This window comes from Chiloscyllium punctatum, chromosome 27 (genome assembly GCF_047496795.1).
Source record: "Chiloscyllium punctatum isolate Juve2018m chromosome 27, sChiPun1.3, whole genome shotgun sequence".
Taxonomy (NCBI): Eukaryota; Metazoa; Chordata; class Chondrichthyes; order Orectolobiformes; family Hemiscylliidae; genus Chiloscyllium; species Chiloscyllium punctatum.
Window position 1 is genome coordinate 13420309 of NC_092765.1, and position 60948 is coordinate 13481256.

At 39.6% G+C, this 60948-nt stretch overlaps 1 protein-coding gene across 5 annotated transcripts; it reads right to left on the reverse strand.

Moving 5' to 3' along the window:
- Positions 1 to 21875: 21875 nt before the first annotated feature.
- LOC140453435 (heterogeneous nuclear ribonucleoprotein R) lies at positions 21876 to 60259 on the reverse strand. 5 transcript variants are annotated; one of them, XR_011952384.1, is made up of 15 exons: positions 60042 to 60259; positions 54837 to 55008; positions 53144 to 53262; positions 52715 to 52822; positions 51841 to 51954; positions 49451 to 49627; positions 49090 to 49225; positions 46437 to 46642; positions 45690 to 45839; positions 44809 to 44930; positions 44195 to 44724; positions 32900 to 32990; positions 29017 to 29082; positions 28256 to 28305; positions 21876 to 23321 (listed from the first exon to the last, which is right to left on the reverse strand). XR_011952384.1 is itself a non-coding variant. In XM_072548114.1 (11 exons), the coding sequence occupies exons 2-11, from the start codon at positions 54994 to 54996 to the stop codon at positions 44112 to 44114; spliced, it is 1905 nt and encodes a 634-aa protein (XP_072404215.1). In that variant the 5' UTR covers positions 54997 to 55008; positions 60047 to 60259; the 3' UTR covers positions 43421 to 44111. The 5 variants fall into 5 exon arrangements, 3 of the variants coding, with proteins under 3 accessions (XP_072404215.1, XP_072404214.1, XP_072404216.1); XR_011952383.1 differs by having other exon boundaries at positions 29017 to 32990; XM_072548114.1 differs by lacking the exons at positions 21876 to 23321; positions 28256 to 28305; positions 29017 to 29082; positions 32900 to 32990 and having other exon boundaries at positions 43421 to 44724; positions 60047 to 60259.
- Between the last annotated feature and the right edge of the window lie 689 nt (positions 60260 to 60948).

Consider the following 60948-nt stretch of genomic DNA (forward strand, 5'->3'; position numbering starts at 1 on the left):
CTCCTGCCTGTCCCTCCTGATGATGCCTGCCTTGCTGTGTTCTTCCAGCCTCCTGCCTGTCCCTCCTGATGCTGCCTGCCTTGCTGTGTTCTTCTAGCCTCTTGCCGTCTACTTTGGATTCCAGCATCCACAGTTTTTTGTCTCTGACCTGGTGTAGAAGGCAGCCAGAATACAAGCATCACAGCTGGTGGGGTGATTCAATGCAACTCCAATTCTGTCAGTTGACTAGACCCAAAGATATCAGCCTCATCCAACAAGATGAGGCAGTCAAAATTGGGATCCACTGACTTGAAATATGGGCATTGTGGTGCAAGATGACAACACAAGTGATTACCAGCAGCATTCAATGCTTTCACTGTGCCAGATCTGGTCACTCAGAGCGATCCTGCAATATAAGATCACCCCTCGAGGAGATCACCTAGACTAAAGGAGAAACCAAGAAATTGAAAAAAAGGAAGGAGACATGTGCAAATGATCTACTTTCCTGGTCAAGTAAACACCATTGACCCAGCGGCAGAAGATGATGAGCTTGACCAGGATTATTTGTCAGTGATCTTGGAAGAAAACATGTTTGTGCTAATTTCTTTCTGAATTCAGGAACAGCTGTTATAGTGCTGGCTATAATTTAGAATGGCTTCATATTGTACACTTATGACAGTCAAAACTCAAGATCCAGAATCTGGGAGGCTATGTCATTTCAGTTCAAGGAGGTTTGGAAGCAACATGTACAATGGTAAAGTTATTAAGGAGCCAATTGACGTCTTTCAGATTTAGAACAAATTCTTGGTGAGTCGGCACGCTAGTGTCCAACAAGATCTTCTACACTAACTACAAGTCATTCCAAACCAGGTAAAAGAGGTGCTACGTCAGCATATCTACTGCATTCCACGCAGCAAGGAATTACCTCAGCCTCTCCAGAAACATGAGCATAAGTCTAAGGAAAATTCTCCACAGCAATTTTCAGCCTATTGAAGATACAGACCGAGAAGACTGGATGATTCTTTGTGAAGTAGTTTCCCAGCTTTTCCAAGAACTATGACCCTCCACCTCCAGCCACATTGGAAAAGGATACACCATCTCGCTTCAGAGGATCTTAACCAGGAGACACCCTGCAGCATTAAACAGATAACCCATTACCACATGGCCATTCCATCATTTCAGGAAGAAACTCCTTCAGTTACTGAGAGAGTATACCAAGGTCTCCTGATGTTCTTTCAGACCTGCGTATGCAGAACCCTTCACTGTCTCCCCTGGTGATGCCAGTTTGTGTGATCAACAGTGTTAAAACAGAGTCTAGATTATTGTGGGGCTGGAAGAGCACAGCAGGTCAGGCAGCATCCGAGGAGCAGGAAAATTGACGTTTTGGGCAAAAGCCATCCATCAGACTCTGATTTCCAGCATCTGCAGTCTTCACTTTTGCCCAGTGTTAAGTCAGAGGTATTTGAAGTGGCTATCGAAGATATAAGTTACAGTATTTTTCTCTTTAGAAAGTGGTCACAATGACCTTTCAACAGGCTATAAAACAGAGGGAGGCAGATGAGGTTGTACAGGATTGCAGAGAACCTGAAGGTGCAGCAATGTCCTTCACCAGTACTGAAGCGTGTGAATGACAGCCCAGATTATGTACCTTCATCTAATATTACCAATATACCGTCAGAAAATGAAGTATTTAACTTTGAAGTTCTTCTTAAATGGTCTTTTCACCCAGTGTGCTTTGCAGTAACTACAGACATGGTCTCAGTCATCCTTAACAGAGTGAATTTCCCAGTGTAAGAAGCAGGTTCTGGGGAGTAGGGAGGTGAGTTACTCACCGCAGTATTCCTAACCTCTGACCTGCTTTCATAGCCCCTGTGTTTATGTGGCAAGTCCAGTTGAGTTTCTGGTCAAGGGTAACCCCAGAATGTTGACAGTGAGGATTAAGTGATGGTAACATCCTTGAATATCAAGGGGCAGTGGTTAGATTGTCTCTTACTGATGATGGTCGTAACCTGGCATTTGTGTGGCACGAATGTGGATTGCCACTTGTCAGCCCGAACCTGGATATTGTTCAGGTTTTGTTGTATTTGAACATGGACTGCTTCGGTAGCTGAGGAGTCATGAATAGTGCTGAACATTGTTCAATCATCTGGGGGCGATGTAGAGATAGATTTTAATGAATACATAGATGAGCTCTGAGCTCTGCTATGATGCAGCTAGGACCTCAGTCGTCATGAGATAGGACTCTGCTCAAAGGTTGGAGCCTGCACAGCTCAGAGCATGGAGCTCTGCAGCCTGACCATCATGTACACATTGTTAATAACATTGCAAAAAAACAACCTAGATATCTGGTCTGAGCTTGTGTTAAGAAGAACCCCAGTAATACCTGATAACCATTGACCAGAAACTCAACTAGTCTCATAAATCCTAATTACAAAAGCTGATCAGAGGTTAGGAATCATGTATCGAGTAACTCACCTCCTGAATTCCCCAAAGCCTGTCCACCTCTATAAGGCACAAGTCGGGAGTGCGATAGAAAACTCCCCACTTGCCTGAATGCAGTTTCATCAATACTTAAGAAGATCGACACTAGAGGACATTAGAGCTTGCTCGATCGGCACCACATCCCCAAAATTCACTCCTTCCACACCTGACACTCAGTAGCAACACTGTGTGTACTATCATCAAGATGCACTGCAGAAGTTTGCCAAGGCTCCTTTGACAGCACCTTCCAAACTCATAATTCTTGCCATCTAGAAGGACAAGGACAGCAGATACATGTGGAACACCAACACTTGCAACTTTCCCCTCCCAGTCACACACACTACCCTGATTTGGAAATGTATCACAGTTCCTTTTGTGTCGCTAGGTCAAAATCCTGGAAATCCCACCCTCATGGGGTTTACGTGCAACACATGGAAGTGTTCAAATGGACAAAATGGCAGTTCACCACCATCTTCTCAAGGGTAATTAGGAATGGGCAATAAATGCTGGCCCAGCTAATATTGCTCACATTCCTTGAATGAATAAAGACCATAAGGACATAAGAAATAGGAGCAGAAATAAACCATTCAGCCCCTCAAGACTGCCCTACCATTCTATAATGTCAATGACTGACCTGTGCCAAGCCACTGCTCCTCTCTCAGAGCCCTCAAATCCTCTATATTAAGTAAAATATCTAACTACCCATTCTTTAAATACTTTCAGTGATCTAGCCTCCACAAGGGATAGTGGAATCCAGACATTCACTGCCCCCGAGGGAAGAAACGTTCACATCTCAGTTGTAAATGAGTATGTGTTATTCTTTCACAATGATAAATGCAGAGCAGCCATGAAGGTTTTTTGGTATTGTGTAACTTTAGCCATGTTTAGAAGCTATTGCACAAACTCAGTAAACTGTGCAGAATATATCCGTTCCAATGTAGTGCAGTCCCCTCCTTTCTCTCTGTTGGATTATGATAACTGACTGGGCTTGAACAGCATTTGAGTCAGTGCATTTGTTAGGTACGTGGATTCTGACTGCAGTGGATTTTTAAACTCGTATCTGGCAAAGGATAACAAGCCCTTTTAGCAAATAAAAGTAAGATGAGAATTGTTGTTTCCAGCAAATCAATTATTCCAGCAAAACTGTTCATAAAATGGCTCTGTCTACACATCAGCATATATTTGGCATATCTGGTCATTTGCCATTAGTTCCACAATTTTATTTTGAATCACCCAAGAAGTGATTTTGTTTTTTAATTACGTTGCCTCTACTTTAGTGAAATCTTTATTTCTAAAGCGGAGACAGATTGCTGATTTTCTCCCATTATACTCATGACCATGAAAGGCCGTCACACTGGGCTTGTAATTGAAGAAGAAAGTTTCAATACTGCTACCTTTGCAGCATGCTGATTGTCATCCACAGCATATGACGATTGGTAAACTATCGGAGCCTTCTTGCTGACAGGCAGAACTGGACACAGAACATCGTGGCAAAACCCTGCAGGGAAGCTAATTGCTGCTCTGTTCCAGCCATTAGTTTTCTTCACTCGTTCACAGGATGCGGCTGTCTCTGGGTAGGCCAACATTTGTTGCCCATCCCTCATTGCCCAGGGGACATTTAAGGGGCAACCACACTTCTGTGGGCCTGGCTTCACAGGCAGACCAGAACAAATCATATTCAATGAGCGTTAGAAGACCAAACTGTTCCAACATATCAGTCACAAAGTGTGGTGCTAAACCAGTTTGAATCGAACCCAATGAGCACTTAGCATTTCTGAAAACAATAACTTACGATTTCCAATTCACCAACAGTCCGTGAGGTAGACTTTACCACCAACACTTCCAACATCAGATCTTGAATACAAAATTCACAGTTGACATTCCAGTGCAATATTAAGAGTGCTGCACTATCAGAGATCAGTCTTTTGAAGGAGATGTTAAATTGAGGCCCAGTCTGCCCTCTCAGATGGATGTAAACGATCCCATGGCGCTATTTCAAAGGGAGTTAGCCCCAGTTTCCAGGCCCACTTGGGGTTTGATTAAAAAGGAGTTAGAATGGTCCTGCTGAGTTCAGCTTTCCCTCACTCAACCCCTTTCCTATACCAGCACCAACACATTGCTAAAAAGACATGAAGAAATAGTTATCTATTGATCAACTAGTGCTAAAAAAGAATAGATTATTTCACTGTTTTATGTTGGTGTTGAAGGAGATTGCTGTGCACAAATTAGCTGCTACATTTCCAGCATGACAAAGTGACTAAACTTTGAAATAATTCTTCATTGGCTGTCGAGATCTTTTGGATGTCCTGTGGTCATGAGAAGTGCACTATAAGTACAAGTCTTGCTTCCTTTTCTTTGTTGTCACAGAGAACACATAGGAGCTGACACTTGGATCAATTGCTGCAAGTGCCTTTCACTCCAAAATGTCAACACACTGCCATGGCAAGCACTCACATTAGATTTGCTATCCCATATACACGGTGGGGAGTAATAATTTTAGTGAGCAAAGGTTGGAAAATTGGAGCTAGGGTGTTGAAAGCACTGAGTCTTGTCTACATTCACTTTACTGTCAGCTTCTTGGCTGGATCTCCACGTTTGCAGGCTGTTGGAATGAGCCCAACTTTATTGACTTTGCTTCTTCCGCTGTTTCTTTCACAATATTGATATCCTTGTGGGTCACAATCCCAATGCCAGTCACCATGAAGGTCTTGGCTTCTCAACCTTACCTCTTGCCGAAGACATAGTGACCCTCAGGTTAAACTCAGGTTAATCTCTCTCTCGTGGGACTGTGGCAGTTTTAACTTCCGTGCCACATTGCCTACAGCAGTGACTACGCTAAAATACTTCATTGACTGTAAAACATCTTTGGACCTTCTCAGTTGTGAAAGATCCTTCGTAAGTGCAATTTCTTTTTATTAATTCAAGGAATCTGGGTGACTAGCTCGGCCATTTATAGTCCATCCCAAAGTGTCCTGGAGAAGGTCATACTGAGCTGGCTCCTTGAACCCCTGCACTCTATTTGGTTTTGGTACACCCTCAGTGCTGGTAGTGAGAAGTTGCAAGATTTCAACCCAATGACACAAGGAACAGCAATATCTTTTTCAAGTCAGGATACTGACTGGCCTAAGAGAGGATAGTGCAGTGGTGCTGTTCCCATATGTGTTTCATCCTTTGCTTGCAAGATTGGTGGACCTTGCTAAGGAACCTTGGTGAATTTCTGCAGTGCATCTTGGAGATAATACACACTGCTGCTACTGAGCGTCGGTGGTGGGAGTGGAAATCTGTGGATGTGCTCGTAAGTCAAGCGGGCTGTCTGGTCCTGGATGTTGTTGAGGCTTCTTTATCACACCCAATCAAGCGGAATAATCAACATTAATAAACCTCACTCTGGTCATAGCCCCATTTGGCAGAACGTTAGGAAAAAGGAGGAAGTGAGGACTACAGATGCTGCAGAATCAGTCGAAAAGTGTGGTGCTGGAAAAGCGCAGCCGGTCAGGCAGCATCTGAGAAGCAGGAGAATTGACATTTCGAGCATATACTCTTCATCAGGAATGAGGGGGTGGCCCAAAGGGTTTGAGAGATAAATGGGAGGGGGGTGGGGCTGGGAGGAAGGTAGATGGAGGTGGGGGTGAAGGTCACAGGTCAGAGAGAAGGGTGGAGCGTTTGGGGGGAATGAAGATGGACAGCTGGGACAGTTCAAGAGGGTGTTGTCCTACTTGTTCATCTTCCACTCCGCCCATTTGAACTGTCCTACCTGTCCATCTTCCTTCCCACCTATCCGCTCCACCCTCCTCTCCAACCTACCTTCACTGCCTATCTATCACATTGACAGCTACCTTCCTCCCATTTATCTCCCAGAACATTAGGAAAAGCCAACATATGGGGAAGAAATCCAACCTGACCATGGATATTCTTAGAAAAGGAGAAGCTAAAGTGCAGCACTTAGTCATTGTCAACATACACAGCAAGAAAAGTAAAAACAAGCAAAAGTTGACCAAATTGTTCAAAACAATTGATTGCTCAAAATAGCCTGGAACATTGGCTCTTTGCACAATTTGCAAATCTTGGAGAGTCTGACATTTCTCACACAATAATGCAAGCAGATATATAAAAAAAACAAACAGCTTTCATATACCTTATGCATATTACATTCAGCAATCTAAAATTCCCTCAAGTGGTTCACAGACAATAAATTCCTTTTCAAATGTATCCATAGTGATGTCTAGAAGGAATCTGAATAAATAATTGAAAAAAAAATCATAAGGTTTTGGGAGAGAAGGATGAAAAGCTCGGGGACATTAAATTTAAGCTTTTAGGCAAGAGATAAAGGGTGCTCATTTCCAGGAACCCGTTATCCAGGGTTGGAGTGAAAGCAGAGATGGTAAATGGTTTCAAAAGGAGAATGAATGGATACTTTAGGGGATTACAGAGACAGGGTCTCAGTGAGACTGATTGGATTATTCTACAGAAGGTCAGCATGAACCAATTGGGGAGAATGGTCTCCTTCTGTGTCATAATGACATCTGGGGCTGCATTGCTACTAATGAAGCAGGTGTTGCAAGTCTCAAAATTTCCCGACTCAACCAACTCACCTCAGTTTTAATGGCAAGATTAGATTGGACAGGAGGGGGGGGGGCATCAATTTACACTACCCTCCACCCACCCATATGTCCCCTTATACCCAAATGCAATGACTATGCCCTCATAGTCCCTATACACGCCATTCCTTTTCATGTGCCATTCTACGCTCTCTCATACCCCCATTCCATTTCGATAGCCACTCAGTATCCACCATGAGCAGACAGTAGGAGCCATGTTTTTTACATGAATCCCTGCAGTGCAGAAAGAGGCCATTCAGCCCATCAAGTATGTACTCACCCTCCAAACAGCATCCCACCCGGTCCAACCTACCCCTATAACCCCACATTAACCATGGCCAATCCATCTAACCTGCACATCTTTGGACTGTGGGAGGAAACCGGAGCACCCGGAGGAAACTCACACAGACATGGGGAGAATGTGCAAACTCCACACAGACAGTCGCCTGAGGCTAGAATCGAATCCTGGTCCCTGGCGCTGTGAGGCTTAACCACTGAGCCCCTGTGGCACCCATTGGGGAGATAAAACTATCTAATATAGATCTCACTCACAGACACACAACAGTAAAGCAAAACAGTTTAAGAAACCTGTTCAGAGGTTTTAATTCTCCTAATCTAGTAACTGTCTTAACAAAAAACAAATAAGCTTTATTCAGATCCCAAATCACAGACAGCTGATCCTTTAATAGTCCTAATAAATTGTCAATCATTCTATTGTGCTGTCACAATTGTACATTTTAAGAAACAAATACTTCAGAATGAAATAACAGCTCTTCAGCCATTGGAAAGTGTCAAATAAGTCCTCTATTAAAACGGTTATGGACTAGGACAGGCTATTTCCTTATTTTAAAGGCAGATGTGAAGTGGACATTCCAGGTGTGATGCAGCTGGTCAAACCACTCGACTTTAAGAAAAACACAATTTGTTTAAAAACTACAGTTGAAACACGAACAAAAGAAAATGGAATTTAACTGCTGGAAAACTTCACCGACCCAACACAGCAACTTAACTAACAGTTCCAATGCAGCAACACCCTATAAACACACCCCTTGGCAAAAAGGTAAATTCAAATACAGCTTCTTACAGGCAAGAGGGAGCAATTTCCAAAGAGATTTCAGAGAGAAAGGCAGTCTTGTGACTGCCACACCTAAACCAAACCAGAAAAACCTGAACTGGAAGAACTGGCCACTGTTAAACTAGATACTTCAGTGCCTCTGCCATAGCGTCCTCTCTTGTAAAACAAGGACAAAATAGCTTTTTTTAAAGTGACAGCATTGTCACAAAACTCAAAACTAAAATTAAAATAGATTACAATATGTGTGCTTTATATGTATATTGTAATATTTATATTGGATTCTTGAATTTTAAACCAGAGACTTGTGTATTTTCTGTCTGAAGGGGTTTAATGTCTGACTGGTAATTATTTCTGTAAGCATTTTTTCTTTTCATATACAGCAACAGGAAGCAACTCCTGGAAGGGAGTGAGTTGTTGTACACATTGGGAGATTTTATTAGTCAACAAAATGCTGCACTGGCCACACTGAAATTGTTCATACTGTTCAGGCATGTGGAGGTGTATGGACAAAGTCAAAAGTCACACGACACCAGGTTATGGTCCAATAGGTTTATTTAAAATCACAAGCTTTTGAAGCACTGCTCCTTTGTCAGACTGACACTCGGAAAACTTGTGATTTTAAATATACCAGTTGAACTATAACCTAGTGTTATACAAGTTCAGATTTTGTCTACTTCAGTCCAACACTAGCATCTCCACATCTAGGCTATGTGGTTTGGTTATGGTAAAAATAAATAGTGCGGTGCATTAAACTTTCAGGTAGAAGATTCTGGAACACATTTTTGGGCATGGGGAAACAACTTAGAAGAAAACCTTGTCATTTCAGATTCAATGATTTTTTTTTCTTAAGTCCTCGATGAAGCTGTTTGTGCAAAATGTGCTCCTGAGAAAGGAGAAATCAGTTACCCCATTGGAAGGAGTTAGTTGAAAGGTTCCAGACTAGAAGTGCTTTGTTACAATCCCGAAGGTGTTGTATGAAGCTGAGAAAGTATAAGATGAGCTTCAAGGAGGCTCCAAGACAAAGTTGTCAGATTCTCAAGTCAGGGAATTGAAGTCATAATTAAATTAAGCTGCATATATGTGAAAGAGCAGGCAATTCTCTCTGGTATGAGTTTTGTAAAGGAATGCTTTTGGGATTAATGGATTGTATTTTACCATGTGTTTCAATCTCTTTAAATTTGTGTTGAATGTAAATAATTTGGTTTATTTCATTTTGAATTTCATTTCTTAATTTTTTATTGTCTTCTTAAAAGCATATCTGCAGCAGTGTGTACTTCAATGAAAGATAACCTTGTTAAAACTAGAAGAAACAAATGTGATCTATTAAGGCCGATTTCACGCTGGGATTTGACTTGCTGGGATCATGTCAATTATTTTTATAATCTACACCGGATGGCCTGTTCATGAAAACAGCCCAAGAGATAGTTTTTAAGCACTGGCAGCTTAAGCCTTTTTTAATCTCATGTTTAAAGGGCGGAGGGTTTAAAAACTTCAGATCATAAAACTTTGTGAACATTTCTTGCCCTTTAATTGCATTTATAACTCATTCAAAACTCATGACTCTAATGCTGTGGGTTAAGGTTTTTGCAAAAGCCAAAACACAGCTGAAAATGTGTTGCTGGAAAAGCACAGCAGGTCAGGCAGTATCCAAGGAACAGGAGAATCGACGTTTCGGGCACAAGCCCTTCTTCCTGAAGGAAGAAGGGCTTGTGCCCGAAACGTCGATTCTCCTGTTCCTTGGATGCTGCCTGACCTCCTGCGCTTTTCCAGCAACACATTTTCAGCTCTGATCTCCAGCATCGGCAGTCCTCACTTTCTCCTCAAAGCCAAAACAGAACCCGTTTTAACTCAGTATTAAGTTTGAATGACCATGCTGAGTTTGGGTTGTTCAACTGCGTGAATTAAGCCCTACCACTCTATCCCCGCTGACAAAGGTTGGACATGTGAAAGTGTGGGGGGGGGGGGGGGGGGGGGGGGGGGTGGCACGGCACTTCTACATTTGCATCCAATCTGCAACTTTAGGATCTTTTCAATTCTGTAAATATCTAGCTGTATCATTCTAAATGGGAATAGGTTATAGCTCTTTCAGAAAGCTGTCAACAGTGATAATGGGTTGAGAAAAAAATCTCTCTTCCGTACCGTAATGCCTTGGTAATCTATCATTTACAGTTAATAATTATTTTTATCATAAGGGGGGGATGCAGCATTTACAGTAATGTGATCGGTTTCATTTCAATTTGCTTTCAGAGTGTCTGTTGAAGGAATACTTCTAGACTTTAATAAATATTTTGTGGCCTGTTTTCAAGAAACAAACTATTCATGATATTGTTGTAAAATTCCATTTTTTCCCGTAGTGGTCATGTATCATATCAATTGTAGCAGAATTTTTGTAAATGGTTAATCTTCTTGAACTATTACTGGAATATTTTTCATCCTTCATACACTTTCTGATATAAAATAGATAAATCACTCAAGTTGCTTTTCTTTAGTTTCAAGATATTATGCAGCCAAGTGGCTGACTCTATCCCTGTCTCTGGCATCAGTCTGAGATTACATCTCAACTGATGTTGGTGTCAGTTTTGTCTCTGAGCTCATCGTCTGACTCACACCATCGCTAAAACTAAATATTTCCACTTCTATACTACAGCTGAATCTTCAACACCCGAACTGGGGCTGAAACCCTCTTTCATACCTTTGCTGCATCTCACATTGATGATTCCTGTACACTCATACAGTCATTGAGTCATGGAGATGTAAAGCATGTAGACATTTCAGTCCAACTTGTCCATGCCGATCAGATATCCCAAAATAATCTAGTCCCATTTGCCAGCACCCGGCCCATATCCTTCTAAACCCTTCCTGTTCATATACCCATTCAGATACCTTTTAAACGTTGCAATTGTACCAGCCTCCACCACTTCCTCTGGTAGTTCATTCCGCACACGCACCATCCTCTGTATGAGAAAGGTGCCCCTTAGGTCACTTTTAAAGCTTTCCCCTTTCACCTCAAACCCATGTTCTCCAGTTTTGGACTCCCGCGCCCTGGGGAAAAGACCTTGGCTATTTACCCTCTGAAGCTCCAGGGAAAACAGCCCCAACCTGTTCAGCCTCTCCGTATAGCTCAAACCCTCCAACCCTGGCAACATCCTAGTAAATCTTTTCTGAATCCTTTAAAGTTTCGCAACATACTTCCAAAAGCAGGGAGACCATAATTGAAGGCAGTATTCCAAAAACTCATGGTAGGTCTCCCACATTCTTTCGTAAACTTGAGCCCATGTTTTGACTCACACCAAATTTCTAATTGCTCCACCATTACTGACCATGTCTTAGTTGCCAAGGCCTAAGCTCTGGAATTTTCACCTCTCCAATCACCTTGCTCCTTTAAGGTACACCTTAAAGCCAACCTCTCTGACCAAGCTTTTGACCATCCAACCTACTATCTTCTAAAGTGCCCAGTGGTCACAATTTGTTTCATTACACTCCTGTGAAGCATCTGGGATATGTCATTCTATTAAAGTGCCATATAAACATTGGCTGTTGCTTGTGAAAATACTGGCAAGGTAACATTTAATACTGGATTAGTGGTGCTGGAAGAGCACAGCAGTTCAGGCAGCATCCAACGAGCAGCTCGTTGGATGCTGCCTGAACTGCTGTGCTCTTCCAGCACCACTAATCCAGTATTTGATTTTCAGCATCTGCAGTCATTGTTTTTACCAAGGTAACATTTAATACCTAGATTCAGTTTCATGAGGTGGTGGTGGTGGTGAGTCACAGAATCAGAGATGTACAGCACAGAAACAGACTCTTCAGTGCAACCAGATACCCTAACCTAATCTAGTCCCATTTGCCAGCACTTAGTCCACATCCCTCTAAACCCTGCCTATTCATATACCCATTCAGATGTCATTTAAAAGCTGTAATTGTACAAGCCTCCACCACTTCCTCTGGCAGCCATTCCCCTCTCATCCTGAACTTATGCCCTCTAGTTTGAGACTCCCCCCTCCCCCTGGGAAAAACCTTGTCTGTTTATCCTACCCATGCCCCTCATGATTTTATAAACCCTATAAGGACACCCCTCAGCCTCCACCACTCCAGGGAATACAGACCCAGCCTATTCCGCCCTTCCCTTTAGCTCAAAACCTCCAACTCTTGGCAACATCCTCGTAAATCTTTTCTGAACCCTTTCACGCTTCACAACATTCTTCTGATAGGAAAGAGACAAGAATTGCATGCAATATTCCAAAAGTGGCCCAACCAAATCTCTTCTACAACTGCAATATGACTTCCCAACTCCTGTAGTCAATATTGTGACCAATAAAGGAAAGTATATTAAATGCCTTCTTCACTACCCTATTTACCTGCGACTCTACTTTCAAGACACTATGAACCTGCACTCCAAGGTCTCTTTCTTCAGCAACACTCCCAGGACCTTATCATTAATTGTATAAGTCCTACTCTGATTTGCTTTTGTAAAATACAGCACTTTGCATTTATCTAAATTAAACTCCATCTGCCACTCCTCAGCCCATTAGCCCACCTGATCAAGATCCCATTGTAATCTGAGGGAACCTTCTTTGCTGTGCACTGCAACTCCAATTTTGGTATGACTTCCAAACTTACTATAACTCCTGTGTCCACATCCAAATCATTTATATAAATGACAAAAAGCAGTGGACACTGCACCAATCCTTGTAGTACGCCACTATTCACAGGCCTCCAGTTTAAAAAGCAACCCTCCACCACCACCCTCTGTATTCTACCTTTGAGCCAGTTCTGTATCCAAATGGTTAGTTCCATGAGATCTAACCTTGCTAACCAGTCTCGCATGGGGAACCTTATCGAACGCCTTACTGAAGTCCATATAGATCACGTCTACCGCTCTGCCCTCATCAATCCTCTTTGTTATTTCTTAGAAAAACTCAATCAAGTTTGTGAGACAAGATTTCCCACGCACAAAGCTATGCTGACTATCCCGAATCAGTCCTTGCCTTTCCAAATACATGTACATCCTGTCCCTCAGGATTCCCTCCAACAACTTGCCCACCACCAACGTAGGCTCACTGGTCTATAGTTCCCTGGTTTGTCCTTACCACCCTTCTTAAACAGTGGCACCACGTTTGCCAACCTCGTCTTCCAGCACCTCACCTGTGACTATCAATGATACAATATCTCAGCAAGAGGCCCAGCAATCACTTCTCTAGCTTCGCACAGAGTTCTAGGGTACACCTGATGAGGTCCTGGGGATTTATCCACCTTTACCAGTTTCAAGACATCCAGCACTTCCTCCTCAGTAATATGGACATTTTTCAATATGTCACCATCTATTTCCCCACATTCTATATCTTCCATGTCCTTCTCCCCAGTAAACACTGATGCAAAATACTCGTTTAGTCTCTGCCATCTCCTGCGGCTCCACACATAGGCTGCCTTGCTGATCTTTGAGAGGTTCTATTCTCGCCCTACCCTTTTGACCTTAATGGATTTATAAAAAAACCCTTTGGATTCTCTATAACCTTATGTACCAAAGCTTTCTCATATCCCCTTTTTGCCCTCCTGATTTCCCTCTTAAGTATACTCCTATTGCCTTTATACTCTAAGGATTCACTCGCTCTCTCCTGTCTATGCCTAACACATGCTTCCTTTTTCTTAACCAAAACCTCAATTTCTTTCATCATCCAGCATTCCCTTCACCTACCAGCCTTTCCTTTCACCCTAACTGGAATATAGCGTCTCTGGATTCTCATTATCTCATTTCTGAAGGCTTCCAATTTTCTAGCCATCGCTGTACCTGCAAACAACTGCCACCAATCAGCTTTTGAAAGTTCTTGACTAATACCTAAAAAATTTTAAACAGTTGCAATCTCTGTGCTGATCAGGCTCCCACATGAGTTTTGCTGGTTTTTTACATTATTCATTTATTAGATGTGACCAACACTGGCAAGTTCACCATTTATTATTCATCCTTAATTGCCCTCAAGAGATTGACAAAGAGCTTTTTTGAACCATTTTAAGTTGCATAGATATCCTCTTTGCCTTTTGGAGGGGAGTGCCAAGATTTGACCCAATGACACTGAAGAAATAATATATCTGAAAGTCAGTGCAGTTAGTCTTGGAAAGAAATGTGCAGATGGTGATGTCCTTATGTATCTGATGCCCTTCCACTGGATTGAAGAGGTCACAAGTTTGAAAGGTGCTGTTGCAGCAACCTTGCTGTGCATCTTACGACATACTGTTGCTACTGTACACTGATGGGTGAATAGATTAAATGTCGAAGGTGATAGATGCAGTACTGATCAAGTGGCCTGTTTCATCCTTGGTAATGTCATATTTTTAAGAGTAATTCTGGAGCTGTAACCATCCAGGCAAGTTAAAGTATTCCATCACACTCCTGAACTGCCTTGAACAGACTTTTGGGAGTTAGTCACTTCAGGATTCCCAACCTCTGACCTGCTCTTCTAGCTACAGTAATCATATGGCTGGTCCATTTCTGGTTAATTGTAACCACCAACTATTGATAATGGGGGATTCAGTAATGGTAACACCATTGAATATCAAGGAGGAAAGTGTTAGATGCTCTTTCTGTTGGAGATGGCCTTAGCCTGATACTTGTGCAGTGCAAATGTTACTTACCTCATTGATGGATGCAGCACCCCGCAACATGCTCCCACCTTGTTTACCTCTGGCCTGGGATCCAGTGATGGTCCTAGGTTGAAGGCTTTGTACTAGCCTCTGCAGTGTTGCTGCATGCAATAGTACTGATGCACTGTGACTGGCCACTGGATCTTAGAGAGGGAATACCCCATCAAAGTACTTCTGCAGAAGCAACATAGCTGGACTTGCAACAGTGAGACAACAGTAGCCTCATTGGTTCTCTACCTGCCAGCTGATGCCCCCTGCCCCCATCATCATCTGCACAAGCTGTATAACATCAATGCTCTGCAGTTGCTGTGACCAGCTGATTAAGAGAGGGAGGACTGACAAATCCCATAATTAAGTGATATCCAGAATTTTCAATCTATATCCTAGTGAATATAGAGAATTTTGAAAACTTTTGACCAATACATATGAATTTCCTCTCACTCTTCTCAGACTCTTGGGATGGATATTTTATCTCTTTCATATCTCATTAAGTCATCCATTATCCTTTCTAATAAAAATAAGACGCAAAATCTCTTAAAATAAAATCTGTCCCCTATAGGTTGGAGTGTTCATCTGGTTGACATTCAGACAATACAATACTCTGTACACTACTTCTTTGCGTATTCACTAAGAGTGGCATACTTGTCCAGGAAGTGGATCTTTTACATTTTTAACCTAATTAGGTCAAGGGGCTGAATGGCCCACCTTTATTCCTAAGTCCCTATGATTATATTAATGCGTTCATACATAGAAGAGCACGATACCACAGTGGCTAGGAAGTTTTAAAATCTATGCCAAGATCAAATGAAAGAGAAGATTTTTACTGCAATCTCATTAATTGCATGTACCAACATGAGCGTCATGAGTTGCACAACTGTAAAAATAAACTTACAAAAGTAAATCATTGTTACAAATTACAAAAGGACAGGGAAACTCCTAATCTCCGTAGATAATACCATTTACATTCAACCCAGATACTCTGAAAGGATGATTACGGCAGGAGTGTGAAATCAAGAATGATGTCCAAATTAAAACAGGGTCCCAGAGGGAGCGAAATCCATCTTAAAAACCTTGTTAAAAGAAGGTTGTCTCAACATGTTTATTAACATGAACTGAAAAGATGCAGAATCGATGAGGGAAGTTGGGGTAGTGCAGGCAAGAATATTCTATGACCTTGGGAACAGAAGTAAATCATGAGAAATCCCAATGTCTGATAATGGGAATCTGAAGAGGTGGCCCTGTTCCAGGAAAGCCCCTTCTAAGTCACGGTAGAACTAGAAGTACCAGAGGTCTCTTGGGGAGGCAAGAAAAATGGCTAAGGACTAAAAAAAGATTAGTTAGGATACCAATATTAGAAAAGATCTGAACAATTTGCTGTGAAGGGAGGCATCAGAATGCAAATAAAAGACAGCAGTATCAGCTCTGCTGCAGTCTTTATCATGGAATATTTTGAGAAGAGAATATATTCCACTACTTGCAGGAGAAAACCATTCAAACGTAATGCTTGCAGTTTCTGACAGAAGGAAGATCAACTGTGGCAATTTACACAAAGTATGTTTTAACCTTCCTGTTACATAGCTAAAGAGATAATAGAAGAGAATTGAGAATCAAAGAAGCTTTATTTTCAGCCATTTTCTTAAAACACTTGTTTTGCTCGAGAGAGGGGCAGGCAATTTGGATAATACTGGCTCACATTAATTTCTCATCCTTAAATGCCCTAGGACTGGCATTCTTGGCTAGTTCAGAGGGTCGTAAAGAGTCAATTGAATGGCTGTGGGGCTGGAGTTACATGTAAGGCAGACAAGAATGTCAGATTTTCTTCCCTAAAGGACTTTTGAAAGAATTCATTAAGAGCCATTCCTACATCTGCTTGAACACACAGGTTACCTTTTTGGCCACAATAACTGGTCCTATTGTTGCTTATCCTCTTTTCTTTTATGAAGCATTATGAAACAGCTTTGGGTTTTCCTTGAACTTTTCTTGCAATATTTTTCTCTTTGCTTTTCTAATCGCCTTGTTTGATGTCTGCACTTTCTTCACTCTTATCTTTCCAAGGCATTGGGCTCTCTGTCCCTACCATAAGTTTCCCATTTTGTGTTCTGCTATTATATATGCATTTTAACATCTAATAGTCTAGGTCTGGGGATAACTATTTATTTGTAATAAGTATTCAATTTTATTCAACCTTTGGCATTAGGATGTTGGGTGGGTGATGGTGGTTGGGAAGGATGGAATTCCAGTGGTAAAACTGTACAGTGGCAATATCATTGCACTAGTAATGCTATGGGGAAGTGTGTTCTAAATCCCACCAATGCAGATGCTTTTGAATCCAATATTTGCAACATTTGAATCCAGTAAAATCTGGAATTAAATGTTAGCCAAATAATAACCAGTCAATGGTTGGAGAACCCACTAATATCCTCAACCTTAAATCCATATTGCTACAAAGCCCTGATACTTTTCACCCCCTTGCTTAATAAGAATCCATCTTCTGCCTTAAAAATATTCAAAGGCTTCCACTGCCTTTTGAAGAGTTCCAAAAACTCAGCACCCTCAGAAAACGTCAGCTCATTTGTTGAAAAATAAGGAGCTGCTCATTTAAAACAATGACCCCACGTTTTCGATTCTCCCATAAGAGGAAACACCCTTTTCTACATGCTCCCCACCAGTTCCTTACATGCTTCAAATTGCCTTTTGCTTTTCTAAGCTCCTTGATACAAGCCGAACCTGTCCAACCGTTCCACAACAGCCAATGCACCCATTCCAGTTATTAGTCTAGTAAACCTTCTCTCAATGGCTTCCAATATATTTACAGCCTCAAATAAGGAACCAACAATGCACACAGTAAGGGGCACTCTTTTAATTACTGATTCAATAAACTGGCTTAATAGCTATGTCTTTAATTTCCTTCAATTTGTTTTCATCTCAGTATGAGTCAAATAATGCCTATCCAGAGATTAGCTTGTACCCTCTCACAGCCCAGCTGCTTATTTAAAAGCTTGATATCACTTTACAGTTAAAACTGCACACCCAGAAAAGATGCCATCCTAGCCACAATCTGGCCAGCAAGACAACAAGTGAGTCAGTGTGAGAAAATGCAGCAGAGAGGTTGTTGTTCAGTTGATGGTGGTATGAAAGCAAAGACCTGAGAGCAGCCTCTACTGACAAGACAAGGTGATAACATCTGATATTCCAGGAATTCTTCCATCCATATAAAAACCAGCTTAGCCTCCTCTTCAGACAATAGACAAGAGGGCATATTTCTTGAAAAAAAAGATTTATTCAACATTAAACAGTTACCCAATGATCATTTCTTTGTACCATACAATCATTCATTTCCTAGATTTTTTAAAACTGTAGGAATTAATTATAAGACATTAACATTGTTATTCTGTTGCTTCCTTCAACGTTAGCTGCAGAAATTAAGTTAAATATGTCCACTGCAACCTTTGCTCATAAATTTATCAAAAAAAAAATCAGGTTCTTTATTAGGCATTCAACTGAAATGATGCTACATCACTTTTCCTTCACTGTCTGTGGGTCAAAAATCACAGAACTCGCTTAACAGCACTGTAGGTGCTCCTACACCAGAAGGATTGCAACAGCTCAAGATGACTCACCGTAAACGCATGAACAATAAATGCTGGGCTTTGTCAATAACATTCACACCCCACAAATGAACAAGTGTTGCTACTGACAGATGACGATCTTGCCATTTTACTCAAAAGACTCAGTTCTGTAGTACTCACTCTGCTGTTTTGCATTTCTTTTGCCACCTTTCCTACACTCACTTTCATTCCCAAATGCTCCACCTTCCACACACAAACAACAAGCATTGCTACCTTTCACATGCTCATCATTAAATTTCATTAACTTCACCCATTCATGATCTCACCCACCACCCATGTTTCAAAATAATCACAATCAAACTTGTTTGCTACCTGTAACCATTTAACTTCAAAGCAGTTTTTTTTTTAAAGCAGAAACAAACAGCTTGAACCAAGTCTTAACTACTAGAGCAAGTAGCGGAAAGGTTTTGTTAGTTGTTTGATGGTAAGGTTAGAGAACTGAGAGCACCCTCCACTGGGGAGAAAATCCAACAGCAGCTGGTATTTGCAGGCAGTTTTCTGTCTAAGTACATACCTTCTCAGAATTTGCCAAATTGGGTGCATATTTAAAAGGTTTATTTTATGTTAAACAGTTGCAATATCATTTGGAACATTCAAATATTCCAGTACTAAATTTTAGCTGCCATATTAAAATAATTAATACATTGTTATACTAAATGCTGAACCAATAGCTTCAAAAAATTATTAGATGGGCTCAAAGTTATGTGGTTGCACACAATGGAAAACTGGTTTTCTCTTCACTCGAAGGCTTAAGTGGAAGGAGATAATGTTGGGGATATTAGGTCAATCATGTAGGCTGCTTTATCTTGGATGGTGTCAAGCTTAGAATGTTGCTGGAGCTGCACTCAGTCAGGCAAATGGGGAGTATTCCAATGTACTCCTGACTTGTGCCTTGTAGATTGCAGAATCAAGTGATGTACTCAATGCAGGAATCCAAGCCTATGACCTGATCTTGTACCTCGTATTTCTAATGACTAGATTAGTTAAGTTTCTGGCCAAGGGTAACACCCAGGTGTTAATAGTTGGGAAACTCTGATGGTAGTGCCATTGTTATTGCTTGCCACTTGTCATCCCAAATCCACATATTGTGCTAAATTCGAGCACGGCCTGCTTCAGTATGAGAAGTTGTAAATGGTGAAAATTATACAGTCATCAGCAAATACCTTTAAAATTTGACCCCATGATTGAGGGAAGGCCATTTATGAAGCAGCTACAGATTGTTGGGCCCAAGTGCATTAACCTCAAACTCCTGCAGAGATATCCTGAAGCTGAAATGACTAACATTGAACAACCACAACCATCACGGAGCGCTTTCTCCCCAAGTCCTACCAATTCTATTTTATTAGGTCTCCTTGATGCCACATTCTGTCAAATCCAGCGTGGACAACAAGAACAGCCACTTTCACTTCACCTTTGGAATTCAGTTCTTTCATCCATACTTTGACAAAGTTTGTTGTGAAGAGAGGAGCTCCGTGGCCCTGGCAAAACCCAAACTGTACATCAGTGAACAGGTTGTTTGTAAGCAAGTGCTGCAAGATACTACTGTTGATGACACCTTCCAACAATTTACTGATAATTGAGAACAGACCCTTGGGTGGTGGGTACAATTGACTGATGACATACATAAGTGCACCAAATAATTTAAGACTTATAATTAACAGGCTAAGGTGGATCTTTAAATCAGATGACTAAATTACACATTGGAGACTAATGGGGTGGGGTAGGGAAGGATGGGGAATAAAAGGAATTGAAGCTCATGATCAATACTCATGTGGTCAGACCATCGCATTGCCAAGTTTCCTGGACATCTTCAAACTGGAGCTGGCAGCAACAATGACTCCAAACAGAAAATGAACTGAAATCATATTTCAGTGGAAAGGCTCCAGAACTACACAATCCCAGCTGAGGAAGGAATGCTGGAGGTGATGCAGCTAGTCTCAAAATTTGGCTCATCCAGTTTATTGCACAGTGACTACAGTACTCCCCCACACCTGGGGGGGGGGAGAGAAGATACATTCAAAGACCTGCCGTGGAAGCCTGAAACCACTGATAGGTGCCAGCCCACTCATTTAAAAATGGGGAATTTACCTTGCCAGCAGCCCCCAGTCCCTTGCTCTGGAACGTTCCCTGTAATACGTTTGGGCCATGGTAAACCTCGGGTAACTGCGGAAACCGACTCTGCGGATAAGACAATCGTCCTGTATTTCAAAACTAAATTTATGCACATGTACACAAAAGACATCTTGTGGAAGTTGCATTAAGTTCCATTGTATTAATTGTACAACACAAAGCTGGGAGGGATGGTGAGCTGTGAAGACAATCCAATGGCCCTGACCTTCTGGATAGTAGAGGTCACAGGTTGGAAGGAGTCAAAGACACTAGCGATATGCTGCAGTGGGTGGCGCATCATTGCTGTTTGCCAGTGTGGAGGGAGTGAATATTTAGATTTGAGAATGAAACCAAACCAGCAGATTTCCTTGTCCTGGATAAAGTCAGTTTCTTAAAAGTTGTTGGAGCTACACTGTGCTGGCAAGTAGAACATATTCCATCATTTAAATGCCTTGTGCCTTGTACAGGAATGAAAAGCTTTGGAGATGCTAGATGAATTACTCCACTCGTACAGCCACATTACTTACCGAGATAGGTCAGTTCAATTTCTTGACAACACTGTCCTTCAGTATGTTGGCAGTTGAGGATTCAGTGATGGCAGTACCATTCAGTGTTGAAAGGAAAGTTAAATCACTTGGTGATAGTGCCTACCTAGCAAATATGTTCCAAATGTTATTTGCAACTTACCAAACTGCCTTTGTCTTGCTGCATATGAATATTGACTGCTCAAGTACGGAGGGAAATGAAGAATGGTGCTGAAAATTGTGCAGGGCTCTTTCCCATTTCTGGCTTTACAATACAGGGAAGGCCATTGATGAAACAGAAGATGATTGCTGAGTCAAGAACACAACAGAGAAACTTCAGCAGCAATACCCTGGGACTGAGATGATTCCTGAAGAGCTTATGCTCAAAATATGAACTCTCCTGCTCCTTGGATGCTGCCTGAACAGCTGTGCTTTTCCACTGAGATGATTGGTCTCTTAACAACCTCAACCACTTTCCTTTGTGTTAGGTCTAACTCCAACCAGCGAAGGCTTTCTTCCTCCTCCTACCCCCACTAATCCCCAGTGACTCCAGTTTTGCTAAAGTCCTTTGATGCCACACTGTCAAATGCTGCAAAAACCAAGCGCAAAGGGCTTTATTTTCCAACTGAGTGACTGGAACTTGCTTCTAAATTGGCAGGAAGGGGTTGGATAGGGGTGAAGTATTCCCAAAGTAACTCTGAGTTAAACCAACACAGTTTATGTGCCAAACTGATTAGTTCTGGATTCAAAACCAGTTTGGTACTGCCATCGTCTTTTGAATTAGATCATTGTTAAATATTTACATTCTTTGTAATTAAAAAGAAGCAACGTGCTAACTCTGCTTTGTTCAGCAACAAATTTATAACACTTTCAGAAAATGGTCTCACTTACAATAAAATTACATGTTTCACTACAACAATTGATCATTACCTTTGGCCATCAGCAGGGAAGACATTGCCATCACAGAAATGTTAACATGTACAGCAAACTTTGTTTTAACCAGCACTTTATGAGCAGTACTCTTGATAAAATGGCAAATATTGTATACCTCAGTTTTCTGTATTACTGTCCAATTATTATAGTTTATTCACATCAATGTAACTATACCTGTTCAATTGAATGACCACATGAAATATCAACAGTTGATTCAATTTTGAGTTAATTCTCCTCAAATATCGCGATCTCTTGAGTAGTCAGTTGAGGGTCCAAGTGAGAAGGCGCTCTGCCAGTATGTTTCATTTAAGGCAAAGTTGCATTATTAAGTGATTTATGCTGTAAATAAACTATACAGTAATGTCTATACCCCTGCTTCATTACACAGATTATAGCAACCTCTTGATCTTCTGGAACATTTGATCAATCAACTCACTCCTGGTCCCATAGGGGCCAGATAAAAAGTTTACAGTATTCCCAAATACTAACAAATTATGTAATTCCTTATTTTAAGTATTAATAAGCTATCATCAAGGCTGCTCATTAACCCAGCCAGGAATGACACTTTAAGTAAGAGTACAAGGACAAAGAGAAATCAATGACAAACACCTGATCCAAAAGAACTGAAGGCTTACAGGTAAATAGTACTGGAGTGGGTCTAGCTAAATAACCCCAGCAAATGCCAGCATTGACTCCTTCAGTATTCTAACCTATGATTGAAGATCCATTGTTCCTGTTCAAACATCAACAATGTATAACCAATAAATACAGAACTCAAAGCCGAAGCCAGCAGACAATAAAACACTCATTCATGCTATTATGGAAAATGTTACTGCTTTATAATGTACAAATAAAAGCAATAAAACTGTGCCAAAATAGTAACACTTTATTAAAGACAGTACAAAGAAGAAGTACTTAAAATTTACTGCGACTAAGCATTAAGTACGAGCAAATATAACACACGATATATCTTTTCCAGAAGTCATTTTGATTTCATACAAAATCACTCCCCCATGTCCAAGTCTGAAAATGACTGGTCTTTTGTTTATACAGCTTGGTACAAATACGTTCTTCACTTAATCAAACGACTGCTGTCTTAGATTGACACATTATAGTAAATGTCTGAACAACGAAATCTACGTAATATGTGTAAAAGGGAATTTGTGCTTCACCTTCAGAGTTAATCACCAAGTTTCTGAAGTGTAAATTCCCCTCTGTGAAGAAAACATTTCTAATGGTTCCTTTCCTTCAACACAATGGAGCCGATGAATGCCGACTGCCATCTTGTGGTGAAAATGCTTTACTTCTTGGGTCATGTCTCCTTTTAGCAAGTTGCAAGCAGTACAGCAACAGCCTAGTTTAGATGCAATAAATCAGTCATGTGAATAAGGTTAGCTGTAACTTTTCACAATCAAAAACTGAATAAATGAGGAATACTAGCATAAGGCTGTCATAAATGGGCACTGTCAATCTTCATTCTTCTACTTAGCAGCAAGTCTCCTCATATCCTTAACCATTTCCAACCATACAGAATTCAACTCTGCTTGGATTTAGTCTCTCCCTCATAAAAGGTTACTGCATCATTCTAGTCATGTGCACCACTCATTGTGGTACTACTGCTAAGTAAATTTCAATTCAAGTTTTCAACCAGAAACATCTTACATTTTAAAAACTGGCTTGAATCACAGGTTGCAAACTATGGTTCAATTCTGTGATCCTGTGGTGATAAATCTGAGTTAAACCAGCTCTTTTTCAATCAAAAGTTGTGTAATGAAGAGGACGGATCATGAGATAATTCAGAAAGATGTAAATAGAATAAGGAGCCATATAGCTTTCAAATAACGTTATATTGGGATTATCAGATCAACTTTAAAATTATAAGCATCTAGTGCAAAAGAGGCAGTGGGGAAGTTTACAAATATTTTTATTCACCAAGGTATGATAATCTGAAATGCACTGTTTTAAAGCGCTGTAAAAACAAATTCATTGGTAACTTATAATAGGAAACTAAATTTATATAGACTTGAAAAGGAATCATTTACAGGATTGAAGAGGTGACAGATACTAATAAATTTGTTAATAATTTTTGAAACTGTGATCAAGTATGTGAATGAGGGAAGTTCAGTTGATGTAGTTTATATGAATTTTAGCAAAGCTTTTGACAAGGTCTCACATGGGAGACTGATTGAAAAGGTTAAAGCACATGGAACTGAAGGGAAGTTGTGGAGATGGATCAGAGAGTGGCTTAGTAATAGGAAACAAATGTTACTGTAGGAGGCTGTTTGAGTGACAGGAGGCCAGTGTCCAGTGGTCTATTAAGGATCAGTACTGGGACCACTATTGTTTGTTACATATATAAAAAAACTGCAGACAACCCAAGACTGGTCGAATGGTTAATAGCGAAGATGGTTGTAGATTACAGGATGCTATAGATGGGTTGGTCAGGTGATATTTAACCTTGGTAAATGTGAGGTGATGCAATTTGGAGGAAGAAACAAGATGAGGGAATGTAATGAATGGCAGGAGACTGGTTAGCTTAAAGGAACAAGGGGATCTTGTGGTAATTATTCACAGATCCTTAATATCAGTAGTGCATATCAAGAGGATAGTTAAGTCAGCATATGGGATACTTGACTTCATTAACCATGGCACAAGAGTATAACACCAAGGAAGTAATGTTGGAGTTGTACAAGCATTGGTCAGGCAACAACTGGAGTACTGTGTGCAGTTCTAGTCACCTCACTGCAGGATGGATGTGATAGCACTAGAAGGGTACAGAGAAGGTTCACAAGGATGTTGCCTGGGATGGAGAAAGTGAGCCATAAGCAAAGACTGGATAGACTTGGTTTGTTTTCCTTAAAGCAAAGAAGACTGAGGGAGGACATGATTGAGGTATATAAGATTGAGGGATATTAACTGAGCGAATACAGAACAGTTGCTCCCCTTAGTTGAAGGGTCAATCACGAGATTTAGGGTAGGGGGCAGGAGATTCAAAGGGGATTTGGAAAAACACTTTCACTCAACAGGTGGTGATGGGAATCACTGCCTGGGAATAATCTGCCGATGTTGGATTCCAAAGTAGACAGGCAGGATGCTGGAAGAATACAGCAAGCCAGTCAGCATCAGGAAGTGCTGAAGTCAACACTTCAGGTGTAACCCTTCTTCAGGACTGGGGGTGGGTGTAGGGGGAGCTGCAGAGGCAGGGTGACGTGGGGAGAGGTGAAGACAGGTAGGATGGGACGAATGAATCGGCTGGTGGAAGAGAGCAGCGGAAGAGATAGGGATGGGTGATTATTTGAAATTGGAGAACTCAATGCAGAGTCCTCCAGGCTATAAGTTGCCCAGGTGGAAGATGAGGTGTTGTTCATCCAACTTGCGATTTGGTTCATTGTGGCAACGGAGAAGGCCAAGGACGGCCATGTCAGAAAGGGAGTGGGAAGGAGAATTAAAACGGGCGGTGACTGGGAGGTCTGGTCCACCCTGCGGGCCTGGCTGAGATGCTCAGTGAACCGTTCCCTAAGTTTACATTTGGTCTTCCTAATGTAGAGAAGACCACATCGGGAGCACCTGATGCAGTAAATGAGGTTGGAAGAGAGGCAGGTTAACCTCTGTCTCACCTGGAAGGATTGTTTAGGGCCCTGGACAGAGGTGAAGAGAGTGGTATACTGGCAGATTTTGCATCTTTCCCAGTTGCAGGGCAAGGTACTTGTGGATTAGGAGGGTTGGTGAGGAGAGTGGCACGAACCAAGGACTGTCAAAGGCAACGGGCCTTGCGGAAGGCAGAGACGAGTGGGGAGGATGGAAGGTGGATGAGGCTGGAAACCTTACAACCTTTAAAAAATATGTGGATGAGCACTTCAAATACCATAACATTCAACAATATGAGACAAGTGCAGGAAATTGGAATTAATGCACTTTAGTGGCAGTTATGTTGGCGCAAGCTCGATGGGCCGAAGTCATGAGATCAATTCCAGATTGTGCCGAGTCAGCCAATCCCAGTGGACAAAGAGCTGGACGAATGAGATTAACATACTAGTTAGAAGAAACAGCAATAGGTCAGTCCGTCCCTCAAGCCTGCTGTCATTCAACAAAATCTTTGCTGATTTGATCACATTCCCCCCAACTCCCAATGACCATCCTTATCAAGAATCTATCTTTATTAAAAAATAATTCAAAGACTGTTTCCACAACCTTTTAAGGAAGGGAGCTCCAAAGACTCAAATTCTCTGAAAGAGATTTTTTTCATCCACCTTAAATGAGTAATTCTTTATTTTTAAGCAATGATTCCTAGTTCCAGATTTTCCTAGAAGAGGAGAAATCCACACTGTCAAAATCCTTCAGGAACTTTAGCTTTAATAAAATCACGTCATACTTCTAAACTCCAGCAGATACAAGTCCAGCCTATCATCTTTTCCTCATACAGCAAACTTCCCATTCCAGGTAATAGTGCAGCAAAGCTTTCAGAACTGTTTGAACTGGCCTCTGTGCTCTGGACTGCATTTACTGCCTTCCTTAAATAAAGTGCCCTATCCCATATGCAGTTCCATCAAAGTCCTGTATAACTGAAGCATAAACTTCCTATTTTTGGATTAAATCCACATCACAATAAGCATTAACATTCTAACAGCTTTCCTAATTATTTGCTGCAGATACTTGTCAACATTTTGCAAATCAAATGCTAGGACGCGAAGATCCCTCACCATCTGAGAGCTTTGCAACCTCATACCCTTTAGATAACATACATTTTTATTCTTTTGATAAGCATATTACCTAATTTGAGCAAGATTGCAGACATTAGAAATGCAGATGGATCTGGGTGCCCTCATGTATGAATCACATGTTAGTAAGTATTTAGGAAAGCTAATAAAATTTTACCATTTATTGCAAGGGGAATGGAGTACAATAATAGGGAGATTATGCTTCAAGTTTACAGAGCACTGGTAAGACCACACCTAGAATATTATTATATCTTTCCTCAAGAAAGATGAAATGTACAGGAAGCAGTTCAGAGAAGGTTTACCGTATTAATTTCTGGGATGGGTAAGTTGCCTTGAGGAAAGGCTTCTATTTGCTGTAGTTTAGAAGCAGAGCAACAACTTAATTGAAAAATATAAAACTCTGAGGGGACCTGAAAAGGTAGATGTGGAAAGGATGTGGGAGAACATAGTACTGGGGGGGGGGGGCACTATTTAAAACCTAGGGATGAGTCATTTCACTCGCGCCCTCCTTTCACTCTCTCCCTCCCTTCCCTCTCCCCCAAAAGGGTCACGAGTCTTTGGAACTTTCCCTGAAAATGGTGATACAAGCAAAGCTCTTGAATAATTTAAGGCAGAGATAGATTCTTGTTCAATGAGTGATTGTGAGGTTATCAGATATTGGAGAGAATATGGATTTGAGGTTACAATCAGATCAATCACAATCTGATTGCATCGTGGAGCCTCTCTAAGGGCTGAATGGCCGAACTCCTGCTGACTTGCATGCCTGTATCCTTTTTCATTCTTCCTGTCAAAAATGGACAATTTCACATTTCCTTCATTATAATCCATTTGCCAGATCTTTGCCCACTCAACCTACCCATATCCCTTTGCATCCATATGTCCTCTTCACATCTTGTTTTCCTATTTATTGCCGTGTTATCAGGAAATTTACCAGTCATATGTTTGGTCCCTTCAACAGACTATATAAAATTGTGAAAAGTTGAGGATCCAGCATCAATCTGTGGTTCAGCCACTGGTTACATTTTTTGGATTAGATTAGGTTAGATTCTCTATAGTGTAGAAACAGGCCCTTTGACCCAACAAGTCTACACCAACCCTCCAAAGAACAACGCACCCAGTCCCATTTACCCCTGACTAATGCATCTAACACTACGGGCAATTTAGCATGGCCAATTCACCTAACCTGCACAACTTTGGACTGTGGGAGGAAGCTGGAGCACCCAGAGGAAACCCTCACAGACACGGGAAAAAATATACAAACTCCACACACAGTCGCCAGAGGCTGGAATTGAACCTGGGACCCTGGTGCTGTGAGGCAGCAGTGCTAAACACTGAGCCACCATGCCACATTCCCCCCAGTCCTGTCAAACAGAAAAGGAACCATTTATACCTACGCCAATTGCTGCAGAATGGCCAATCTCCTGCTCATGCTAACATGCAACCTAAGATTAAAATGTCAAATCTAACTAAATAGTGAAGAGGGAAGAGAAAATAATTTCAGGGCTCTGTAGCTAAAAGCACCAGATAGTTAAGAATTTCTAATCTGCCAACAGGTTGAATAAGTACTTACATCTACAGCAGTGGCAAACAATGCTCATGTAATCACTGAGTCACTTGGTGCTGTAAAAGATAAACAATACAATTTTGTTAGTATAATGCAACATCATCTAATGTGCCCAGAAAGCAAACAATCAACTTTTTAAGGTCATTAATTCAAGTGAGTGAAGATGTGAAAAAAATGATTTGTAGACACTCTGATGTAAGCAAATCGATTGCATGTAGTTATAGTTGTTAATACAGAAAGGAAATTCCCAGACCTGACTGACATTCTGTGCTGAGCTTGCAGATTTGTCAGTGATGATGGGAACACCATCGCCTTAAGCATGAAGGCCACGCAAAAGATAAATTAGCTGGGTAATTGTCTGGATACATGTGTGTAAACAGGAACAAAACCTGGGTCTTTATATCCCACCAGACTCCTGTCATCTGCTAAAATTATTTACACACAAATTAAGAATGACTACTTAGAGGGAACTATCAGCATTAGGTAAATTTTCCCCCAATATAAATATTCAACTTCAGCAGAGAACAAAAATAAAATTATGTTGATGACCTAATAAATTTGAAGTTGATTGATCACAATAGTAGCTTGATTTGATTTATTACTGTCACATGTACCAAGGTACAGTGAAAAGTGTTGTCTCGAGTGCTTTATAGGCAGATTGTACATCACAGTAATAGAACAGAATGCAGGATACAATGGTACACATATCCACAATTTGTGTAAGTTATTACTGTACATTCACAAAAAGTAACTAGGTGCAAACTTACCCACTAAGCTCCAATGAACTGTATCCACTCTATGGCAACAGTAGGTAATGCAGAATCTGCTTAAACCTGCCAGATATAACTAGTTTATTATAACAAAACCTGACCAATTGTGCAAAAATAACTTTAAAGCATAACAGGATATGGTTGCAGGTGTTCAGTTACTCATTAGGAAGATTTACTACAGAAATAAGACAACTAGTTCAATGGGATTTCTTCAAATGTGCTTTGCAAACATTTTTAAAGTCACACAAAGAAAGGGACCTTGAGATTTTCAATTTCTACTTTAAATGTTAGGAAATTTTTATTTTCAAAAACATTAATCCAACTTGTGGTTTTGAATGTCAGCATTCGGAGCTAGTCACAAGATGAATGATTTTTCTTATAGAGGGGTATTCTCCAATATGCAGATCTAAATAGAGAAGTCAAATACTGATCAAGTTAAATAAAATTTTAATTGTCTACTTGGTGAAAATCTTCAATCAGAAGACATTTTCATGAACACTTTATCGATTACAATAAAATAGAAACACACCTGCATGGTAAAAAGGTTGAGATCGAAGCTTAGCTGCGCATTGACTTACTTGGTCCATTACATCTTTTAGCATACTTGCTTGTTAAATGTCCTTCCAATGAAGTTTACAAAACTGCATAAAAGTGCTCGCTCTCCAATTCAAACTTTTTTTTGTTGAAACTTCCTTGTTAACATAAATTCAAATTAATACTTGTTCCACAATCAAGTTCTCACTTTTAGTTTTCTTCAATTTCAGGAGAACATTATTCTGTATTGAACAGAACTAATTAATTTGTTAACCTTGGCCAAACCACCTCAAACATAGTGACACCAAAGCAATGAAACTCCAAAGTAGGTAGAAAGCAAGTAGAATCCTTACTCAACATGCCATTAATTCTCACTGGTTCCTAATCAAAAATGACTTGTTAGCAGAACTTGCAGGTGCATATAACTTTTCATTTAATTTCAATATGACCATTGCTGCTTTATGATAACCTCATGAAGTTAGAGGATCTGTGTGTTTTATAGTATGGAGTAAAAAAATTAGAATTCCTATATTTTAACAGATAATTGTTCAACAGCTTTACAAAAAGAATGCCTGCAAAAATTACAGACCGACTCCGTATATAACATGCATGGCGTGCTGCATAACTTATGTAATACAAGTTTTCTTTTGGTTGTGAAGGTGCCAATGCAAAGGGGCATTCACTGCAGTCTGATTTAACTTCCAAAGTGCAGCAAAGACACACAAATAACCCTCACCTCAATGGCCTTCTATCTTTTACATTAATGCATGTTAAACAAAACAAGAATACTAATTGCAACCCACAACTATATCTCTCCAATCAAAGCCATTTACTTAGAAATGCTACAACCACTATTGATCACCAGATGGCCACCTTTAGATTAGATTAGATTAGATTACTTACAGTGTGGAAACAGGCCCTTCGGCCCAACAAGTCCACACCGCCCCGCCGAAGCGCAACCCACCCATACCCCTACATCTACCCCTTACCTAACACTACGGGCAATTTAGCATGGCCAATTCACCTGACCTGCACATCTTTGGAGTGTGGGAGGAAACCGGAGCACCCGGAGGAAACCCACGCAGACACGGGGAGAATGTGCAAACTCCACACAGTCAGAGGCGGGAAATGAACCCGGGTCTCTGGCGCTGTGAGGCAGCAGTGCTAACCACTGTGCCACCGTGCCGCCTGGTTTTTGATAAACCAGGAAATTTTGCTCAGAAGGACTTGCACTTTCATTATTTGCTCCATTATGGTGGCTCCATTTTGAATCAGATGCAATTTTTCTGAGTGCCACATACTAAGTCGACCTTCCAAGATACTCAACTCAGAATCAAATAGAGGCAGATCATGTGTCACCTGTTGTGACTTTCATGAAGCACTTTAATGAAAGATTCAAGATTCTTTTACCTGTCACTTTCAACATGCAGCCAATGAACTAAAAAACTTCAAAGTAAAAGACAGAAAAGCTCACAAACAACTGGTCATAGCAATGTCCATTCTGGGAAGAACCTGCCTGTTCAACTATGAGCGCTTGATTTTAGTATAATGGTATGTCATTGAATATGCAACTGAGCAGATGTCATAAGACAATCTAATCACACCATAACTGCAAGGTACGGTTTTGTATATCACTGATCAGTATGCGCAACCTCTACATGCAAGTATAAAATTATGGATTAGGTTTTTAAAAATACACAACATGTTTTGTGCTGCAATAAATTGGAATGGAAATGGTCACTTTTAATTGGAACTCAGCTTTAAGAATTCAAATCAAAGACAGCAACATGATGCCCATTAAATAAGCAGATCCATGTTCAACAGATCTTATAATGCAGTTCTTATTTTAAAAGACTCCTATTTCAAAATTAGACGATAAATATTCTGTTGTGGCCAGTCACAAACTCAATTTTCAGAATTGGCACTTGCTTTGAAATTGGCGATTAGGATGTGTAAATTTTTAGCAAGAGTCAGAACTATTGTGGAGCTTTTGTTTGCAAGTATGTTAAATGTGTTCTCTCCTAAATCAGGTTTAGATAATTTCCAGAATTGCCCCAACTCCCCACCCCAAAACATCCTTCATCTTGCAAATAATTTTGTCGTTGCAGACCATACAGAACAGAAAATGGTCAACAATGCATTGTAGTTGCATAAAATTAATGAATGATACTGTCCAACTTTTAGGGAAAGTAACATTCAATGTCTTGATACAAATATAATTTTTCTCATTTCACAAACACATTTGCTCATGGTTTGTTGGATTTCTTTTAGGAATGCAAAAAGGAAATCAAAACTAACAAATCCTGATATTTTAAAAAGTTAATTAATGAATCTCAGTTTAAACTTTGTTACTTTTTTCCACATTTATATATTGCGGATATTTTATAAATGGAGGTTACACAAATCAATTAAAATAGAAGCCTTCAAAAGCCAAGTTAAGGTCATCAGCAATTATTAGATAGTAGATATCGACAAATCTATTCACTTAAAAAGCAGTTGAGTTTTGTTCAAGGAACAATTTCAAAAACATTGAAACATATCCTCAAAAACTGTCCAGAACATGAGAATTGTCAGCCAAACTGTTAAGTTTGGGGCACAAAGGTACATATATAAAATGTTAAATTATTTTCTCTGCAAATCTCTAGCAAGCAGATCAAGAGTTTCTCACGCACTTTGTGAAGAACTACATGATGTGTTACTGGTTTTCATCAAATTCTGCACAGTACTTTAACCAAATATATGACTACTTAATAAATCTCAGACATAATACAAAGAAGTTATTTCATATCACCAATCCCATCAGATCTCTAGGTGCATTCATTCAACATTTAGTAATACTTGCAAAGAAATTAACCAGACAGGATGAGTCATCTAAATATATTTCAATCTTCCATTCAGTCACATGGTCCATAACCAATTCTGAATTTGGTGGGTTTTTTTTAATTAGCATTCACCGTTCCTCAATACTGGACCACAAATACTGATCGAGGAAGAGATGCACAAAATCCATCCATTATCAAAAGTATTTCACACGTGGAAATACAGATCACACATGCAGTCCAAATCTTGTTCCAAAACTCTGTTTAATAAGGATCGAAATCAACAAACATCAATATTTAGAATAATTTTCCTACATGATTCAATGAAGTAAACTTCCTTTCATTAAATAGTCTAGTGCTACAGAGAAAATTAAGTCACATTATTTTTAACATGACTGTGACGTTTTTTTTAAACATTTGAAATGCCGATTGTGTTAATCAGGCACTAATTCCCAGGTCAGTTTCCAGATGAGATGCCAAAACATATTATGTAGGTTGGGAAAAACTTGGCACAGAAATTGTCTTACCATATAACTCCAACAGCAGCTTCCTGTACAGCCCCCACCTAGGATGTTGGTGTCATGATAACAGGTCAGGGCCAGCCTCAACCACGCTTCCCTGATAGTCAGGTGACAAAAGGATATTTGTTAAAACTTAAGAGACTAGGACAGAAATACAATCTGTGGCTATTTACCAGAATATTTAGTAACAGCAATACAAAGAAATTTCTCATTGCCTATACCCTATCATTTACCATAAAATACAACTCTCCAACTTAAATTTTTTTCAGTTTTTTTTTTAAAAGCTAAAAAGAAAAATGTAAATGGTTAGAACTGATCAATCAGTAGGCAATGACAAGCATGCCATATGCTGCATTTATTAATATTGGTTGAGGTAGATAGGTCATCAAGTATATTTTGTCATCTCTTTTGGATAATCTTCAATTTAGAAAAAAAATTCAAGAAAACTGCCATTCGTGCCATTTTGGTTCAATCGATGAATGTTGTACAGAAATTATACTGTAGTAGCCAACCTTGTAATAGGGATGTCACAAACATAACTCAAAAGATATTGTGTTTGTAGCACAATTTACCACAAAAATTAATGTTATTAGTTCTGCATTGCAGGTTATACAATAAGGAACTGTCTTTCATAATCAGCATTCAGTGCTTACCACATGTGTAAATTTTAAAACGGATGACAGTGAAATAACCAATCTATTGTCAACATCACAAAAGGTCTTTGTTTGTAATACCATGACTGTTTAGGAATGCACCTGGATCATTACAGTAAAATGTACCTGGCAAAATATTTTTATGTGCATTAATAAATTGTTCAAAAAATTTGGCATCCCTATTTAGCCAATTTAACATTGCCAGTATATTTTCAGTAAGACAGTATTTAAGATGGGCAGATTCAGAAACGGCACGAACTAGGATAAAAAGACCTTCAAGCTTATGCAGATAAGAGATTTAAATTCTCTTTGCATGCTGTTATTCTGAAAAGTACATATTTCAGTTGATCAAAATTAAATAACATTTAGTAAACTTCGCACGTTTATGATTTGAAATCAAAGTCAGAGGATTGAAGGTATCATATTTTAGATGTCTTGACAACGTCTAATTCAACTACTGTTGAAACCAATGCGAGGTTTCTTCCAAATACAGGTATTCTAGAAAAATCGATTCAAGGATAACCTTCATTCCCACCACCAACAAGCTGAATAAAGACATAAAACTGCTGCAAGTGAGTGATCAAACAAGGCACCTGAAGACTCTCAATATGCAGATGCAGAAAATAAATACCAGTTCTAACGCCACTTTGGACACTGGCAATGAATGTTTTATCCATTCTCCCTTATAATAATATCATTTTGGGCAATAACCATTTTAACACTGAAAAGAACTGCACAATGTGATTAATTGGATACACTTTTGTTTTCACAAGACAAGTACAACCAGCTTAAGGAAAACATACCACAACACACACAGCAGGTCAGCCAGAGCAGCAAACAGTCAGAACCAAGTCCTACAACTGCAGAACGTGTACAAGTAATGTTACTGGCATTTAAGTATCACTGGTACATGCAACAGTCTGTCAGAGGAGGCTCCTGTACAGAACAGAAACCAGTGCATTTTCTAGGTAGCTTAAAAAAAATGAAACCTTGCTAAAGATTTAAACTTTAAAATAAATGTTTATACGAATCAAAATTAGCATTCTGACATTTGGAAACATGATACTATCTTCTTTTGGGTATTGATACTGCACTTTGTTCTCAAGAATTGGAGCAGTTTTTCATATTGGAGGCCTCTGGCCAGTGGCATTCCACAATGATTGGTGCTGGGTCCACTGCTTTTTGTCATTTATATAAATGATTTGGATGGGCTTCAGTAAAGCCTTTGATAAGGTTCCACATTGTATGCTGTTGGAGAAAATGCAAAGGCATGGAATTGAGGGTGACTTAGCAGTTTAGATTAGAAACTGGCTTTCTGAATTAATGCAGCGAGTGATGGTTGATGGAAAATATTCAGCCTGGAGTCCGGTTATTAGTGGTGTGCCACAAGGATCGGTTTTGGGACCACTGCTGTCTGTCATTTTTATAAATGATTTAGACGCAGGCATAGGTGGATGGATTAGTAAATTTGCAGACAACACTAAAGTCGGTGGAGTAGTGGACAGTGTGGAAGAATGTTACAGGTTGCAGGGGGACTTGGATAAATGTAGAATTAGGCTGAGAGGTAGCAAATGGACTTCAATGCACCTAAATGCGAAGTGATGCACTTTGGGAAGAATAAAAGGAAGGCAGAGTACTGGGTCGATGGAAAGATTCTTGGTAAGGTGGATGTGCAGAGGGATCTTGGGAGTCCATGTACACAGATCCCTGAAAGTTGCCACCCAGGAGGATAGAGCTATTAAGGCAGCATACGGTGTGTTAGGTTTCATTCGTAGAGGGGTTGAGTTCCGGAGCCACAATATCATGCTGCAACTATACAAAACGCTGACGCGGTCACACTTGGAATATTGTGCACAGTTCTGGACCCCTTAATTTCGGGAAGGATGCGGAAGCGTCAGAAAAGGCGCAGAGGAGATTTACCAGGATGTTGCCTGGTCTGGAGGGAAGGTCTTATGAGGAAAGGCTGAGAGACTTGAACCTCATTGGCAAGAAGGCGGCTAAGAGGGGATTTGATAGAGACATACAAGATGATCAGAGGATTAGATAGGGTAGACAGTGAAAGTCTTTTTCCTAGGATGATGACGTCAGCATATACAAGGGGGCATAACTACAAATTGAGGGGTGAGAGATTTAAGACCAATGTCAGAGGCAGGCTCTTTACGCAGAGAGTGATAAGGGTGTGGAATGCCCTACCTGCTAATGTAGTCAACTCAGTCACATTAGGGAGATTTTAAGCAATCCTTAGATAAGCACATGGATGATTTTGAGAGTGTAAGGGGACAAGTTGAAAATAGTTCACAGGTTGGCACAACATAGAGGGGCGAAGGGCCTGTTCTGCGCTGTATTGTTCTATGTTCTATGAACATAGCAGCTATGGTCAGTAAGTTTGTTAATGACACTAAAATTAGAGACATATTTGTCAGTTACGGTGGTGCCTTCAGACTAAAATGGCACCTTGAACAGATAGGCCAATAAATGGCAGGTAGATTTTAATTTAGATGAATGCAAGGTGTCTGTTTTGGTAAGGTGAATCAGGACATGACTTGTTCAGTTAATGGTACGGCCCTGGGGAGTGTTGCCAAATAAAGGCACCTAGGGGAACTGATGCATAGCTTCTTGAAAGTAAACTCACATGTAGACAGTGTGGTGAAAGCAGCATTTGGCACGCTTGCCTTCATTGGTCAGTGCATAGCAGTTGGGAGTTCATATTGCAACTGTACAAGACATTGGTGAGGCCACTTCTACAATATTGTGTTCAATTGTAGTCTCCCTACTATAGGAAACATGTTGTTGAACTGAGTGGACTCAGGAAAAGGATGTTGCTACAATTGGAGGATTTGAGCCATATGGAGAAGCTGAATAGACTGGGGCTACTTTCCTCTGGAGTGTAGGAGGTTGAGGAGTGATCTTATGGATGTTTATATAATCTGAGGGGAATCGATAGGGTTAATAGCCATACCTTTTTCCTAGGGTAGGGGAGTCCAAAACTAGAGGGCATAGGGGAGTCCAAAACTAGAGGGCATAGGTTTACGCTGAGAGGGACCTGATTTAAAAGGGACCTGAGGGGCAAAGTTTTCATGCAGAAGTTGCACGTGTATGTAACCAGCTGCCAGAGAAAGTGGTGGAGGCTGACACAATTAAGTCATTTAAAAGGCATCTAGATGGGTATATGAATGCAAAGGATCGAGGGGGATATGGGCTAAATGCTGGCAACAGGGACTAGATTAAATGTGGGATATCTGGTTTGCATATGTTGGTGCGAGGAGTGTGTTTACAGGCTGTATGACTCAAATTAAGTCACTTCAAATAAGTTTGCCACAACACAACCACCACCATGAAAGGGGTCTAGAGACTTCTAGACAGCCAGTTTCAAGTTTTCAGATTGTACTTGATAATACAGATGCCTAATAGTTTAACTTTGTCATTAAACCCTTTTATTGAAAAATAAATTTTCCGTTGGTTATTATGTAGCTGATTTTTTAAATCAAATTTTGTCCCACCCAATTTTCAAAAATTTTAAAACTTTTGTTTCCCATCCCTAATTGCTCGAGTACCTGAATAGTTGGCTAGTGCATTTTGGAAGGCTCTAAGAGTCAATCACACTGCTGAGAGTCTGGAGTCAAATACAAACCAGGCCAGGTAAACATGGCAGACTTCCTTCCTTAAAGGACATTACAGAATATTATCACGAGTCCACTTTATCCTCCAATTCTATTTACCTTAAAAAGACTTATTTACTCAAAAGATTAGTCCTCTGTACATTGTGCGCCAATTACAAAGAAAGCAACAAGAGGCAGCCATTTGACCCTTTGATCCTGCTCTGCCATTCAGTATCATCATGGCTGATCATCCATTCTCAGTATTCTGTCTCAATTTTTGCCCCTTATCCTTTGATCCATTTAGGCCCAAGGACTATATCTAATACTTCTTTGAAAACATTCAGTGTTATGGCCTCAGCTGCTTTCTGTGGCAGAGAATTCCAAAGGCTCCCCACACTATGGGTGAAAACACGTCTTCTCTCAGTCCTGAATGTATCCTTGGACTGTGACCCTAGTTCCAGACACCTTCGCCATTGGGAACATGCTTCCCACAATTCTCCTTGAAGCAAAGTCCAGCAACACACAACAAAAAAATGAAGGCTCATTAGTTGGTGGGTGTAATGTTACAGAAGTAGAAACAAAATAGACTCATTCAGGACACAAATGCAGTTGGGATATCTCACTGTAAGGATAAACTTGACAAGGAGATTACAAATGGACTGATTCAGTCCCAGAGTTGCCATGTAATGGGGAATGAATTCTATAGCAGAGACCAAAAGACAATGCAAAACATTATTCTAACTTAAGACCATCAAAATTAAATTATGCATTAACTGTTCTATCACTTGCTCTAGTTTTAAACCCATTTTGTTTCAACATGCATTAGATAATGGAAAGCCAGTGCAAGCTTTAAAAGTAATTTGAGCAAACTTGCTGCACCACACTGATTAATAATTAATAACCAATGATCATTTTATTTTAAAATCAAATGATTACGCAAAATAAGAGGTGATGAGTTTTTTTAAAAATCAAAGTTAGCTTTCATAATTGAAAATTTATGGATACGAACATTGGGGGCATGGAAAAATGAATGAAAAATGATTCATTCTAACATTTCACAGATTTATGACGCAAATTCAGTAAAACTCATCTTAAATTATTCACTAATTCTAAAATAACTAATTTCATTTAGTATTTCAGTTAGTGACAACTGTGTGTAACTTATTTATAGCTCCCTACATTTAGCATAACAAACATCAATAAGCTGAAATGAGTGCAGGTACTGTTCAAGAATCCAACTAGAATGATTCAAAGGACAGATTATGCGAACACTATTCCCCCTTCTGACATCATCCCCTTTCATTAAATCTCATTCTTGTAGATGGTACTAATACGGAGTACTGCCACTGGAGCACAAGTCTGATGAAGCTTCTTCCAAGTAACATTTGCAGCACATAAAATTCAGGCAATGACTATTGTCAATAAGAGACAAGCAAACCATTATTTGACATTTATTGGTATTACCATCACTGAAAAACCTACTGATGGAATGGAGGGATTCTACAACTCTATCAGCAGCTTCTGGGTTACAATTGACCAGGAACTCAACTAGACACTCTCTCACACACACACACACACACATTATAAAGCGGATCAGAGGTTAGGAATACCACAGACAGTAACTCACCTCCAGACTCCCCAAAGCCTACCCACCATTTATAAAGCACAAGTCAAGAGTGATGGAATACTCATTTGCTTGGATGGATGCAGCTCCAACACTCAAAAAGGTTGACACCACCCAGGACAAAGTAGCCTGCTTGATTAGGATCAAATTCACAAGCAACCACTCCCTCCACCACCAATGCTCAATAACAGCAGTGTGTCGATTTACAAGATGCATTGCAGAAATTTGCCAAAGGTCCTTCAACAGCATGTTCCAAATCTATCTAACTAGTAGAAAAAAGGCATGACATACAGGGGAACACCACCCTCCAAGTGTCCCTCAGCATTGATTTGGAAATATATTACCATTCCTTTGCTGGCAGTGGGTCAAAATCTTGGAATTCCCTCCCTAATAGTATTGTGGGTCTATCTACAGCACATGGACTTCACCACCGCCTTCACAAGGGCAACCTATGAACAAGCAATGAAATACTGGCAAGCTAATGATACCCACATGCCAGGAGTGAATATAAGAATTTTTTTTAAAACCTAGCTCCTTTTGTTTTGCATGTTACTGGGAGACAAACCTTTCAATCATAATTAAGATTAAACCATTTTCAGTTTTAGATTCTGCAGATACTCCACATGATAGAGAATAGAATCTAGCATATAGCATCATATCCAGTAACTGACATGTTTCTTAAAAACCACAACTAACTCTTGAACCAGAAAAGAGACATAATTCAGGGCTCCTGACACTTCGATTGTCCCTGCCCCTTGCAAGCAAGTATTCTGAGCCACTCACTCAATAAGGACAAATAAATCAGAGAAGATTCTGATCTGAAGACGTGTGCGCGCAAGTACAACTAGTTGACTGGAAAATCTCAATCTGAGACAAATCTGGAGAAAAGAGAAACGCCTACTCATTTGCGTTGTCAATTTTTAAAATTCCACTTTAATGCAAGGAAGATGGGAGTTTATCGTCTAATATCACATGAATGACATTTAAGACAACAGTAGTATTTTTATTTCTAGTATTACTTCACAAAAAATTGAAGATTGCTTAATGGGTCAACATCAACCAAACTGTTAAAGAGTAACACCATCCCAACATGTGATATACAACAAACAAAAGCAGCAATACACTCACTTAATTGTCTAATCTTCATCTATTCAAAATTCAGAAACAATCCAGTTTCATTCAGACATGCAAATGCCCTTCAATCAGGTCTTAAAATCGTACACAACTTTAAGTTTGGAAAAGGAGTCGCTATTAAATTAATTATGTTCAAAGCATCTAAATGAATAATTACTGTGCTTTTGTTCATTATTATGTTACTAAGAGTTAATTGGAGAGCAAACAGTTGTTCAGAGGAAATGAAGCTGCTTGTTCTCAAAATACTTAAGATTTTGTTTCTTTTATTCAAAGAAGAAGGAAAGAAAATTAGGCAAATGGGATTGGACAATTAAACCTAACATTTTAAGAAATAGAAACCAGGAAAGGATAAAAGATTTATTCCTTTCTGATAAAATAATACTCAACCACCTGGTTACAATAGTCAATACAACACCAGGTTATAGTCCAACAGGTTTAATTGGAAGCACACTAGCTTTCTGAGCGGTGCTAGTGTGCTCCCAATTAAACCTGTTGGACTATAACCTGGTGTTGATATTTTTAACTGTGTACACCCCAGTCCAACATGGGCATCTCCAAATCGATAGTCCATACGTGTTTCACAAATCTAAAGTTTTTGTCCAACTTTGCAGATTAATTTTCAATTCTGAAATCTGACTGTTTTGCACATCTTTAAATTTAGCAAATACATTTTATCTTTCATGAATCTAAACATTGGTTAAAGGCTTAAAGTGCCTCTATCATCAAGGATACACGATCTGACTGCCCCATGCAGAGATTTAACCAAGACCATTGGGGGTTGGGGAACCAATCCAGAAATGGTTAATATTACACGTGGTCATTATGCTCTAATAAATAAGTGACCATGTCACTTTATAATGTCACTCAAAAAAACTAATATATCGAGTTCATACTTTCTAACAAATTCTGAGACTGAGGCAGATGCAGCATTTGCAAAATCAACAAGATGTTGCATCAGAAGATTTTGCACTTTGGCCCAACAAGTCCACACGGACCCTCTGAATTGCAACCCACCCAGACCAATTCCCCAACATTCACCTTTCACCGAACACTACAGGCAATTTAACATGCCCAATTCACCTAACCTGGACTGTGGGAAGAAACCGGAGCACTCGGAGGAAACCCACGCAGACACGGGGAGAATGTGCAAACTCCACATAGACAGTTGCCTGAGGCGAGAATTGAACCCGGGTCTCTGGCGCTGTGAGGCAGCAGTGCTAACCACTGTGCCACCCTTATAAATGTTAGGGGAGGTGTAGCAGTGAAACCCATAAGAGGGTTTAACACTGTAATGAGGTAATGGGCCTCGCCACCTCCACACCAAAAATTGCTGAGTTTCTCCAAGCACTTTCTCTGTAAATCTCAAAAACGGTGAATTGAGATTTTTAGGGCAGATCAAGAACAGCTGCAAAGCTGAGGTACAGTAATTAGAAAAAGTAAAATGCAATATAAAAATTTGCAAAAAGCAAAGGGTCAACAAAACAAAATAGGGTATTTCTCTCCACACCGCACAAACAATATTAATGCTTGCGCTGAACTCTGTTTATACCATTATATAATGAATATTAAGGTTTCATCCACAGTGCTGCAATTCTATGACAACCAAATTATAGCATGTGAAAGCTAGATTTAATAGACAAAACCCAAGTCACTCAGTGCAATCCTTCACTTTATTACTGTAAGCGATGATTTCACTGTGACAGCAATCAACAAAAGTTTCACTGAATTTTTCGTTTACAAGAACACACAGCGTTGAAGGATGGTCAACCAAAGGTCTGTTGAGTTTAATCAGAAATACAGCTTAGGACAGCAATGTCCCAGATATGGTTATGATTTGTGCTGTATTGTGTTGATTTCGGACAGGGCATTTCTGAAGCATAAGCAAAACCTTGGTTTTTAGAATTGACTCCAAAAGTAGATTCAATCTGACAAACCACACTGATCTCATCTAACTTTTCTGTTCAAATGCGATTTCTCCAGAAAAGTCGCACAAAACAACTTGTCAAAGTGCAGATTAAATCTAAATACCCAAATAGTTGCAAGAATGTTAATACTTTTATCAGTAAAAGTCCCTATATAAATAGCCAACCCTCAAAAATATCAAATAGACCACAAATTATACAAGTATTCTCAAAATAATTTGGCAATTAAATAATTCCCACAAAAATAAGTTACTGCATATATGTGCACATACCAATCAATATAGAAGAGTACAACCTTTCCCTTCCATAAGTCCAGAACCACCAGATACAATAGGTTTAACATTATAAAGTCACCAGCAACATTTCAGATAGTACCCACAAATAACACTTAATTATGTAATTTAATCTTCTACCTAAAATTTGTAGCCTGATACATTAGTACATGAGAGTCTTGTCAATCCTAATGAAAATAGTTGCTTGGTTAATAAGAAAGAACTTGCAAGATGACTGCAGAAATCAATTTTCCCAGTCTTAGAAAGAATAAAATTTGGATAAATGCTTGTATATTAGATTAATTTTGACAAACATCATTGAACAATTTAAGGGGGTGGGGGGGGGGGGGGGGAAAGATTCTAGGGAATATAGGCTGTAAGTCACAATCTGTTCCACCTCATCCTTCACATTCACCATTATGAAATATTACACCTTCGAAGCAAGAACAAGTGCCCGCTTAAATATTTAATAAATTCTTGGTTTCCAAAGAGAATTAAACTCTGAAATGAACATTTGGGACTAATGCAGAATCTTAGTCAATACTTCAAAATTTATTGTTACATTTAGTAGAGATTTTGAGCTACCATTATGTTTTTACAAAAATCTAATGTTGAAAACTTCTATTTTTTTTCTAAAAATGTAAACATCCGAATTCATGGAAAACTGACATACTAACCTAAAGAGCATAGCCAAGTGGAAATGCTGAAATGATAATCACAGATGGCAACTGGAAGTGACTTCTTTATCTCTGCCAGGTTTCACGATCACTCTGCAACACTTTTGTCCCACCACCAAAAAAATTTTTTACTATAAGATATGTGAACTGATGTCACCAGTTCTCAATAGCAATATCAAATTAAGTTTTTAATCTATTAAATACATGTTGATCAGTGACAAAAGGTGCCAGAGATGGTAATTCATTCTCGCAAATTGGCAATCATGAGACCATTAATATCTGTCAAGTTGCTAAGTACGCTGTAAATTCATCAATTGTCAAGTGTACAACAATTGGTTCCATCACTATTTTCAAACTAATTAAGTGTGCAGAAGCTTAGAAACATACTTTATAAAAGTGTGCTGCTAACTATTAAGCAGACTTCATCCCAAATGCACAACTATTGGAAAGACCACCTTCCACAAACTCTACACTTTCAATCTCTCTTCCTGCAGATGTAAAACTAGGTTATACAAAGTCAAACCATTCATTTGATTGATCACTCACATAAGCAGTTTTTTTTTCTGGGGGAAAAGCTGTTGGTTTGAAGGTAACCACATTTCTAATCAATCAAATTTTCAGGACACAATTGAATTTGAATCATGAATTTTTTGGATAATATAGTTTTAAGTTTTATTGAAATTTGACATGAACAATAAATTGTAAATACAATCAATCACATCAATGAACAGAACGCCACGGGTTGTACGATTAAGCCAAACCAAATTTTGGGCAGATCCTTAAAAGGTGTGAAGCTAACAATTTTTTAAAAAACACAATTTACCTACTCTACAAATGCAAAACACACAGTTAAATGTTACTTTCAGTACAAGGAAACTTAAAAATGGTTTTAAACTGCAAGCTCTTCTTAAAAACTACTAAGACAAAACACTAGCATTTACTTATATACAGCATACTCCAATGGCATCTAATCCCAAAGCCATAAACCAGTGAAACTGTCCAATACCAGTCAATTCTGCAAAACCATGATTGAAAATTGTGCCCAACATCTGAAAGCAAAGTCCAAAGTTTCCTTTCAAACTGCTAAAAAGGTAGCTTAAAAACAAAATAAAAAGCATCTTTTCCCCCAAAGAATTGTTAAGGGAAAATGTAAGCCAGAAATGTCCAAGTGCATTTATGAAAAAAAATCTGGTATATACAATAGTGATTCTTGATGTCAGCAAAATGCATGTGGCAGCCAATCTGTACTGAAGGATGTAGAGTTAAGCCAATCAGATTTGAAGGTTGCAGAGTTTAGCCAATCGGGTCTCAACAATCTCACTGAAACCCCCATTTGTTTACTTCCATTGCTGCCCATAAGTATCCTGATAAAACTCCTGGTTGTCATTATTGTAACCATAGTTACCAGAATAATCACCACCTTGCTGCAGAGGCTGCTGAGCGATGGGTTGGGAGCCCCAATTCTGTTGGTTGTTGGTTTGGCGTCGCTTGGAATCTGGCTGGTTGTACCCATCAGCTTTTCGTTTTCCTCCAACATTGCCACCACGGTTACCCCGGCCACCACGGGTTCCACGTCCTCTCTGCGGCGGCTGCGGGCCTCCTCTGCCACCCCTAGCACCCCTTGGAGGTCCCATCGGTGTTCCGCGTTGAGGATATCCTGCCCTTCCTCGGGGTGGTGGTACACCACGGCCTCTAGGAGGGGGGATTGTACCTCTACCACCCCTTCCACCTCTTCCTCTTTGAACTGGGTATCCATCATCATAACCATAGTATGGATCTTCATATCCACCACGATAATCATGATAATCGTAACCATAGTAATCATCATAGTAATCTTCATAGCTGTAATAATCTGGAGGATAGCCATAACTACCACCTCTACTTCCACGGACTCGGCCTCTGATTGGAGGTGGCAAACGGGGTGGGGGGTAGTAATAATAGTCTTCATACCTGTAAAAGAAAATTGCATTCGATATAAAAAGTTAAAAGAACCATATTTTAGTTGCACTGCTCCTTTTTAATTCAGTAACTTACACTTGGGTTCTTGTTGCCTGTCGTTGAGCCTGACGTTCCTTCTTTTTCTTGTCAGGTGGTTTTGCAAGAACTATTTCAATGCCCTCACCCTCAATTTCTCTTCCATTCATTTGATCCATTGCCTAATCAAGAGAGAAAAAAAATTACAAGATACACAAGAAAAGCAATAGTTGGTCTGTGTGACCTCACCCAGTCAGACTCTACACATTCCCTATCAATAACAAAACCAGAAACTGCTACAGAAAACAAACATCAGCAGGAGCCAGAAAGCCAGCAGGAGCCAGAAAGAGTTATCATCAATATATTCCCTTTCACCCAAAACATCTTACTTACCAAAACGTAATGATATTGAATGGGCCCCCAACTCATTTTAAATCTGATTAACTTTTGAAGAAAATGACAAGGATGTGGAAATCAGTACCACATACTTGTTGAAGCAAATAGGATAATGCATTTAAGGAGATTCAGCAAACATGTATGGGAAGTAAAAGTTATATTACATTTACAAAAGTGAAGGAGAATAAAGGGAATTACCAAACAACAAGCTGGGTCAAGTGAATTTTGTGATCCCTCAAATCCAATGTAATCCAGCTGTTAAAATTTGAAAATTTCCCTTTATTATAGTTTGGAGAAGGGAAATTAAAATTAGGAATTGTTGCTATGCAAATAAGCATCACAGACAGGTTGTATTAAAAAAGGCCAATATTAATTTTAACTTAATCTCTTTATCTAAACAGCATTCAAGTGACAATTTGACTGAGTTCAGTCAACATCATTCAGCACTTTCAAACACCATGGCAATCTCTACCGATATGGTAGTTGGCATTATTCTGAAATATATCATGAATTGAGAGAGTTTAATCCAATTTACTGGCACAAACCTTCACTGCTGCATCTCGGTCCTCAAAATGAACAAAAGCATAGTCTTTCAGTTTTTTCACCCGTTCCAGTTTTCCAAATTGACTGAAGGTCTTCTCCAGTATTTCTTCCGTTACAGAGCTAGCCAGGTTTCTTACAAACAGCACTTTGACCTGTAGAGAGAAAAAGTGAGAGAAAACTACCAAGTGAGAAATGTGAGTTCAACGCAATGTTGGGACACAATACCGCACTACTAGCAAAACTGACCAATTACACATTGCTAATCCCCAGGACTCAACAGAAAACAACTAATAAAGGATGAGTTACATGAATAACTTTGACATTATTACCATAAATGACCCAGCATTGTTAAAGACGACACTGGAAAAATATAGGTAAATGATATAAATATGTTTGATCTGAAAAGTTTCAATGTTACTGGGAAGATGAAAACTAAATAGGATATCTCAATTTACTTTTTAGCAGTGGAAAATGAGTTGTATAAAAAATTCCATTGCTTGCTTTTAGATGCTTGTAAACTGGTGGAACTTCCCTTTGGTTTCTGACTTCATATCCAAATAAAATAGCATACCAAGCCAAGTTGAACCAAATCACATCAAGCCATCACCATTGTTTTCATACAATGTAAAATGTCAAGAAATGCCAGCTCAAAACAACTCTGGGACACTTGACACTTTATACAAATAGACAACAATGTCAAAAATCAGCATTATACAACAAAGAGACCTTGTAGACACTAGCTGCATTACCTTTGCCATCACCTCTGGATCTGGTTCCTCTACTGGGTCTGCCCATTCAACAGTGACTACGTTGCCCCAGACTTTCACTTTGCCACTCATTAATCTCCGTCTGGCCTGAGCAGCAGATTTATGATCCTCAAATTCTAGGAAACAGAAGCCTCTATTTTTCTTCTTATCATCAGGCTGATGATAGAGGATAACATCAGTGAGACCCTCTACCGAAAAGAAATAAAAATTAATTTTATATGACAAATTTGTGCTAACCAAACGAAAGTTAAATCATTTAATAGTTAATTCCAGTTTATTGGTAATAAATGATTAGGTTCAAATGGAGAAAACACCATAAAACAATCACAGAAGCAAAAAAAATTTAAACCATTTATAATGGCTTTGACATAATACCACAAATTATGATCCTGAAAGTCTTATTTCGGCTATTTCTTTGAAATGTCTCTCTCTTTGCAGTTGATTGATCTAACCAATAAGGCAGAATGCGACCAGACAAAGATGACATGGATCTTTCAACAGAACTTAGGAGGCAATCTCAAAAATTATTGTAAGCACACGAAAGCAACATTTGGAGGTCTCTACATCAACATGCTCTCCTTGAATGGGTCTGACTGGATGATGTGAAATAAATGAAACAATACAAATCATCCATTAATTTAAATAACAGAAACTGCATTAGCAGAATTTGTCAGGAATGCAACTAGAAAACTGCAAATAGTATTAAGTTTTGTTGCTGAGTGTTAATAAATTAATCACAAGCTATTAAACAATCTAAATTCTTCATAATTTTTCACTTTCCTATAGATTTGCCACAACAAGTTGTCATAGCCCCAGAAAACCATAGGGCTGCTTTCTCATTACAAACAGACAACAGCTGATGAGTTTAACCCAAGGGTCATATCTCAGATGATGTTCAGAAAGCCAAAATACCAATAATTGAACCTTGCCCTTCAGGTCAAGTGGTATATGGTCTAGTAACTTCCAAACCAGTTTTCATTTTACGTGGGAATAGAATAATTATTCTTTTAAAGATTTTAAACGCAGTTAGCTCAAACAATGCCTTTCACACCTGCAGCAAATACAGTCCCAGGCCTGTTATTCTTACATTGCTGGCCTCAGGAACCTTACTGTGAATTGAATTTAGCTTGTTGTAATCCATAGCACAAACCAAACTAAAGTCAGTTTAAAAAAAAGTTGACACAGGATAGCTGGTATTGAGAATTTTACTAGCCACAAATCACTCAACATGAAATAGTTGCACAAGCTCTTTGAGTTATACTTTGAGGAAGCAGCAGCTAATTTTCAACTGGCCAAAATATTTTGATCTCTCAATTTTTGCTTCAAGCATCCCTAAACTTGATGCAGAGAGAAAAAGTTTTTCCCACCGATTTCCAAAAAAATCTACACCAAAATTTAAACAAAACACCCTGCACTTTTTTTTTTGAAACTCCACAAAATTCCCCTCTTTTTCAATATAATGACTTACCATTCTCTTAAACTTGTTACTGCATAGCCCTAATTTACCTCGTCTATCATTAAGGACCATCCTGTCATCGATGGAACCAATCTGGTACACCTATATATCACCTTAAATATCACAATTGCTGCAAGACATCCTTACTCTTGCATTTCCAATATTTTGCACCAGCCCCAGCAAACAAAAGACCACATGCTGTTTGTTTTTTTCAACTGTTCACTATACACCTGCACACTGCCTTCAAGTTTCTTCTAAGAGTACAACTTGAACATACAAACTTGATGCCTTATAAAACATACTGCTTTTCTATTCTTCATTAGAAGTTACCCATACACCACACCATCTGTCAATCTTTTTGCAACTTGTTCCCTCTTCACAGCTTTATTAAATGTAGAAAACCACGAGAATTAACTTAGAATAAAAAAATGAAAATAACGCATTCCAAGTTATTCACAAATTGCAATGGTCTCAACAGCGGTTAGGGCAACATTCTATTTAAACCTCCCAAATTGAAAACACTTTGTTTAACCCACTGAGTTTCAGGATTCTGAAAGTATTTATCACCAGCGACAGATTGGTGATATACTTACAGTCAGGTTGGTGCATGGCTTGGCAAGGAACTTACAGATGACTTTACCATGCAGTGTTGCTCTTGAGTTGACACTGTGCACTTAGTATATAGTGTACAGTGCTCCACTATTTCTCAGGGAGAAAGAAGTGAATGGGGTTACTATTCAACTGGACTGCTCGTTCTGGATGGCACCAAGGTATTGTTGTTGGAGCTGCACTCACACAGGCAAGTAGAGGGCATTCCATCATACCCCGACATTTACCTTGTAGACGGTGGGTTTGCTCTAGGGTGTCAATTATTCACCAAGGAATTCCCAGATTATAACTAATTCCTGTAGCAAGTCTTTTCGTACGCCTGTTGCAGTTCAATTTTTGCGTAATAGTAACCTCCAGGATGTTGTGGCGATATTGATCAAATAAATGTTGTTCAGGACACTAAGAAAACTTCCATACTGGCAGAGGTTTTTTCACACAAGTGATAGATCACAATGGAAAGATCATAAGCTCCAATCAATCCAAAGAAGCATACGCATGAAATAAAAACTGACATTTTTTTAAAAAAAGGTTTAAATTGTTTTTTACTATCTGGATGAACTTAGTTCTAACCTGTGACTTTGCTGAATTCTTCCATAATGTTTTCCTTCGTCTTGTTCTTTGGAATAGAGCCAACAAACAGTCTGTTATTGGCCACAGAAATACAAACCCCAATGTGTTTACCAGGACGGATTTCATAGTTATCACACTACAAGAGAAAAGACAGAAGTTCAACTTGCATTAACATTTACAGCTTGGCACTTTTCAACCTGCTCTATTAAGCAACTTTTCAATGTAAAGTTGCAGCTTCATTGTACACTGAACAGAAAGGATGCTTTTAAAAAATTGAAAAAGATTTTTAGTATACCCAAATTTCAAATTGTTCTTAAAAGCTTACAGTTTTGAATCACAGTATTAAAATAGACAAGATTACCAGTTTAACAGCCTCCTGTGCTGCATCCTTGTTACAGAAAGTAACAAAAGCATAGCCACGGTTCTGACCAGACAGGGGATCCATCATTAGTCGCAGATCCCAGATAGAACCGGCTTTCTCAAACAAAGGAACAAGTTCATTTTCATACAAATCCCGGGGGATCTTCCCAACAAATACCTAAAGTTGAAAAGTATGCAAAATTGTAAATATAACAAGATGTTGACATGTCTCAGAGTAAGCTTTGGCATAAGGAATAAAAAACATGCTGCAAGTCAGATTAATACCCAGAGTAGTTTCAATGCCCATATGCCTTTTGTGAATGAATAAAGGAAAGATTATATTGTACAATCATTACAATATGTCTATTGCTATTATTTCTATCCTTGCACTGATGGAGTGAAGGTGAAGCTACACTAGTGTTCGAGAAATGAAGAAATAGAAAACAATGCTAACAAGATTAGATGAAACAACGAGGGAGGAAGCTTGTGTGCAATTTAAACTCAGGAACCTACCAGTTGAATCCATCAGCCAATCTTTCTACTGTAAAACTACATGTAAATCAGATTTACAGAACTTCAACACTACTTCTCAATAAACACAATAAAGCTGTTTTCTGGATCAGTCACCTTGGGTGTGATTCAACAGTCAAACAACCAACAAGTTGACAACTATTTGATGTTTAACACATTTAACTGCTTTGGATGTGGAATCAATTTTAACTAGGACAACAAAGAACAATTACTAAAATGATTGTAGATGAGCCACGTAGTACACAGTCAGGCTTAAGTTGTCTCTCCCCTCCCCCCTCCCCCATTATTTATCTAGCTTTACAACTTTGGGCTTTGATTTAAGGTGGATTATTCAAATGACAAAGACAATCACACACATTGATTTGGATTGGAAGACCATAAAACAGTCAACACTTCAGTTACCTTTACACATCTACATAATGAAGCATTTTCATTAAAAGCCAAATTTAGTGTCTTCCAATTCAGTTTACAACCCTTCTATAAACATTGATTTCAACAAGGTTAACTGTTATTTCAAACTTGTTTATGAGATAGCTAAGATTTTCCTACTTTTCAAATGACTTGAAAGAATAATCTGAAATGTACCCTTTGTTAAGCAAGCCCTGGGTTATTTCTTACAAACACTATTTATAGGAATTCAAATAGGTTTCCATTGTCAAAAATGTCTATCAGGAGAGGCTTAAAGTAAGGGACTTTCCATTTAAGAGATGAAGTGGAATTTCTTGAAGGTTATTAATCCTTGGAATCAACTTCCAGGGAGCAGTGGAAATGGTCATATTTTCAATGCCAAGACAGACAGATCGCTGATCAACAAGAGAGGTAGGTGTTACAGCCAACAGGCAGAAAGCAGGACTGAAGGCGACATTCAGATCGGCCATAATTTTGCTGAATGGCAGAGCATCTATTTCTTACGGTTCCTATGCTGAAATGCAGCACCATAGGTGGAAACAAACCTCAGGCAAGTCTATCATACAGTTATGGCTTGTGGCCACATAGATAGATCATCAGGTTTTTTAAGTACATCTTAAAACTAAAACTATTCCTGTTATCATCAGGCACCCAGAGAACACGTCACCTAACTGAATCAAATGGCAGCACTCTTGTTCGAATTCCAAATTTGAGAATTAAATTCCCAGTCCAGGGTTTGAGCATGAACTCTAAGATGACAAAATCAAAGCTAAATTCAGACATGACATCCTTCATGCGATGTTAAACTGAAAGCCATCCATCATTATCCTGACCAATATGCTTCCCTCATCTACATATCGAAGCATACAAACTGATCTCTGCTGTCGTTTGGGGAAGTGGTGTAGTAGTAACTTCAAATGAACTGGTAATCAACAGTCCCAGACTAATATTTTGTGCACGGTGGTAATGTCTGTACCTCTGGACTCTAGTCCAAGAGGAGTTCTTGTATCATAACATTTCCAAACTGGTTGATGGACTTGATCATGCAGTATAAACTTAACTTGTGTTAATTCAAATAATCTTTTTCACTCAAACATCCAAACTATCCACCAGTTCAAATTAATTTGAAATTATGAACTGTTTTAGGTTTAAAATTAAATATAATTTTGGAAAGCTAATCTACTGCTGGTATTAAAGTATGAAGGAGTTGGAATTAATTTACCTGTTGCATACACTAACTCTAAACTTTCAAAGTATTATGTACAGACTTGCATCCATGAACTGTATAGCTTTGTTTTATTAAAACTATTGAAACAAGGAATACCCAGTTGCCTTGCGCAATAGGTTGATTACAAGATGAAAACCCTTACCTTCTACATTGCAACACGTCCTGAATATCAATGAATCAGTTCAACAGTTTATAAGGCTGATTACTCATTGTTGGACACTGACCTCTGTTCCGATTCCAGGTTGTGGACCTGAATGCACACTGTCAGGAGGAGGACCACCATACTTCCTTTGCCCTGTAGTTACATCCAAAGTGTAGCCAGTCCGTTCCAAAAGTGCCTAAACAATGCATTAACAGCCCATAATGAATTTAATACCAGTATATATTAAATAGCTATGGTAAGCACCAAGATTATTTCACAGAAAAATTATAAACACATTAACTACAAGTTAACAGTTTTAGTCAAACCAAATGAGTAATTACTTCAATTTGTAGTTTTTAAAGAAATCATAAACAGGTTTGATTCATCCCAAATATCCAAATTTATTTTGTTTCAGTTGTCTCCTGAGTCTAGGCAGGTTTACATTATCTCAAGAAAACTAATCATCTCCCAACTTTTCAACAATCCTCGTAACCTCGTCAATGGACACTGACCGTTCATCTGCACTTCTCAAATTCGAAACAGGAGGAAAGAGAAGACATATTCAAGATGATCTCAGGCCCAAATACCTCGCGTCATGTAGGTACCTTCTATTCCTAACTATCTTCCCCCGCTTGTTCTTCCACCAAGTCTACAAAGTCTTTTGTCATAATACTTGAGATTTTGATTGATTCAAACAGAATTTTTTGTAGATTTTTCATGTGAATTGCAGTACTGTATATCTAGCTTTTCCTGCCAAAGCTAGCTGGTAAATTAGGTGGATTAGCCATAGGAAAAGCAAGCTTAGAGGCATAGGATACATCTGAGTGGGATGCTCTTTCAAGTGTCAAAATGGACTTGTTGGGCTGAATGGCCTGTTCCCACACTGTAGAGATTCTATGATACATATGAGATTACCTAAGCTAAATTCAACATGCATTTTCACAAACAGCAAATACCTTAATTTTTGACTCATCTGGACCTTTTGTAGCATCTTGTACTTTGCTACCTTGCTTCTCCCGCTGCCTGTAGGTCTTCATTACTCCACAAAGAAAGGCACTCTTATTCTGAAAGGAAAGATTGATATCTGAAATTATAATAAATTTAAAATGATGCTTTTATTGATTAAGTCAAGCACGGAAGATTTGTTGCATAACATCATTAATTATAAAGTGTGCCCCTTTGTCTAGTTTCTGCCCTTTGCCCTCTATACTAACTGTTCTTTTAAAATATTTTGGTGGATTCTAAGATTTTGTATCTTCCCTTCAACAATTAAAATGAGAAAAATCAAAATTAATTCACCCCTTAATTTCTCAAATGTCAAAAAGTACAAGTCGTTTTTGAACACAACAGATCAGAAGTGCAAAAGTGCACGACCAGTTAGTTACCTGCACGTGAGATAGGTCACTTTCCTTAAATTGCTGCAATACAGACAGTGCTCCTTCCTCATTGAATTCCCTGAGCGCATCAATGGCTCTCTCATCAAGATCAGCATAAGATACCAATCCTGCAAACAAAATGTAAACTTTAAGTGCTAGATAACAAAGATCCAGTCAAATATTAAACGTATACATATTCACATGAAAAGGTCATTTCAAATCTATTTCCAAAACTTGCGCATCGAGTCACAAGTTAAAAGGAACCAAAGACAAAAGATACAGTGGCGTTAATTATTGGTGTCTCACCCAAATCTTCCAAAAAGCGTGGATGCATTTTGGGGTCTTAAATCACCATTTCCAGCTAATGTATCATGACATACCTAGTTGCAAGACTGCTTTTTTTGTGTAAAAACAAACTTCTGATGCTTAGCTTAGTTTTTAAAAATACACAAATGCCGACGAAAACATAGGTATACCTTCCATGACCCAAGAACAAAACAAGATATAAATATAATTAGACACAATTTTATCTACTATTGTGTGCACAAAGACTCATTTTATAAACATAAAATTCAAGAAATACTCACACTTTAGCAAATACATATTCTGCCGCATCCATGTAAGAAAACCATCTTACACAATTCAATCTCCTAGATCACTACGGTTAATTTTCTAAAAACAATATTTGATTGCACATGGATTTTAGATATACCTCAAATTTCTATCATTGAGCGTTAAAGAGAACTAGAAATTCAAATTGTACAACAAGTTGACATGCACAGCTCCTGCAGCACTCGCCAACTATGGCAATATTATTTATTAGCAATTTTCTTCGTATTTTCAAAATGGAAGGCAAAAGGCCGCAGAGGTACAAGACACTCAAAGTTTTAAAGCATCCTGTTTACAATATTACGTTTACATCAGAGTTACTTGATAATCCTTACCTATAAGCACCGGTTCATAACCAACATATTCTAAAGGTGCTTTAATTATTTACTTTACATGTCATGGTACATTTAATTATTAAATAAATAATAACCAACTTAGCTCCACCTCTGGGAAAAATTAGGAGGATATACAGTAGATTAAATCCTCTGGGCATTTGATTCAATGCCACAAGTTCAAATTAAAAAAGCACTGTCCAGCTGGAAGCAGATGAAAACCATTGACCAGATCTCTAGTAGGCACTAAAACATGCTGCACAACTCCATTTCATGGTTCACTTTGCAGAAAATTAAGACATTGGCAGTTTAGATAGGACTTAAATTTGGGGAACATACTGAACTAAAAAGCATTTTGCAATTAACACAGAACCGCACACAAACTCTCCAATCTAAATGCCTACATTTTCTTAATTGCTATGTGTGCACACCTTTCAAACAGCTAGAAAGTAAGACCAAGCTTGTTTCATGCTTTTAATTCTACGGACAGTGAATATCATCAGCCATTGCTTCTGCTCTCTAGTGGCTTTACTATATGAATTTTGAGCCTTTCATAAATTACAAAATTGTGCACTACCAATACCACTACAATGCTGGCAGAAATTATACACAGCAGTCTCTTTCGATTTCAACAAATGCATCAAGTGTCAATTCCACCTCAAATTTGTTAGCAGTACGTCAGGAATTTCCCAGTTACATATCATTTTCAGTTTAAAGCAATATTTTGGACTACTAAAACCACAGGTCAGGGCATATTATACCTGTTTGAAAGATATCATCTAGCCTTTCTGCTACTTTCTGTGGCAAGCCAGCATCTATTAGCACCTGGTAGTGTTCTGAATGGGTGACAGCAGATGAGGTATCCATGGGTTCTTCCTCCTCCTTCACCTGCGCTGCATTTCCATTCACCTCAGTAGCCATTTCTAATTATAGCTGGAATGAAAAAAAATACTATTTAAGACCATTTTTTTTTCCTCTGCATATTAGGTTGTCACAAGCCTTTATTGCTAAATGCTATATAAACACAGGGACTTAGAGTGGCTCAGGATAGAATACTGTTCCTTCACTTCTGGGACCAGATTTAAACCCAACCCAGGTAAACAAGATAAAAGTTTCATCTATCTTTAAAAGGTCCTACGTGAAATGGGTTTGGGCATTTCCCAATGGACAGAAGTCCATAATGCAAAAACTGCCCACAATTCACCACTCAGAAACAGAGATGGCTAGTGCAGGAAATGGAAATGTCACGCTGGTTCAGTAGGGGTCCTCTGATCTTGGAAATCAGGCACCTGATCAAATCTAGTGAGTGGGCTCAACATTAAAAATTCAACTGGAACAACGCCCAACCTGATGGTGCTTGATGCTGGTACTTGGAACACAGGAAAATCTTCCAGTACTGAGTTATTTCAGCAAAGATGCATCCAGAGCAGTTATTTACCATTACAGTAATGTAAAATAAGCCTCATTAACCCCTACTGTGATCACTCACAGAGTGATGAGCAGAAACAATCGATTACAAGATTCACAACAAGAGCTAATACCCATCAATGCATACAAGTTAAAGACCCTGGACAGCAGGATTTTAATTCCATCATCTCAAATACTATAGTTTGAAATCAAAACAATGATTCTTCAGAATGAATGCCTGTTTCAAAAAGCTGTTTTTTTTAACCCCTTCAGGTGAATGCAAATGTAAAGACTATACAAACCTTTATATAAAACAATACATTCCTTATAGCTACCAAATCCCTTGCAAACAGTGTTGCTCAACCTTTGTTTCAAAAATGCACATGTATCAGTAAATAAGACAAGGCAAATCAACAAGGACAGTCAAACGTAAAGGTAAAGCCATTTAGGATCCAAAAGGATATCACATTCCACAGGCAGAAACCATGTCTGAAGTACTGAATGAGTACTCTGCAACTATTTGTAACGACAATTTTCTCTTCAAATGAGAACAATAACACCAATGCAGTAAAGGATGGGAAGAACTAATTATACAAATTAGATAAAAACAGACGAGAAGGTTCTTAAAACATTATCAACTGAAATTGAAAACAGCAACCAATAAGACAGGATGCATGTTATCACAAGAAGCAACTAGCTCTCAAGTCATCCCTGGATATAGAAGTGGTGCCAAAAGCCTGAAGGGCTGTAAATGTTATGTACTCAAAAAAGATGATGAACCCAGCAACTGCAAGACAGCCAACCTAACAGCAGTTGTTGGGAAATTAATTTCCACAAGGAAAAATGTATATTAATCCCACCCAGCGCAGACTTGTAAAAGACTATGCAGGCTGAAAGACGTGACCGAATTCTTCAATGCAATAATGGGAGAGAACTGATGAAAATACTGCAACTAATGCCAGGTACGAACTTCCAAAAGGAATTTAATGCAATGCCACAAAATACCTTGTGAGCAAAAGGTAAGCCCTTGAGGATACAAGGGATATTATTTGAATGAGCATGAACCTGGCTCAAAGATTGAAAGCAAAGTTCCATTTTTAGGTTGGAAGGAAGCATACAGTAGGGTCCAGCAATTATCACTAAGTCATTGTTCCACTGGACATTTTTGTTTGTGGCCTGGACTGTTTATCGGCGGGGGGGGCGGGGGTTGGTGGTGAAGTGAGGAGAAGGTGTTTACACATTAGTCAACATGTGGAAATATAATAAATAGTAAAGAGAAGAGTCATCATGTTCAGGGTGGCAATGACAAGTAAAATGGGCAAACAAAACAGCACGCAAAATTTAAAAATGCAAGGCATCCGTTTTAGGGAGACGAAATAAATGGTACAACCTGGAAAAGAAGTCTCAAAAGTGGCATGACAAGATGGTAAGTGTGTTTTGGAACCTTTGTTTTTAGAGTCCAAAATAAAGATGATTTATTGAGACCTTTAAAAATAACTGTCATCAGCTAGAGTTGTGTATCTAATGTTAGGTGCCACATTTCAGAGAAGGATGCCAAGGTTTTGGAAAGGATGCAGATTTACAAGAATAGTATCAGGAATGAGGGACTTCAGTTTTGTGGATAGCCTCGAATATTTGGGACTGTTTTCTTAAAGCAAAGAATGCCTTGGGGAAATCTGATGATTAAGGGAGCAAATAAGGGAAAACTGCTCCAAAACATCTAAAATACCTCAAAAACACGAGCAGCTGTTACAGCCAGAACTTTTCTCCACCCTCCATTTTGGATTACCCATCATGTTGCGGCTGTACAGGATGTTTGTTAGGCCACCCTATCAGAAAGATGATGTGAAACGTAAAAGGGTTCAGAAAAGATTCACAAGGATGTTGCCAGGGCTGGAGGATTTGAGCTCTATGGAGGCTGGGGCTCTTTTCCCTGGAGCGTCAGAAGCTGAGTTACCTGATAGAGATTTATAAAATCATGAGGGGCATGAATAGGATAAATAGACAATGTCTTTTCCCCAGGATTGGGTGGGGGGGAAAGAGTCCAGAGGTTTAGGGTGCGAGGCAAAAGATATAAGAGACCTAAGGGGCAACTGTTTCACATAGAGGGTTGTACACGTATGGAATAAGCTGCCAGATGAAGTGGTGGAGGTGGTACAATTGCTGCATTTAAAAGGCATCTGGGTGGGTGTGTAAATAGGAAGGATTTTAGAGGGATATGGGCCCAAGTACTGGCAAACAGGACTAGTTTAGGTTAAGTCATCTGGCCAGCATAGACGAATTGGACCGAAGAGTCTGTTTCCATGCTGTACATCTGTATGACTATGTTCCCAGGCAGATAGGTTGATAACTGGAGAAGACAGAGATGGAAACGTGGAACGTTTAAAATTGTAGAAAAAGAGAGGGAAGCAAGACCAATAAAGAGAAGCTAAAAGCCCTTTCAAAACAGTTACCACACATAATTGTCCATTTGCTTTCGGAGCTATATCACAAATGAAATGAGGAAAAGATATAGCCATACAGTGAACAATGGGATATTTATAAGTATATTGTAATTTGCTTACTGGGAGGGGAATGCTTGAATAAACTAAATATAACTCCAGTACACTCAATTTTATTTTCATAGATGTTTATAAGATACTAAGCACTTAAAACAATTATTAACAGCTATATGCACAAAAACACAAGCAGAATATTATGAAGCAAACCAGCTCTGGCCTAAGCAAAGCACAGGATAATCTTAGATAAACTTCAGGAATTATTTTTTGAAAAGAAGTCAACAATTTTCTAATCATTTGCATTGATAACACTTTTAACAACCTCAAGATGTCTTGAAACATATCAAGATCATTTTATTACTTGTGATGACATGATCATATAGTGGAAAGTATGACTTCCATGATTGCTCTTTTAAAAACATATGGGTTGATCGCTACTATTTAAGTGGTCTAAAAACAATGCTCCAAAGTGAATGCTCAAATGTATGCACTACCAATCAAACTATTGCATCAAGTGCACAATTTCCCTAAGTTTGACAAGTGCAAACTATATCATGAACTAAATGTGCAACTTGGAATTCACACAATTCAATTCAATGAAACTTATGAAATATATTGTGTGGTATTTCAGACTGAACTCTCTGGGTTGAAATTAAATTATTTCAAATGATGAAAGCTATCTTTCAGCACCAACATCTGTAATGCAGCAGAAATTACATAATTCTCATCTCCAAATGTGGTGTAATGAAGTCTCAAATCACTGGCAATTTCAGGAGGTTCCATTCAAAAAATTCCAAGATTCAAACATACACATAAGAATTTAAACACAAAAAGATTCATCCACTACCAGAGCTAACTGAAATATAGCAAGTACATGACCCATCAAAAAAAAACTCCAACAAATTAAAAATGCCAACCATTATTAAAAGCTCTACCCTTACCTAACTACTCACTCATGCTCTAGAGAGATGGAGACCACGTTCAAACCAAGTAATCATTATATATTTCAAAGGGGGCTTATTTGAACTCTAAAGCACAGTAGTCAATTCAAAATCTGCACAGACAGCAAAAGCTTTAAGACATAAAGATTCCATTCATGCCACAAGTTTCCCAATGCATCTATGACCAAGAAGCCATTCGCGGTTATCACTAGTTAATCCACGTGTACTAAAAATGTTCAGTTCGGCCATGTGTCAACTCGGCACAACAATGAGGCCGAGCCACATGTTGCATCAACATTAACCGAGCAAATAAAAACCATAATGAATAAATAAAATTTTTTAAAATGCAAATAATCAACGGGTACGTTGAAAACACAACCACCCTCTGCTAAAGGGGGAGGGGGCGGGAAAAGAGTGTGGAAGAGACGTACAGAAAATGTCCATGAAGATTAATAGTCGAGCACTCCTGCATTTACTACAAAATTAAAAATAATATTCGACAGCATCGCGCGACTCGGAATTTCTTTAAAAAGAAAACGGAATTGGAAAGACAAGGCGCCGAGTCGAGAGCGAAATAAATATAGTCAGTAAATAAACAGAGTGAATATAACCCCGAGGCGTCGGGGCCTTGCACACGCTTAAAATTACAACAAAAGAACAAAAGGCCGGGGGTGGCGAGAAAGAAAATAAAAACAGATGGGATCGCGGCGGGAGGGAGGGGGGGGGATGAAGAGGGTCGAACACGGGGGGGGGGGGGATTGTAAAGAGAAGCTGAGGCCTTTCATCTGGCGCTTCTCAGCCTCCTCCCCCCCACGAAGCCCAGCTCCGACAATACCGGCGGCTCGGGCCGTCGACAATCACTGGCGAATCGCGGTAAAACCCGCGGCTTTTCAACCCTCCCCGGGGGGAAAACAAATCCTCACAGAGAGCCCGCGGGCGGGAATTCGGATCAAAGCGCCGGGGCTGCGGCCTAGCTGCCCTGCACCCCCCTCCCCCTCCTCCTCCTCCTCCTCCTCACGGGAACCAGAGCGCGGCACCTCGGCCTCAGCTTCAACCCGCGGCCCCGGCTTTTCCAAACACTTCGCCACCGGCTCTCCCCCACCCACCCGTCCGCCCTTACCTTACTGTCGGGGCTGCCGGTGCGATACGATTCGGTTCAGCTCCGCCACCCCCTTCCCGACGCTCCGATGGTTTAGTATTTTACTGAGAGATTAGATTTATTTATTTATTTGTTTCCCCTGCCCTCTCCTCTCTCGCTCTGGAAGATCTCGCTAAAATGGCCGCGGCCGCCTCATGGATCCCGCTCCCGGCGCCGCACGGGGTTTCCCGGCTGAGGCCGCACGGCCCGGGCCCCGCCCACTGTCACTCCGGGCAACCGCGACCCCGCCCTCCCAGGGAAACGGCTGGCCAATCACAAAATCCAATACGGGATGGAGTGGGCGCCATGCAATGGGAGGCCGTGTTAGGAGGGAGTCAGTGACGGAGGGTGGGTTGACGTATTATGGTGAGGGGTTAGGGCAAGAATGGAGGCTGTCTGAAGGGGGTGGGGGGTGGATAGAGGGGGGGAGAGTGATGGAGAGGGTACCATTACTGGGAGAGATGGAGGAGAGGGTACCATTATAGGGGGAGGAGGAGGAGAGGGTACCATTATGGGGGGGGGGATAGAGGGTGGGAGAGTGATGGAGAGGGTATCATTACTGGGAGAGATGGAGGAGAGGGTACCATTATAGGGGGAGGAGGAGGAGAGGGTACCATTATGGGGGGGGGATAGAGGGTGGGAGAGTGATGGAGAGGGTATCATTACTGGGAGAGATGGAGGAGAGGGTATCCTGACACAGGGGAGGGGGAAGGGGGGAGAAGGGGGGGGAAGGGGGGAAAGGGGGAAAGGGGGGAGGGACCATTATTGGGAGAGATGGAGGAGAGGGCATCCAGACTGGAAGAGGTGGAGGGTAGGAGAGAGTATCCTAACAGGGGGAGATGGAGGAGAGGGTACCATTACAGGGGGAAGGAGGAGGAGAGGGTATCCA

Excerpts from the sequence above, each read along its gene's own strand:
- LOC140453435 (XM_072548114.1), bottom strand. The coding sequence starts at position 54,996 with ATGGCTACTGAGGTGAATGGAAATGCAGCGCAGGTGAAGGAGGAGGAA. Across the intron at positions 51,955-52,714 it reads CAGATGAGTCAAAAATTAAG|GCACTTTTGGAACGGACTGG; the intron begins GTATTTGCTGTT and ends TGCATTGTTTAG. Across the intron at positions 44,931-45,689 it reads ACCGAGATGCAGCAGTGAAG|GCAATGGATCAAATGAATGG; the intron begins GTTTGTGCCAGT and ends TCTCTTGATTAG.